The 72,089-nt window shown below is 36.8% G+C and overlaps 5 protein-coding genes across 5 annotated transcripts; 2 read left to right on the forward strand and 3 right to left on the reverse strand.

Annotated features, from left to right (window-relative positions):
* Positions 1-3,592: 3,592 nt before the first annotated feature.
* Positions 3,593-4,507, reverse strand: LOC130589851 (uncharacterized). Its single transcript, XM_057391459.1, has 2 exons — positions 4,135-4,507; positions 3,593-4,054 (listed from the first exon to the last, which is right to left on the reverse strand). The coding sequence occupies exons 1-2, from the start codon at positions 4,318-4,320 to the stop codon at positions 3,593-3,595; spliced, it is 648 nt and encodes a 215-aa protein (XP_057247442.1). The 5' UTR covers positions 4,321-4,507.
* A 39-nt stretch (positions 4,508-4,546) lies between these two features.
* LOC109133657 (uncharacterized) lies at positions 4,547-7,286 on the reverse strand. The gene is made up of 3 exons (XM_048635232.1): positions 5,591-7,286; positions 5,270-5,495; positions 4,547-5,171 (listed from the first exon to the last, which is right to left on the reverse strand). The coding sequence occupies exons 1-3, from the start codon at positions 5,876-5,878 to the stop codon at positions 4,981-4,983; spliced, it is 705 nt and encodes a 234-aa protein (XP_048491189.1). The 5' UTR covers positions 5,879-7,286; the 3' UTR covers positions 4,547-4,980.
* Positions 7,287-14,440: 7,154 nt separating this feature from the next.
* On the forward strand, positions 14,441-15,753 carry LOC104882965 (uncharacterized). The gene is made up of 3 exons (XM_010667401.1): positions 14,441-14,733; positions 14,937-15,177; positions 15,259-15,753. Exons 1-3 carry the CDS (start codon positions 14,441-14,443, stop codon positions 15,751-15,753), a joined length of 1,029 nt encoding a protein of 342 aa, XP_010665703.1.
* Positions 15,754-26,815: 11,062 nt separating this feature from the next.
* Positions 26,816-28,273, forward strand: LOC104882948 (transcription repressor OFP5). Its single transcript, XM_010667382.4, has one exon. It carries the CDS (start codon positions 26,974-26,976, stop codon positions 28,138-28,140), a length of 1,167 nt encoding a protein of 388 aa, XP_010665684.3. The 5' UTR covers positions 26,816-26,973; the 3' UTR covers positions 28,141-28,273.
* Positions 28,274-28,579: 306 nt separating this feature from the next.
* LOC104882947 (pentatricopeptide repeat-containing protein At4g18840) lies at positions 28,580-31,249 on the reverse strand. Its single transcript, XM_048634681.2, has 2 exons — positions 31,109-31,249; positions 28,580-30,800 (listed from the first exon to the last, which is right to left on the reverse strand). Exon 2 carries the CDS (start codon positions 30,444-30,446, stop codon positions 29,001-29,003), a length of 1,446 nt encoding a protein of 481 aa, XP_048490638.1. The 5' UTR covers positions 30,447-30,800; positions 31,109-31,249; the 3' UTR covers positions 28,580-29,000.
* Between the last annotated feature and the right edge of the window lie 40,840 nt (positions 31,250-72,089).

Raw genomic sequence — 72,089 nt, forward strand, 5'->3', positions numbered from 1 at the left:
AAGAAATTTTATTTCAGGCCTGCACCGGTACGAGCCTGCGTGGGCCGACCCGCGGGTCGAACGCTCCTTTCCTTTGTTTTTTAGCCTAAAACTGTCAAAAATACAAAAAAATCATAAAATACGGGCCAGGCCCGCGGGCCCGTGGACAAAATTTTGAAATTTCAAGCCCGACCCGACCCGCTATTTCCCCATGGCCAGGTCTAGGTACGAGTAATAAAGTAATCAAATTATCAACAACAAAGAACATGATAGCAATGAAAGCCCAAACCAAGCTAAAAAGATGACATGTGAGGCTCTCAAAACACCAATCTCCTTTATGAGACAACCAAGTCATAATGCAATTTCTGTCTAAAGAGATATGCCTTATATGCACGTGATGCATGCGAAAGCTAAACTGTCTCATATCTAATAACCACAGATAACATATAAAAAAATCGTCAAAAAGTTCCTCTAAGAAAAAAAAAATCGACATAATTTTTAAGGTTTTGGAATGATTATTGTGACTTTCTAATTGTTCTTTTAGTACCCTATTACTGATTGTCCAAAGCCCGATGCTAAATAAATCTCATATTTCCAATATCAAGAGATAACTCAATTTCCTATTAATAACCATTTTTTTAACTTACACTTTCTTCAACCTTACCCCATATCTAATATCTTTCAATGTAAAATAAGATATACCCCATCTCTGATCTCTCTCTAGCCTACATGTTTTTTATCTTAAAAGTTATACTCTCTAGCCCCTCAATTCGAAACACTCCATCACCATCACTGGAATTAAATCATCAACGCTAGCGTTGCCACCGTCGACCGCTAATTTGATTATTGTGAAGAAAATGTCAACAAAATCAAAGAAATTGAAGGCAATTACTTGGACTCGCACATATAAAAAAAATTATGTTCTGTCTCGTTGTCTCCTTTTCTGATTCTTTATGTAGCGTTACTCCCTTCATGGTGTAGTTATGTTGAACTTTTGTTATGCCTTGAAATTTTGTATGGCTTGGAAATAAAGAATTTCGACTGGTTATGTTATTTGTTGCATATTGAAAACTTGCCCATGATGATGGATGTGTTGACACCAAAGGACCATCATGCTTTGTAACACTTATACATTATCAATGTGATTTTGAAAAGAAATTGACAATAGCAAATTTATGTGTAATGTTTGAGTTTTTGAGTGCAAATTTGAGTCTCAATTAACATGAATAATTTTAGTGAGTTAACATGAATCATTTTTTGGATTATTCCTTATTTTTCAAACATTCCAATATTAGTAACAATAACCTTTTTTAATTTTTGTTGCAATTGGTCGCTACTCTTGATTGTCAATGGTACTCCACTTCTCTTCTTTCCAAATCTAGAGAAAAAAAACAATGTTAAATTCAAAAAATGGATTTTAAATAAATTTAATTTTTGTATGCTTTGTAATTACCTGGATTTAGGTTCTTGTGTGATTGTTTGTTTTTTCCTGATTTGCAGGTAATTAAAGGGCTTATTTGCTATTATAGAAGGGGAGGAATAGGAAGAACATGAATTAGAGAAACTGTGAAAACTGTCGTGGTTTTAAGTTGACTTTTTGCGAACTGGTGCAGTTTGTCGTTCACTTTGTTGGTGATCACTGATCAGTTAACTATTGCAGTTTGTTATGGATCCCTTTTCCTTTTTTTTAAGTTAATCTCTATATTGCTCACTATTTTCCTTTTCTTAAACATTGGTAGTTTTTTTTTTAGGTTGAGGGTATAATTGGGTTTTTAATTTTTGGTGTCCTACCCCTCTTGATATATATAATAGAGATAATTAATGATATTAATCAGATTGAATTATGAATATGAGCATACACTTCAATTTAATATATACTTTAGTTTACTGTAATTTGTTTAATATTTATTTGCTTCATTAGTTGAGTACTTAGCAAAATATTACCTGTGAGAGTACAATTAATAGTTGCTAGCTGTCAACGTACCTTGGTTTTTGGTTTTTTTAATTAAAATTATGGTCATGTGCTTCGGTTGTTGCCTATCCACCAGAGCACATTCTCATTTTAACCCCCCAAAAAGGGTACTTTTGTGATGATATTTTATGTGCTTCGGCTTCATGTGATGCGGGCTAAAATCGCAGCAGAAAGACCCTTAACAACCGGAGCACATGACTTTTTTTTTACTAGTGTACTCTTGCTTATTAGTTTGTTTAAACTTAATTTAACCTGTATTTATTGTTGTTGGCTGCTGTCTTTACATACTTATGTGCTGCAAACTGAATTTTGTTTCCACTTGGTGCTTTTATGAATTTAAGTGCTTATATATAAGCAGTAGTTACCACCTCTTTTAAGAACTAACTAATATGATTATATGCGATAGGCTCTAATCTAACCTTGTTCTTGAAAAAAAAAATTCTTTCTCTACTAATTGAAAACGTTTTTGAAGTTATGGATGTGATGACATTAACTTTAGCAACCGTTAAATGTACCTTAACTATGCTTTGCTCATATGTAATCTAGCACACTTTTAATACATTGGCTTAGATGCGGGGTATGGAGGAAAGACTTTTATAATTTAATCTACTTAACTAGTACCTCTTACTTTCCTTGGTGACTTTTTCACTGCTCTTGGTTACTGGAGAATTACTTGATTTTGTTAAAGAAACGAGAGAACAATGGTGTGAAAAAACAAAAGTGGATTAGTAATCCCAAAAGGTGAGATGCTCAACAATTATTGTAAAACAAAGTGATATTAATCAGTTCTTGAAATAAAAGAACTTGAAAAGGCAAAGTATCGAGTACTCCTTTGAGACAAATGGGTGGCAAGTGCAATGTCATTTGAAAAGGAATGATCCTTGTACGGGTACTAAGTGCTAATGTACAGGAAGGTAAGGGAGAATCAACTGGAACAATAATCAAGTCCGACTAAAGTACCTCGTATTCGAATGTCAATACACTTGCACTTGAGCACCTAGATTACATGTGAGATCAAACTAATTATAAAATGTTGCTTGAGTATAATAGCTCTATTGCGTTCATAGTTTGCTAACCTAACGAAAACATTTTCATGACTAACTTATGATTTCTCAAATAAAAATATTTTAGTCTATTGTCATACTTATTACTTTAGTTTCATTTGAGGTTGGGTGGTTAACTAATGTCTTTTTTTACGATACACTTGGTTTAATAATCTCATTTACTCGAGGTCGACCAAAGACTAAGTGTGGGGGAATTTGATTAGCTCATTTTATTACATACTTTTACCTGTATAATTTAGTTATTTAAATATATTTTACATTTGTGTATGGGTTTTTAGTATAACTTTTATCATTGTGTACTCATTCTCTTTACCTCTTATTTTTATTAGCTATTAAGCTTAATTAGTGCTTTATTTTATGATAGGTGTTCGGTTTGGAAAAGTAAGTACGTGCCCAAATAGTAAGCAATCAAAATAATAAACATTAAGAAGAAGATATTGAAGTCCACATACTAGCACTCCTATGTGAACTCACAATTGAGAATAAAAAGAAAATGTTGCTCCTAATTTATATCAAAAGAGAATCAACTGGAGGAAAGCCCACTTGATGTTTGGACACTAATGATATCCACGCTACATCAAGAAAGCAAAATGGAGTCTTTTCTTCTTTGTTCAACCACCTCTATTTCACGTTCTTGGGTTGTACTCATGGCATTGGCTATAGTTGCTAAGTGACTACTCATATCCTTCATAAACCCCGTGAATCCAGTAGCCATCTGATCTACAGAAGTTAAATCTATAAATTGAGAAGATCTTCTTTTCTCATTGCCTTTTGGAATCTTTTCTTTTTTCATTTTCTTAGCAGGAGGAGGTTGTGATGAAGTATCATTTACAGCTGAATAGGGGGATTGAGATATATCAATGCTATCATCATCACTGTTATCATCATTAAGGTTAACAGTCTCCTTTTCAAGGTTGGTGATAGAATCTTCTGGCAACTCAGATGCAAGGCCGTTTGCTCTGTCAATACCGTAGATATCATCTAACTTGTCAAGATAAGGGAAAGGAGTTTTCCATAATCCTCCAGCTTTAGGATGAGTCTAAAAAATTAATTATGTACATTAGTAAAAACTAAACTATAAACTTTTAAATATAATATTTAGTTTAATCAATTGTTTACCTTGCAGAAGTCATCATAAGCTTGTCTCTCACATTTTATCATTTTAGTTTGATCATCCCATTGAAAACCTGATGTTTTGTTCAACATTTCAAAGACAACTGCATACTTGTCTTTGAACCACTTGGATTTTGATTCAATATGGGGAACAGCTTTCAGACCACAACCAGGAAATTTGGTATTTAACATTAGCTCCAACTGATTAAGGTAACCATTCTTAAAACCTCCTTCTCCTTTCCATTGTTGGTCACCACTCAATTCCAACAAACAATCAATCAAAGCTTCTTCTTCCTCTTTTATCCAGAATCGCTTATTCTTTCCCCTTCCACCAATCAAACCTTGATTAGTTGCATCCAACCTAAACAATATTAAAAGAAAATATACATAACTAAACAAAATGATAATTAAATAAGTATATGATGAAAAAGAATTTATTATAAAATTAATAACATAATGGAACAATATCATTTCTTGAAGTCCTATAATTCAACATTATTAAATATCAAGAACATCAAACAAAAACCAATCATTCTAAGAATTACAAAGAAAAATAAAACAACAAACACCATGTCTGTCTATCTAGGCTAATCTAGCTCTCCATGAGTTAAACAAAGTTTGTGCTAAGTTGTTCCTAAATGTAGTCCAAGTATTTGATGATTGAACTTGAGTGATATAATCAACTTCATCATCACTTTCATCACTATCGAAACTGTCACTTTCGGAACTGTCCTCGACAACCTCAAGATCTGTGGGCATGCATTTTCGAATCAAATTATGTAATAAAGCACATGCACTAACTATACGACCTTGGGTGCAAATAGGAAAAAAGGAAGGACTTCTTAGAATTCCCTATCTTCCTTTTAACAAGCCAAAACTTCTCTCAATTACATTTCTTGCTTTTGAATGTTTCATATTGAAGTACTCCTCTGCACGTATTGGTTGTCGATACCCCCATTCTTTCAAGTGATAGCGATGTCCTCGATAAGGTGCAAGAAATCCCTCACAATTAGTGTAGCCAGCATCTACTAAATAGTAACAACCTTGAAATACAAAAAAAAAAAGGATTTTATTACTAACGTTAATATAGTTAGTTGAGGAGATAATTATTAAATAATAATATTATTCTTATAATTTTTACCTTGAGGCACTTTTAAACCATTAGGTCTCAATATTGCATCTCGTAGAACACGACCATCATGTGCAGAACCTTCCCAACCAGGCAAGACAAACACAAATTCCATATTTGGTGTGCATACACCTAAGACATTCATTGCAAGGTTACCTTTTCTTGTTCGATATCGTCCCCTCTCCTCATTTGCTACATGGACTCTAACAAATGTACCATCGAGGGCTCCTAAACAATTCTACAATAGACAATTTTTAGAGGATCATATACTTATATGCCCAACAATGTTATTTATTAAAAAATTAAAAAGTATTTTTTTATTATAAAATGTACCTTGAAATCTTTCCATCTGTTGTTTTCGCAATCCTCTGGCATTGGGGTAGGTTTTTTGTATAATTGATGATGTAACTTTAGAACGGCAAGGAGACAAAGATTGAATTGTCTACTAACACTTTCTCCACTTCTAAGGAAATACCTTGCTAGTGACCTATTTTTTTTATGATGGGCCAACGTATACAAGAACATTGCAACTATCTCTTCTAAGCTCATATTTCGAGTAGCTCGTAATCCACCAATATCCCTAACCATCTCACAAAGTACACTAAATGTGCGACTATTCATTCGCAATTCACTCCTACAAGCAACATCACTATCCCTGATCAATGCATTCAAATTATCTAATCTACGACGTTTTTTTTATCAATATTTAGGTGCATTCTACGTAGATTTACAGCTATACTACGTAGCACTAGATACATGATAATTGCAATGTTAATAATAACCAATAATGTTACAAGTAGCTCCCTTTGTCTCCTCCTCCTCAAGAAGGATCCACATTCCTCCATTATTTCTGTACTTCATCACATAAATACATAATTATAAGTAGTTGTAAGTATTAACTTTAATGAATTAACGAGGATAAGAATAAATCTAAAATTCTACAAGACTAATAGTCATATATTACTAAATCATCTACTTAGAATTGCCACATAATATATATGCACTTATTATTCTGTCAAAAAAAACATAACATTATTATCACCAACAAATAATATAGAGCACTTATTATTCTGTCAAAAAAAAACATAACACTATATATTATCACCAACAAATAATATATAACTACTATTCTGTAAAAAAAAAATAACACCAAAATTTAAGAACCTAACACACAAGAATTGCAGTATACTATGGAGTGATCCACACAAACCTTCTTCAGATAGAAGCTCATGATTCTAGCAGGAGAATTGATGAGCATACAAAAAATACAGAACAAGATGCTGAAGGGTTAAAGGAAAATTTTTCGACAAAAACATGCACACAACACACTATGACAAAATTAATGAGCGAATTACTTGGCCCTTCAGCTAGCAAATCACGTAGTATAGCTATTCTACAAAAGACAAACAAAGGAAGTAATTTACCCACAAGCAAACTAAGAACTAAAAGACAAAAGAAAAAAATTGCGGTAGAAGAAAGTTTAGAAAAATAATGGAGTATCTGGCTTCGGTAGGCAGCAGTATCACAGGGAAGAAGGGAGTGTTTTTTATTTTTGTGCAACAAGATTTATTATCTTAAATAATTTGATACCTAGGGTTGGTATGAGCCAAACCCACCTCCCCCCATGGGTTTCTAAACCCCATACCTCATGGGTTTAAGGTATTGGTTTTAAAATCAAAATTTTACTAACCAAACACTAGGTATGGGTTTAGCGCATTCTAACCCCATACCTCATACCTATATTTTGTGAACCAAACACGCCCTCATTACCTGGGCTTAAGTTCACGTAAAGCGAAAGAAGAAAAAGGGTGTGATTGTTTTGAGCTGGGAAATACGCAGAGAAGAAAGAATAGGAAATGTTCCTATTTGCACCTCCACACCAAATGCAGTAATGAAGTTTTTATGAATTGGGAATATCAGATTTTTATTTTCTTTCCTCTCTTGAAGTAATTTCCCTAATTATGTAAATTGGGGGTTTGTGGAATTAGGAATAAAGAGGGAAGAAGCAACGCAGAAAAAGGGGGCGAAAAGCGAGAGATTTCGCACAACAGACACGACACACTCCCTAAATAGTTTTAGGTTTAGTTTTTAATTCAGTCTTAGTTTTTCTATCTGTCGGTGACAGCGGCGGAATTACACTTTGTCTGGTTTGGTTCTGTTCTTTGTTGCTCATTTCAATTACAAAAACTCTGGTATTTTTGTTCCTTTGTTTTAATTGATTTTGTTCTAGTTTTGCTGATTTTCATATTCAATTATTTCATCGATTTATCTAATCTAGTAGTGGTTACATTTTCTTATTATTGTTGGTTTTATTTCACAATTTTTCACTCTAAACTGATCTTTGCATTCTCGCATACAAGTTTACTATTACTCTTAATTTATTACTTTTTAATCTTAGTGAGTTGATCAAGTATACGCATGTGGTAATGGGTTTTGCTAGTTTCCAATTCATTGATGATTCTTGCCTAGTTGTATATGATGCTCATAAAGATTTTGTCTTTTATGTTTATGTGTCTTTAGTTAACCATTCTTTTAGAATTGGAATGGCAGAAGAGTTAGAGCTTAGAATTAGCTCTGTTTTCATTAAAAAACTGTTATTAGTTTAGTAGTTTGCTCTTGTCAATTTATGTTATTTTGTTTTCCATTCTGGTTTATTGTTTAATTGCCAGTAGTAAATTTTAAATATAATTTGTTAAGTTCATATAATTAAGTGAGTAATACAATTTTATATCGACATCGTTGTGGATTTGACCCATATTTGCTAGTTGTGCTATATCGTACACCGTACACTTGCGGTACTAGTTTTTATTCGTACATCGGTTGGACTTTTAATATCGATTGAACTTGTCGGAACCATCGATACCATCAAAATTCAAAAGGAGTGTTTATATTTGTCTACAAAAGTGTATTTGAAAGTTGTTAAGTTTACTGTAAAATTGTTATCAAAGGTTCGACAATACATTTGGCTGATATTCAAAATTTCAATTTCAAATTATTCATTATAGAATGTCTTCATTTGCATGTTGATTATAATGGTCATGCTGAAAGTTATTTTGCATAAAACAACATACCATCTGGTCAACAAAGAGAGATTCTCAAGTAATAAAAAAAAAATAGGATTTTAATGAGTTTGTTTGTGCAAGGCAAATTCCTATTTTGATAACTAAAAGTTTATGATAAAGCTTTAAGTAATTTTCATTCTCATAAGGTTCATGAATTATCTACATGTGTTAGCTTAGCTTTGTATATATATTGACTGTAGATACAATTGCTTTGTAGGCTTACCTGTTTCAAAGCTATAGGAAGTGAAAGTATGACCTTGACTAGAGTTTTTCTGCTATAGATTTGTGCATTACTAAGAAATTTACTGTTCTGAGAAAGCTTGATGGAAGTATATGTAACAAATTATACTCCTAGTACACAACATACACTAATTAACTTCATGTTTATATATTTGCTCATCTATCTTTACCATTTCCAATCATTTAGAAGTATATATATGTAGAGTTATCTTAGATTTTGCCATCAACTTGGTTTGTTTTTCTTAACGATGTATGCTAGATTGCTGCTAAACTTTAAATTTTAACATTGTTGTTCATATATCTAGTATCAGTACTTTGAATTGAGGAGTTGAGGGTTTTGCATGCATCTCCAATTTCCAAGATTGTTTCATAAGACGAGTTTTTTTTGGAAGAGCTACTACAGTTCAATTTAAAACAATTTTATTCAGTTTTATACAGTTAGTTAAAAACAGTTTGATTTCGTTATGGTAAAAACGATTTTACTCAGTTTGATTCAGTTCAGTTAAAAACAATTTGAAACAGTTTTCAGTTAAATTCTTATCATTTTCATTTCAGTCCAGTTCAGTTTAACCGGTTTTTCATGTAGTTAATTTAGTTTGTTTTCAGTTGAGTTTCAGTTCAGTTAATTGCAGTTTGCTTTAATCTAATTGACTTGTCGGTTTTTAGTTTTTCAGTCTTGGGTCAATTCAGTACAGTTTATTTAGTTTAGTTGGTTATCAATTTGCAGTTTAACCATCGATTTTCAACCAAAATGATAGCACTACTCACGTTCTAGAGATTGATTTGTTATTACTAGAAAAATTTATGCTAAAATATACTATTTTAACCATTTATATTGGTACTAGAATGTACTCCCTTTGTATTCTTAAATTTGTCTGTTTTGGTTTTCCATGTTTGCCAATATACACTTTTGACCTTAAATGACTTCCATTACATATTTGTAAAAATTATAACGACTGAATATTAATAAAATATTTTTTCACGCGAATCAAACAAGACACCACATGACCACATTTTTTCCAATATATTGAAAATGATTTAAAAGATTTATTCTCAAGTCCTAATGTTTGAACTCAACCCGACCTACAAGTCCTCGATCAGTATCAATCGATTGAGCTACAAGTTTGTTATAATGTGCTTGAGTCTAGCTCGGCAATTTGGAGCTTGACAAGTTTCAAGTGAGTTGAACATTTTTCAATTAAGTCAAGTTGTCCAATTAGCATCCTCAGCTAATATCAATATGAGAAATAAAGTACTACCCACCTAGCTTGGAGTTTCATCACTTTGAAGACAGGTTGTCAGTTAGCTGGAGTTAGTAGCTATGGATTCTCCACGTAACTTAGAACAAAGGAATAAGACGTTAGTTGAAAAAAGACACAAAAGAAAAGACAAATATTGTAGAACAAAAGCCAAAAAGCAAAAGCATAACTAAGGAAACCGCGAATTTGCAGAAAGTCCTAATAATTGTCTTTTCCTCTTTCTCAAAGTAGTTGTTTTGTTAGATCGGTACACATAAGTATCCTTTTGGACTGGAACCTTACATAGTTCATTTCGACCTAACTACACAAACAAGAGCCTTTGAAAATAGGGGATGGTAAGAAAATCCTACTCCCAAAATATCTTTAGTGGAGTTTGATTCCCACAATCTTGAAATCATGAAATGTAAACTTTACCACTAGACTAATTAGTACTTGGTTTCTCAAATTATTACGTATATTAATGTGATGAACTAAGAAAAAGTTTTTAAACTTCTTATTCTTACAAGGAACTACTATAAAAGAGGTACGACAAATTATTCAGGAGTCTGGATCCTTTAGAGTTTTACTATAAGATAAAGTTGTATGTGAACCATATATTTTGAAATCAAGGGGTCATATTGGTAGGAAGGAAAATTAAGGGGTGGATTTTTCATCCATATGAGTCACGAAGGCTGTACAAAGAAGGGAAGGGGGGAATCAAACATGTGACCTATCATTCACAACACCTCAATCTTAACCACTAGGCCAAGACATCCTTAGTAAATATAGGGAATTTTGGGAAGATAATATATGAACCATTGATTTTTTATTCAATGGTTAATATTGCTCAAAACTCTACTTTTTAGAGTTATTATAGAACTCTAGAGGATCCAAACACAATTCTTCAGATGCAAGAACTCTTTGCTCAATTTGTTTTGCAACACAACTAGATCATCAGTAAGCTAAGGTGTTAAAAAATTTGGATGCAATTTAACTATGGTTTTTGATGACAGCATAAAAAATATCATTTCGCTATTTAGTAATTAGTTTATCTCGATTCGAGCCGCATAAGATATCAACAACAGAAAAAACAACCAATGAATTGCAAAAAAAAAAAAAAAAAAAAAAAAAAAAAAAAGTGGAATAGGTTAAGAATTTTAAAATTTCAAAATAAAATATAATTCAACAAGATTCTATTTGGGAATAAAAAAATGATAAATACTTGTAAAATATTTTAGGGTTGTAATTGCTTGATTTTATTCATGATTAGCATCAAGAATATATATTACAAAAGTCTCTCTAGATTAGGAAACATATCCCTAAATATATTCAATATCCTAACACCCCCCCCCCCCTCTCATGTTGGAGCATGCGAATCTAGAATGCCTAACTTGGAAAGAAGAATATCAAATTATTGTTTTACCAAGGGCCTTTGTAAATATATCAGCCAACTGAGTAGTGGTAGGAACATAGGAAGGAGAGATAAGTCCTTCTGTAGTTGCATCACAAACAAAGTGGCAATCGACTTGAATATGCTTCGTTCGCTCATGAAAGACAAGATTCTTAGCAATATGCATAACATATTGACTATCACAAAACAAAAGGATTGCTTCAGGATGATCAACTCCTAAACTAAGCAAGAGACCCTTAAGCCATTTCTATTCGCAGGTAACAACAACCATGAACCAATATCCGGCTTCAGCCGAGGAACGAGAAACAATGGGTTACTTTTTGGTCTTCCAAGAAATAAGAGAATTACCTAGGAAGACTAGTCAACCAGTAAGAGAATGGCGAGTAACTGGACAAGCTGCCCAATCGGAGTCACACCGACCTTGAAGAGTGAGCTCACTATCGGAACGTAAAAGAATGCCATAATGCTCAACACGAGGAGCCTGCATAAACCGGGACAATATATGAACAGAATAAGCTAAGTCAAGACGAGTGACGACCAAGCAAATAAGACGGCCAATGAGATGACTGTAAACTTCCAGCTCATCAAGTAAAGCGCCGGTCGCAAGACCTAGTTTGTGATTTTGCTCGACTGGAAAACCACATGGTTTGGCACCCAATAATCTTGTTTCAGTCACTATATTTAGAGTATACTTGCGTTGGCATAGAAACAAACAAGAAGAACCTCAATGCCAAGAAAGTATTTCAAAAAAACCCAGATCCTTCTAACGAAAACAATCATTCAAATATGCTTTGAAAGTAGCTAAGGCAGCGGAATCATTACCAACAATAATGAGTTTGTCAACATACACAAGCACATTTATCTAAATAGAGCCACGAGTGAAGGTGAAAAGAGAGTAATCAGAATAAGATTGAAGAAAGTCATAATTCTTCAAAGTTGTAACCAGTTTGGCAAACCAGCATCGAGGAGCTTGCTTTAGGCCATAGAGAAACTTACGCAACCTGCACACCATATTAGTATGGGGAGCCACAAACCCCAGAGACAGCTTCATATAAACCTCCTCCTCAAGATCCCTATGAAATAAAGCATTGTAAACATCCATTTGATGGAGTTCCCAATTTTTGGAAGCAGCTATATCTAGAAAAGCACCAACTATCACCATCTTTGCAACCGGGACAAAAGTTTCATTATAATCAATACCTTCCTATTAATGATCCCAAAGAACAACTAAACGAGTCTTTGACGCTCAAGAGTACCATCCAAAGAGAATTTGTTCTTATATACCCACTAAGCACCCAAATCCCGTTTTCTAGGAGGTAAGAATTCCATAGTCCAAGTATGGTTTTCCTCCAAGGCTTTGATCTCAGCTTGGATAGATTTTCACCATCTTGGATCTTGAACAACTTATTTATAAGAACTATGTTCTTTACTAGAAGTAACAAGTGCAAGAAATTTCGGCATTTCACAGAAAACCTATCACAATTTACATAGTGAGCTATAGGGTAAGAAGTACATGAGGGTTAGAAGGAAGTGGAGGAAACGGGGGATGTACCTTTTGTAAGAACAGTGTGAGTACAAAGTCCCACAAAAGAACAGAGGGATTTTAAGTGCACAAGCCACGCCTAAGAACAATGGGATCGTCATTGCTGGAGTAGAATTGCTGGCAGGAGGCCTAACGAGAGAAGACGCACAAGTGCCGCTAGAGATAGGCCTAATAGGGGATAGGGGTTCACTAGCTAGAGAAGAAGCGTTGGCAATGAGCCCAGTTTGAGATGGCACCTGGGTGCTATTAGAGGGAACCGGGTCAGGACCCAAGTCAACGGGCCCAGTAGGTTGGGCTATTTGTACCAATTTAGTAATAAAAGAAGGCACACAAATGGTTTCAGAGTCCATAAAATCATCAAAGTTATTCTACGCAGCAGCAGGTAAAGGCTGAAAGGGGTACTGTGCAGCAAGCAGAGAAGGTCAATAGTGCACAACAAGTGAGAGTGGGAGAGATTGATTGGTTAGTGGTTCCCACTAAGAAAGGCAAAGAACATCAACCAGTTGTTAGTGTCCCTTGAACTGTGGTGCATATTGTGGATGAAGGAGGATACAGCTCCTTCCATATCACTCCAACATGATTATTAGTGCCTGGAATGTGAGAGGGTTGAATAGCCCCTCAACCATAGTTGAAGTTAAGAAGTTTTAAAGTCATAATAAAGTGAACTTCTGTGGTATCTTAGAAACAAAAGTGAAGCTTGATAATAAAGTTAGAATTAGAAAGAAATTTAGAGGGAGATGGATGTGGGATGAAAATTATGACTACTCTAATAGGGGTAGAATCTGGGTGTGTTGGGATTCTGATGTTGTGGCTTGGCAAACTATCAAGAAGGCTGACCAGTTCATTCATGGTGAGCTAACTAACAAGGCTAATGGTAGTGTTCCACTCATTACTTTTGTCTATGGGCTACATACTGTGGAAACTAGAAAGTCTTTATGGGTGCATTTGCTTAGATTTAATCAAGCAATCACAAGTGAATGGTGTGTTATAGGTGATTTTAATGCAATGCTCAATGAGGAGGATAGGTTTCAAGGTAGACTAGTTTCTACTTATGAGACTCAGGACTTCATATATTGTTTAGATGTTAGTGATCTATCTGAGCTAAGGAGTAATGGGCATTTTTATTCTTGGACTAATAAGAGTTAGGGTGATGCAAGGGTGATGAGTAGAATTGACAGATGCTTAGTTAATTCTCATTGGTTGGGTACATCTGCAGGGGGTGCTGTAGACTATCTTAACCCTGGTATCTCAGATCATAGTTCTCTTCTCTTGAAATGTTCTCCCTCTATTACTCATATAGGAAGGCCATTTAAATTTTTTAACTATATGGCAGATCATGATGATTTTGAACAAATTGTTGCTGAATCTTGGATTGATGGTACTAGGAAAAGGGCTCTGCAGCAGATTTGGGACAACCTAAAAACCATCAAAAGGAGCCTTAAAGGAATTCATAAGTAATGTTTTGCTAACCTAGAGGCTAGAAATTGCTCAAATCAGGGAGCAATTGGATGTCATTCAAAACAGCATTGCTACTAATAGAAGTGAAGATCTTAGCTTTTTGTGCAAGAAGCTGAATGTGTAAGCCAATTGAAGAAGTTCTTGACCATTGAAGAAAGTGCCTACAGGCAAAAATCTAGAATTCAATGGCTCAATCTGGGTAACAGCAATAGCCATTTATTCTTTCAAGCTATGAAAGAAAGATATGCTCGAAATAATATTGATGTTCTTTATAATGAGCAAGGCGTTAAGCTCACTACTGCCACTGACATTCAAGCAAAGGTTATTCAATTCTACACTGGTTTACTGGGGACTGCTACTCAGGTTCTTCCAGGGGTGGATATTGCTCTTGTGAGAGCAGGGGCTCAAGTGCAGCAAACTGATGTTCACAACCTGATCCAACCAGTCACGCATGAGGAGATTGAGTTGGCTCTTCACAGCATTGATGATCTTAAAGCTCCAGGGATTGATGGTTTTAACAGCTTGTAAGAGAAGTTGGCATATCATCAAGTGGAAGGTTTATGAGGCTATGCAATACCTGATTTCAATTTCCACCCTAGATGTGAAAAAGTGGGTGTTACTCATCTTATGTTTGCAGATGATCTCTTGATGTTTACTAGAGCTGATGCAAATTCTATTCATCTCATGTGTGGAGCTTTTAATTTCAAAAGTTCTCTCAAGCCTCAAGGTTGGAAGCAAATTTAGACAAGAGCAATGTCTACTTTGTTGGGGTGCATCGTGATGATATAAGCAACCTTCAACAAAACTTGCACATGCCTACTGGTTCACTTCCCTTCAAGTACTTGGGAGTACCTTTGGCATCTAGAAAATTATTCTACAATGAGTGCAAGCCCTTGCTAGCTAAAATCACTGCTAGAGTTAAAAGCTGGACTGCTAAAAAGCTTTCCTATGCAGGAAGAGCTCAACTAGTAAGCACTGTCCTTCAGAGCATCCAACTTTACTAGTGTCAGATATTCATTCTTCCTAAGAAACTCTTAAGGGAGATACAGGCTATTTGTAGATATTACTTATGGGTTGGGCTTGATACCATGTCTAGGAAAAATCCTATTGCATGGGATACACTTTGCAGGAGGAAAGCTAGTGGAGGTCTTAATTTTAAGGATCTCCTTATGTGGAACAAGGCTGCAATAGCTAAGCATTTCTGGGTTTTAGCTAACAAGAAAGATAGATTGTGGATCAGGTGGATTCATGCTTATTATATTAAGCACAATGATGTGTGGCAATGGACTATACCTCAAAGGCTATCATGGGAAATGAAGAAGATATTAACAGCCAGAGAGAGTGTTATTGATGCTAACAACCTTCAACAACATATTCACAATGGTAAAAACTCAATTAAACATCTCTACTGGCACTTGAAAGGTGATGATCCGGTTGTTCCTTGGAGAAGAATTGTTTGTAAAAGTAAAGCTAGTCCCAAAGCTTTGTTCATTACTTGGCTTATGCTAAATGGAAGACTCACTAGAAAAGATAGGTTGGCTTAGTGGGGAATTGGTGAAAACCATGAGTGTGTGATGTGTAATGGCAATATGGAAACACATGAGCACCTCTTTTTTGCTTGCAACTATAGTACAGAGGTTTGGAACCTTTGTCTGAAGCAAATTGGTGTTAACAGACCTAGACAACAGACTGCAAAAGTGGAGAGGGCTGCACATATCAGCAGGAAAACAGGAGCTACTGGCCAGCTTTATAGCATGCTATTTGTGGAATGTGTTTACCACATTTGGATACAAAGAAACAGGAAGATTTTTGAAGACAAAATTATCCCAACATCTCAACTGTTTAAAAACATAATATTTAGTGTAGCCTGTCGTTGTAATCACTCTCTTCATGAGAGATTGATGTTAAGATAGCATAAGTAAATTGAGTGTATTATTCTATGTCTCTGAGCTTGTTTAGAGTAGTTAAGGTTTCTTGTCTTAGTAGTTTTCTCCTCAAACCCTTCCTAGAAGGTGGGGGGGAGCTAACCTTACTAGGCTTGATCCCTTGTTGTGGTAGGTTGTATTCGCATTACCTTTTTTTTTTGTTATCAATAAGAATTTTGAATTGCCGAAAAAAAAATCATCAAAGTCCAAATTAATCTCACCATTAACTTCCACTATGTGATTAGGCACTATGTTTGTTGTTTTAGGGTCACAAAAAGGACAAATGTCCTCAAGAAATTTGACATCTCAGGAGACTAAAAACTCTTTGGTGTCAAGGTCAAAAATCCTCCACGCCTTTTTACCAAATGGGTAACCCACAAACACACATTTCCTGCTCCATTTGACACATTTATCACCTTTGGCACATTGGTTATGAGCAAAACACAAAGAACCACAGACACAAATAGCATCATAAGAGGGTGAGCGACCATAAAATAACTCAAAGGGGGTTTTGTTTTATAGGATAGGTGTGGAAGTATGATTTATCAAATGAGTTGCAGTAAGGACACCCTCTCCCCAAAAATAAAGAGGAAGGTTTGCTTGAAAACGCAAGGCTCTAACAACATTCAATATGTGTTGGTGTTTGTGCTCAACTTTGAGGGGTGCCTAGACAAGAGGTTTGAAAAAATATACTACTAGTAGCAAGGAAATATTCTCTTAAACAGTTAAACTCAGTCCTATTATCAATTTGCACAATTTTAATAGTTTGAGAAATAAGATTGGCGATCAATCATTGGAATAAAAGGACATAAACATACGAAACACCTCGATTTTATCAAGCAACAAATATATCCAAGCTGAGAAAGAATAATCATCCACCAAAGTCAAAAAAATATCTTGTACCACAAGAAGATGGTTATTTATAAGGACCCCACATATTACAATGGACTTTCTCAAAAATTCTAGTTAACGAGTGTCACTTATAGGAAACTTATCTCTGGATTGTTTAGCTCGAAAACAAACTTCACAAGCTTTATTTAAACTACCTTTACGAAACGAACAAGGAGGTAGTAATTTGACAATTTTCTCGAAAGGGTGTCCCATGCGGCAGTGCCAAAGATCCGAAGTAGAACCCGAACTGTCTGAAGAGAAATGATGCACTGAATCCCCCTTTGTGAAATAATACAGGCTATCCCGCCTAATCCCCGTTCTAATCTGAGCCCTCAACGGATCATGTATAACACACATATAACGGGTAAATTGGACAATAGTATTTAAATCATCATTCATTTGTGAAACAGAAATTAAATTGCAAGTTAAATGTGGCACAAAACGAACATGATGAAGAGTGATCATGGTGGATAACGGAATTGAACCAGCTTTGTTTGCAATAACAGTAGTACCATTTGGGAGTCCAACAGGGCAATCTGCAATATCAATCAAGTCAAATAATAAGCATTACCAGAAACGAGGTTTGTATCCCCGGTAACAATTATCCAAAGCTTATTATCAAACTCACCAGTGAGACGGTCATCGGAAATTTTGATATTACCAGTGAAACCTGTGAGAGCTTCCCGTTGTTCTACTGAAAAAAGAGAGGAAGTGGAGGAGCTACTACCGGTTGTAGAGGAACCAGAAGCAACAACCACGTTTGGCCACACAGAACCTCGACCACGACCAGCTTTGATGCGTTCTTTGAGCCACTCGGAACGGCCGACAATCTCCCAAAAGGTAGAGATTCCGTGCCCAGTTTTATGACATTGGAAGCAAGTAAGATGTGACTTGTCAAGTTGGTTGCGGCCCCTCCCGAAGCCAGTACAAACAGCAAAACTCAGGCTGCATCAGATGGAGGATCAGCAGGGGTGGTTGTAGCCAGACGAACGCGCTCATCTTGAATAACCACCTGATATGCGCGATCCAAAGAAGGAAGAGGACCCCGTGAGAGAATGTTAGCGCGAGTTTGTGAGTAGAAATCAGAGTAAAGGCCCATCAAAAATTGATGAAGCATCCATGAAGCCCGACGAGTTTCATGAAGAGAACCGACAAGAAGAGTAGCAAAGACACGTGATTAAAAGTTTTTGGTTATGCAACTCCTCCCATAAAGCATTTAATTTGGCATAGTATGTGGCGAAGAACATACATGGTGCGAGTCTGTTTGCATTTAGCAATGGAAGAGTAAAGTTGTTAAATCTAGGGACCATTGACAAGAGCGTAGCGAGATTTTAGAGTATCCCACAAACGTTTAGCGTCTCAGTACTTGGATCGAGTGCTTTTAACTTCCGGGCAGATTGTATTTATTAGCCATGAAACGAGCATAGCATTGATTGTGGTCCAGTCTGAAGAAGTGCAAGGAGGACTCGACCTGTAATTGTGCCATCCAAGAAAGAAAATTTTTGGCGGGCATCCAACGCATTTTGGATGTCATTTGCCCAAACATCATAGTTATCAGTATGAACTATGAAGGCGAGTGGGTGTTATGAAAACCGCTGGGCGGTCTTGAGGATTGTAACACCCAGATAATTCTCTCTTTTCTAAAATAACTTTTCAATATAAAACTTAGAGAATCATCAAAACATTATCGCTTGCGTGGTACCGTATCGGCTTATTCAGAATTTTGCAGCAGAAAATATAATAACTAACTTTAGAATTGAAATTTGATTAACAACAAAGTCAGCTTCAAAAGTCAACCAACAACGTCAACGCTAATTTAAAACCAAATTTACAATAAAGTATATAAACTAATGTACGATAAATAAGTAATAAACTACACAAGCTCTCCATTCCCGAACCAGTGATGCATCTTCTTCAAACTTGTAGATGGACAATGCACTATTGATCTAGAAAGTCTGCTCACCAAAATGGATCACCACATGATCAATAAGGCATAGCCATGATCAACATACACGCACAAACAAACGCACGTAATCAGCAAAGCCGAGTACTACATACTACATAAATTAACAGTCCTAACATGATACTAATAAATAGTAAACATGGATATATAATAACAAATAACTTGCATATAGCTTTTACTTAACTATACTTTAACAATATTATTATTACTTTAAATGGAATAGTCACTGGACCGAGTTGTCTAGCCAAACCAGCCTTCCCTTTGGCAGTCGAAATACGGGCGCGACTCCATATTCCCATGACATACAATATCAAGGAACCTTTTAAATAAAAATAGGAACGATGATCAATCTGATCCCAGAAAAAGCCATGGCACGCTCACCATGTACCCCAACTCCTATTTGTTCAATACTTTAGACGTGCACCAGTCTAAAGCTTATTACTATCCTAGTTTCGCTTTACGTGATTTACCATGTATTACTTGTTATGACACATAAGCAACACAAATAATAATACATGATCAAGCAATCAAAACCTTTATTTTTATATTAGGATTAGATAAGTGATCGCAAACTTACAACCTAAGATTATTTCCTTCTTTAATCCAACCTTCCTTATTTTTTGAACCTAGCCAACAACCAACTTACCTTTCAAAGGTATAAAAATATCAACTTCTCAAATAAGGCCCTCGGTCCTCAATAGTAGTGAAATAGTAATAAAAGGGAACAACATGATTCAATCATGATCCATACCAATATACATATTAATTCCCCCATGTGAATTAATAAAATAAAGTTCCCAACCAACATGCTTGCATCAATCTTCCATACAAACATGATATTAATCTCATAGTATAAATCTCATAAGTAACATGTTCGCACAACTGCATAAAACATGCAAAATCCAACATAATAACAATCATATATGAACTCAGCATAGTTCCTATACATGATACTACATAACTTTTCTTCTTAAAATTATGATACTTCATCAATCAACACACCTTGTGTAAACAAACTAATATGCCACTTTAAATCCATAATCAATACTCAAATAATTTCCAGCAACTTTAAAATACTTCAAACCTCCTTAAATATATGTAAAAGTCGTTTCCATCATTAAAACTTCAATTACTAATACTTCCTAGCATAGTACTACTATACTAGTTATTAAAATCTTTAAAATTCCATCAATAATATCCTTTTTAAAATTCCAGCAACATATAATCTGTTAAAATTCCCTTTAAACATGCTTAAGCATACTTAAACTTATAAGAATAATCAATTTCATAGTTTATAATATACTACTATGAATTTCCAATCTTTAACACCCTAAAAATCCATGCTTTGATGATTAAATATCCAACCTAAACATAATAAATGTATCTGAATTTTTATTTCTTCGATACATAAATTATATAATCTTAGATTCATAATCAAATAATCAAACTAACGCTTTTAAACATAATTAAACTAAAAACATATCTTAAAAACACAATCTTTAAAGAAAACTTGAGCAGGAAGCAAGGTAATCAAACCAAAATAAAGGACGAGAACAAATGTGCGCTAATCAAAGGTGGCGTGGCAGTAGTGCTTGCGGCAACACGGTGGTTGCGCGGTGGTTTGATGAGGGGAGGTTACTTGTTGAAGAAGAAATCGTTGCTTGGGAAGGAAGAAAGAAAAATCATGGGAAAGAAAGAGGGAGGAAGGACCGTCGGTTATGGAGAGTGAGGAAAGAGAAAATTATGTGTGGAAATTATGGGTTTAATGAATTTAAATTTGTTTTTTCTTGTGGGTTTAGGAAAAGGCAATTGGACTTAAATGGAGTTTAATGATGAGTAAAATTGATGTTTGATCTCCTAACACAACTTAATAGTGTTTGGGTTCCTCCAACCCATTTAGTCTCATTTGTCAAATCCAAAAAGTATTTCAAATGTTTTTTCAAATCATGCTCAAACCAAATATTTTAACTTCTTTAAATCCTTAAGATAATTTTTTTGACTTTTAAATAGTCAACCTTTTAAAGAAATAAATTATTTGAATTCCAAATTTATATATATATATATATATATATATATATATATATATTATATATATATATATAATAATATATATATATATATATATATATATATAATACACACACACACACACACACACACACACACACAAATATATTTATAAAATTCATAAATTTATGGGGGATTAGAAGGACCAACATAAAAAGGAGAAGTGGGTTCAATTTTGGTAGACGCCGGTGGTGGCTGGTCAGAATCGTCGGTCATGGATGACGACTTGCGTATGCAACCTTAAACTGATACCACGTAAAATATTTTAGCTTTGTAATTGCTTGACTTTATTAAAGATCAGTATCAAGAATATATATTACAAGAGTCTCTCTAGATTAGGAGACATATCCCTAAATATATTCAATATCCTAACAATACCAAATATAGAAAAAGTCATGTAAGATATTTAGTGTGATTAGATTTTAAAATAGAATTTTTTTGTATAATAATATCTTATATAGGGATTTATCTATACTCTTAACATATGCCTTGTGAGTTGTGATATAAGTTAGAAACCAAATAAAAGAAAGAAACGGAGCTAATGAATTAGTTTTAAAAATCATCCAATACATATATATACGGTTAGAAAAAAAAAGTTAGAGGTATGTGAAACAATTGTTCCCTAAACAATTTGTATACCAAGTTAAGTTTGATTTAGCAGAATGGAGAACTATGCAATTTATATTATACATATCACTTTTTTTTTCTAATAGGTAAGAAGAAATTCTCTGGATGCCCTCACATAGGACCTTCACCCAAAAGCCCGTTACAAGTTATAGACCCCCCCGACCCCCTCCTCCTTAAATCTCGAGCCAATATTGAGGATAGAAATTGAATCCTATAATTTGCTACGAAAGATGAAAAAGCTCACCATTTGAGCCAACCCCAATTCATATAGGGGGAAAGGTAAGTGGAATATACCACTTAGGGCATGTTCTCTTCGGCATAAAACAACGAACTGAACTGAATTGAATTGAACTGAACTGAGTTGAACTGAATTGAACAGAACTGAAATGAATAGTGATATCTGAGAGTAAAAGTATTGTCCAAAGCTGAACTGAACTGAACTGAATTGAACTGAACTGAAAATAAGTTGCGGAGAACAGACCCTTAGTACTTAGTCTACTAGCAAGGTTTGTATCTCATAACCTTAAGTTTGTGTGATCAAACCCTAGTATTTGCACTTTGGGTGTCGGATCCCCCCCCCCCCCCCAACTTTTAAAGAGTTTTGCTTGTATAGTTGAGTCGATCGGATTAGCCTGTGCAAGTTTCCGATCCAATAAAGCATTTCTCCTCACCAATTAACATAAAAGAATATATTATAAATAATGTATTGTAGACTAAATTCAACTGAATCCGTTTTTATAATCTACACGGTTTGCTTTTCACTATAAAAAAGAAAAAGTGAAAAAATAGGAGAGAGAGAGGACATAAATTATGAAAAGAGAGGAGTACGAAGTACAAAAAATAAATAAAAAAATAGAGGAGAGAGAATAATGGGATAGGTGGGGGATTTTAAGTTGATTGATCTATTTGGTAAGAGACCACAAGGGGACAAGTGCGAAACAATGATTGGGCATTTATAAGTAACAATGTAACCATTAAGAAGGAATGATGATTTTGGATGCAGGGTCGGCTTTAAAGGCGTTCTCTTCGTTATCTATCAACCATCATTTTCGCGAAGCCAATCAAGCAGTGGATTTCATGGCTCACAAGGGTTACTCGGTTCGATCTCCCCACCGTTCGTTTGAACTCAATGATTCTGGGTTTATTTCTATCATCCGTAAGGATGTGTTAAGTTAGTCTTATTCCAGGGACTAGCCTAGTTTTTCTCTCCTTATCAAAAAAAAAAAAAAAAAAAGAAAAAAAAAGAAGGAATGATACGAAAAGAAAAGTGTGTAATTAAAAAAATAATGGATAGTAGTATTTATCAACGTACACCTTCAAATGAGCAAAAAAAAAGAAAGAGCATAAAATAACCTTGTCGGAGAGAATCCTCTTACCCTTTCGCCAATCTTAGACTGTCTACCTTGATAACTCAAGTAGGGTTAACCCACAAAAGTTTTCTACCCAGGAGGAGCCTTCATTTTACTTACAAAAAGAAAAGTAACTTTCTAATATATATATATATATATATATATATATATATATATATATATATATATATATATATATATATATATATATATATATATATATATATGAAGTGAGTTCATATGAGAATGCATACTTACATGAGAAATGAGAATGCATTTTACGCGCTATAACTTTTATGAATAAGTAATGTAACTCTAATGAAAAAGTGACGTAGCTCCAAAAAAAATTGGGCTTAAAATTTTTTACGAGGGTATAACTCTAATGAACAAGTATTGTAACTCTAATTCAATCGTGTGGTTGAGATTCATTCTCATTTCTCATGTAAGGAGCATTCTCATGTGATCTTGCCCATATGTACTTGACACATTTCTCTGAAAACACTTGCCGATATATATTTTTAACCACTAATTCTAATTCGCTATAATAAGTAAGACTTATACTTCCTCCGTAAAAAAAAAATGTTACACTTTATAAATATGGTTGTAACAAATAGATCTTACACTTCATTTTTAGGCAATAATCTCTCTTTATCTCTCTCCTATCACGTGAGTCTTCTTTTATCTTTCTCTCTATCTCTCTCCTATTCAAAAATTTGCCTAGAAAAATATTTTTTGAGAAATATAACATCTATATAGTTATAGAGGAAGTAAATAGTAGTTGATATTTTAAAATTATATGGCCAAACGAATTTAAGAAAATACAACATGATTATATTTTTTAACGTATAAATCACAAAACATGGCCAAATGAAAGTGGGTGAATAGTGCAAAAGTCAAACCATGTAAAAAATTATAACTAGTTAGTATTCATAAAAACTTATAATATACTTATTATGAAAATGTGTAAATATTGCAAAAGTCAAACCATCGTCCTCTTCACCCGCTCGCGTAATTTGCAAGTGAATTGGGTGGATCGGATGACAAATGAATGAACTTCTATTTCACCGATACCTTTACAACTTTAAAAGTTAATTATTTTCAATGCTAAACACAATAACTTGTAAAAGGAACAAGAGAAACCAACATAATTTATATATATATATATAATAATCCCTTGTATTTTTCATTCTCTATATCAAATTTAGTAATTAAAAATGTATTAAGTAATTATAATAAATTAGAGATATTTTACTTACTATAATAAAATCCCGAGTTATCCATTGGAAAAAAATGGGGTAGACGAATGGATGATGGATAAGATATAGCACCACCAAATCCAAGAGAAGGCAATGGGTCCTGGACCCGACCCAGACCCGCTAGAACCTCACCCATTTATAAGGGTCTGGGTCCACAACTTTTAGATTCAATGTGTCCGGATCGGGTCTGGGTCTAGAAGAGCATGGGTCGAGTCTGTGTTTGGGTGCACATATACTAGACCCAGACCCGCCCTGCAGACCCATTTACATATTAGAAATTTTTTTTTTTTACCTGTTTTATGAGTTGTGATTTTATGAACTCTTTAGTGTTGTAACTCCATCTAAGATTTGAAACTTTGTAAGTTGTAATATTTTAATATTTTATGAGTTAATTCATAAAAATTTGTTTAGAGAATGCTTTAAGCATGAATACAATACCTATTTATATTAGGACGAAAATTTTTGGTTATCTATATTAAAAAATGTATGAACATTTAAAACTAGGAATGACCCATTTAGGACCCATGGACCCGCTAGACCCAACGGATCTGGGTCTGGGTTTGAAAAATCTAAACCCAACGGATCCGGGGCGGGTCTGGATCTGTGAAAAATAAACGGATTTGGGTCCAGATGGAGCCGCCCTATTGCCATCCCTGAATCCAATCGATCTTTCACCCGCTTCACCTATTACAAGTTTTCGTCCATTAATTTTGGGTTTTCATCGGTTTAAAATCAAAGTGGATAATCGACTATTCATTCCAAGTTGTCATTCCAACTCTCATGTGAGATGCATTCACATAATGTAAGGAAGGATCAATTGTATACATAAAATCTCTTAAAATGTGACTACACTAAAACAAGTTCGGGTCTTATCATGCATATTCCTCCTTTCTACTTCATCCGTTTCAAAATAGTTTTACCATTTGGCATTTGATCACTATTCATCAACCAACTTTGACAAGCTTTCTCTTACCATTATATACGAAAAAACATAATCAAGTGAGATCTTGTTAAATTCAAATCAGTACGAGGATTCCAAATATCAACTTTTCATAATTTTATTTATACGCAATTAGAGATATTAACGTTCAAAAAAACATCTTGGCAAACGTGAAAAAAGCAAACAGTACAACTACTAGCTTTCATATGCACGCGATGCGTGCGTTAATTTCAAAATTTGTTATTCTATTAAATACTCCATTCGTACTTTATTTATGATTAAACTTAAATATGAAAAATTCAACAGTTAGATGAATTTAGATATATTAATTTGCTAATGTAAAAAAATAAAAAGGTTGTGAGTGATTGTTAACATTAATTTTTTGTGAATGAATATTGAACAGAAAGAACAAAAATAATGAGTTGGTTTAACTGGATTAAAGAGTAATGTTCAGACTTTCCATGTGCACGTTATGTATATGCCATCTTTTTTTATAAGGTATAAATATTTTGTCCATTTAATTTTTGATTGAAGTATTTGATGCATATACCATTTTAAACTTGTTTTAAATGGCAAGTTGGAATGAGATTTTTAAATAATTTGCTTTTGTAATTTTTTTATTCCATTAATTAGATCATTAAGGGTATTTTAGTGACTTCAAAAGAGGACACCATATCTCCTCCCTTGGCTTATATAATACAGACTTGAAAATACATATTTAAAATATTTTAACAAAATTTTACATGATTATACATCCATTCTTATCTCAAGCATAAATTTACCAAATAAAGTAAAATGATAAAACATATGAATTCCAAAAAAGTAACTAGAAGGAGGTACTATATTAGCTCAAGAAAGTTGGGCCCGTATCTTATAAAGAACCCAAAATTTAGAAAAACAAAGGAGCAATATAAAGGAGTGAACTAGCCAAAAAATGGATTAGACAACATAAATAAAAGAAAGTAAAAAAAAACCATAAATATGAGCATCATACAAAATAAAGCCTCAAACTCGATTTTAGGAAAGAGATAAAGTTTAAAATTGGTGAGCTTGTGCAAATTTAGGTGCTCCCTAGAGCATTTAAAACCATGTTTTCAAGCACATTTTTTTTTACAATTATTACGTATTTTACTCGAATGATCAAAATTAAAATGTGCTAAAATTGTGAGAGAAAACACCTAATTTTAGGTGCTTTTGGGAGTCTATAGAGGCTTCGGTGAACTTTAAAATTAAATAGATTCGTAAAGTTATTTCATAAGATTACACAATCGCTATTACAAAATAAAGTACATTAAAATAAACTTCAGGAATCAGGACAAAAGTGAAGAAAATGTACAAAAAAAGAACCCAGGTTAGCGCTTTAAAAATCCTAACCAAAAAACTTCCATACCAGCATTTTTTTCCTTCTAATTGATCAAATATCATTATCCTAGGAATATAAAAAATAAAATAAATTTTTAAATAGAATTGAGAGCAAAATCTTGCATCTTCCACTTTACATGGAGAACATGTGGGCCCATCTCTTATACAAAAGTGGAAAAAGTGGGGGAAGTGCTCACAAGAAATAAGGCGGGTCTTTCTTTTGAACAAAAAAAACAGCAGTAAACTAAAAGCAGCATGAGCAACACTAACACCAAACCGTTCTCAACTGCTCTTCCCCCTTTCCATTACTCCAATTTTCCCTTCACAGCTTAACATTCACACAAAAATAAGAGAAAGAAAAATAATACAAAGTTAATTGTGCAAATGATGAGCTGGGGAAGAAAGAAACCTTCTTCAAGTTCATCATCATCATCATCATCATCTCATCCTCATTTGATTTCCCATGTCTTCCCACTCTCATGGCTTTCGAAATTCAAGCGAACAAGCGATAAACCCAGTACTCGGATACAGAACAGCAAACAAAAAGAGAAACAGCAGGAAAAACTACAAAGGGTGAGCTCACTAAAACATTCACCAAAAACTCCTCCTACCTTCTACTGGGATAATAGATTCTACACTCAAGATGATGATGGCTTTTGGAGATTTTCATTGAACGAGGAATATATGCAAGGAGATAACGAGCTCATTGTTCCAGAAAACTATTGTGGGAACTGCAAATCAAATGTGAAACAAGCTGCAACTAAGAAGAGGAACCAAAAGTCCAGAGTTTTGAAGGCTGAGATTGTACCAGAAAAGGAAGAAGCAAGTAAAGAACATGTGAAAAAAGCGAGTCTTCGAAGGACATACCGGAGAATTATGGAAGCAACAGAAGAATTACACAGAGAATTGGATGAAGTGAATGGGTATCGAAAATCTGTGGAAAAAGAAATGTCGGAATTTGAGCTTTTACATGTGATGCAGATGATGGGAAGGGCTGATGCAAGGCTGCCTTACTTGGATTCTGGTAAAAACCCATCTCCTACTTCGAGAGACTTCGGTAGCTTTCATCAAGAAACAAAAGATGGGAATGATACAATTTCAGAATGGCAAAATTTGAAGGATGACAAAATCAAAGAGGTACTTTTGAAAAGTGATCAGAAGCAGAGGAAGTCTTTTCATGTTGGCAGGGGAACTAGTAAGGTTAAAGTTAGCTCTCCCAAAACACCTTCTAACAAGATTGAGATTTGCAAGGTAAAAGCACTGGAAGACATGAAAAAAGCAAAGATGAAAAAGAAGCTTAAGGAATTGCAGCTGGATGACAAAGCAGCAGATATGGGAAGTTTCGCTGTAGTCAAATCTACGCGCAATCCACAGCAGGATTTTAGAGATTCAATGTTTGAGATGATCATGGAGAAAAGAATCAGAAAACCAGAGGAGCTCGAAGAGTTGTTGGCTTGTTATCTGACTTTGAATGCCGATGAGTACCATGGGCTTATTATTAAGGCCTTTCGACAAGTATGGCGTGAGTTGGAAGAAGCTTGCTATAACTAGATATTATTACATTAACAATACTTAGATGTTTAACTCTATTTTGTCTGTAGAAGAAAAGCAGTTGTTCTAAGTTCTAACAATATGTAAATAGTCTACAATATCTATGTTTTATACATTTGCTTTATTGTAGTCAGGATGCTTCTTTGATTAACTAGATGATGCAAATTAAGATCTCATGATCTGCGTGTTTTATTTTTCAAGATTTTCCCTTAGTACTTTGAAGTTGAATGTTTTGATTAGCTATAGTCAGCCCCGGCCTTATCATCACTCGAACATAGTATGCCCGTTTGAAAGAAGACAGCCTTCTCAGAAGAAATAATGATCGTTTCAGGGTTAATCTAGAACTCAAAGATTTATCTATGATGTGGTAATGACTCTTGCATTTCAGAAGGATTACTCGTGAGTCTCTATTGGTAATGAGTTAATGACAGCACAACAGTTAAACACAGACACCTCACCTTTCAAATTACTCATCATGACTTGCATATTTTAACCCCTAAGACTGCAATATGTGCAGTTACCAAAAAAAAAAAAGGAGAAATCTCGAAAGATATTAATATCTTTGTAATGCTAAACTAGACACTACTCAGGTTGAAAGTAGCAGAATTCTATGAGAGTAAGATAGAAGACATTACTTTGACACATTACACGGATGTACCTGCAACAACTGCCAAAGTTGCAAGGCCTGAAATCAGACTAGGAATGAAAACCTTCACCAGCTAAAAACTCGGAACAACTCCATCGATTTCAATCATGCTACAATCAGCCTTCTTTCTTACTCCTTTTGACATCATAGGTTTTCTCAAGTCTGCAACACTTTCCCACTTTCGTCTGGATGCATACACATTCGACAGTTGAACTTAGACAGCATTGTCCTGAGGATTGAGCTCTAACAGCTTCTTTGCAAAATCTTGTGCTAGCTCGAGACTGCCATAATTTATGCAGGAAAACAAAAGAGACTGCCATAAAACAGGGGACTCTTTTGCGGAAGCTTCTCCTTTCAGGAGTGCCTTCGCCTCTTCTAGTAATCCCACTCGACCAAGTAGATCAATAATGCAACCACAGTGCTCAACCGTGGGCTGGATATCATATTTACGCATCATGATGTTAAATATTTTTAGACCATCAATTAATAAACCCGCATGACTGCAAGCAGATAGAATATTCATAAAAGTAATCTCATTTGGCGTAGCATAATCATCATTCAGCATTTTATGAAAGATCCCAACTGCCTCTTGACCAAGACCATTGATGCTTAACCCTCCAATCATTGAATTCCATGTAGTAATGTCTTTCTGCGCTGTAGTGCCAAAAACTTCCAAAGCCTTTCTAGTCTCCCCACACTTTGAATACATGTCCACGAGTGCAGTTGCTAGAAAACCTTCGATCCCAATTCCATTCTTATCAATGTATAAATGAATCCATTCCCCTCGACTCAAAGCTCCAAGATTAGAACAAGCAGATAGAACATAGACCAGTGTATATTTATCAGGCTTAATAATATTCTCCCCTACCATATTCTGAAAAAGAAGCAAAACTTCATTGAAACCACCCACATCAGCATACCCTGAAATAATAGCATTCCAAGACACAACATCTTTTACAGGAATATCATCGAACATCAATCTCGCTTCTTCAACTAACCCCAACCTTGCATACCCTGACACCATAAAATTCCAAGACTCCACATTCCTTTCCTCCATTTCGCAGAACAGAACTTGTGCAGCATCCATCAAACCCCTCTCCGTGTATGCAGCCAACATCGCGTTCCACGAAATAACATCTCTCTGGGGCATCTTATCCAGCAGATTACGTGCAGATTCGAAATAACCACAATTTGCATACATGCTAATCAAAGTGTTCTGCACATACTTATCATCCACCATCTCCCTACGCTTCGTTACCTGTGCATGGACTTGTTGGCCCTCATTCAGACCACCAAAGGCTGAACATGCCTTGATAACAAAAGGATAAGTGTACTTATCAGGAACAACTGAAGTCTCCAACATTTGTGTGAAAACAAGAAGGGCATTTTGTGGGTTCGAGCTATTTGCATACGCCCTCATCATTGAGTTCCATGTAAATGAGTTGGGATTCTGGAGGTGAGAAAAAATGGAGTGAGCATAGGATATTGTTTGAAGGTTCGGGTTTGTGCAGGCGAAGGCAATGAGGCGGCTAGCTGTGTAACTGTCATTTATGAGGCCATTCTTGATGAGCTGGCCATGAGCTTGTTGAAGCTCTGAGATTGAACTTGTCTGCTCTATGAAGGATGAAATTGCTGGGACATGGCATGATGATAGTGCCATTACTAGTGTTTGTATCTATGCTTTGCTCCTTCCTTCTTCTCTTTCAAGTATTTGTAAATACCTCTAAGGGACACGAATTATAGTAGTAGTTGTGCATGGAATTAGGGCGGATGCTGATACCCCTTTTCAATTTATATTGTCAAACCGTCGAATCCGTTTTCAATCTAGTGTTAGAAACTAGACAAATTCTCAATTTGGCGCTAGCCAAAAACTTATAGCTTGGAATTACAAAGCTAATATTCCAACCCTCCCCATATTGTAAGTTAAGAAAAAAAAAATTTTTTGATTCCTCTTTCCTCCATCTCACAACAGCATCAACTCCTTAGTTAATCAATAATTTGAGTTTTCCATTTTCTACAAATGACAAAGAAATATTATCAAAACACAATTCATGACTAGAACAAACCCAAATTTAAACACTTACTTCAATTTATACCATCTAAACAACAAAGATAACACTGGGCAATTTCTGTTTTAGCAAAATAGAAATAAAAGAGTAATTTACGTATCCTAAACTTAATTCAAGAAACTTGAATACAATGACTTCTGATGTCTCAATTTTTTTTCCAATAATGAGCTTGCTACCAATGTTTTCAAGAACTAATTCAAAAACTAGTGCATAATTTAACTTTTTAGGAAAGCATGAGATACGGAGCATTTACCTGGTAATGCTTATTGGTGTGGTTGTGGTCATGTGGTGCCGCTTGCTGTACTGTCGTTTGCCGCCTTGAGGGAGAGCAAGTTTTCACTTTTTTTTTTTTTTTGGCTTTAACCTTCTTATGTTACCCATGGGAGTCATTTAACAAACCATGATATCTTGGCCTAGTGGTCAAGATTGAGGTATTGCGAATGAGATTCGAATTTTCTTCCTCTTTTTTGTACTTTGTACTCGAAAAGAACGGGCCCAACTTACTCATCGGTGATGTCTATTTTGTAAAAAAAAAAGGTCGTTTCGGTGGTGAAATCGGCGGTTTAAGATCATCTCGGGAAGCGTACCAAAAATATCATTGTATAGGTACTCATTTTGATTAGGTTCTCGAAGTTCTTGTCCTAAAGGGTCATCGGTGGCATCCATAAAAAAAAAGTCGTTTTGGCGGTGAGATATAGAGTTTATTAAGGTTAATTAAGGCATTAGGGTTAGGGATTAGGATGGACGAGGGTTAATAATGGCAAAGTTGTAAATAATGTAAACAACGACTTAACATCCTTTACGAAAAAAGGGTAGTTGGTGCACATTTTTAAAAACTCAGTGGTATATGGTAAATATATGAAATATTAGTGATATATGGTGAATTTTCTAATTTGTCAGGGGTATATGGTGAAAAAATAGCAAATATAATATGACCCTTATCGATTCATAGTGTTTTGGCCCATTAAGCCTTAGTGCGCCACCACATGTTCCAAAGCCCTCTGCCAACGTGGCAAGCCCTCAGTGGGATCCACCCGTCTTGGATCCTGTGCCAGCCTGGCAGGGACATTCTCACACATTTTAACACTTATAAATATGGAGCAGATCCCCATTTATTGAGGTAATAACTTCTAGACAAACTACTTCACAGATCCCAATTAACACACATGAACTGACTAGATCGTCGGAGGCGCGATCCCGGATTCACCCCCGGGGTAGTCTAACTCTCGTCTTGTGCAGGTCTCTCGGCAATCTTCGAGCATCTTGCCGTCATTAACCTTAATCTCGATCCATCCCACATAATACAAGTTTTTACCGGAAATAGGTTGGCGTCGTCTGTGGGGACATCGAACTAAAAGTCATGGCCATCACTCGAAGAAATCGAAGACGGCAAAAGACCTCCGTCCCATCTCATCGTTCGAGGACACCGTCCCATGAGGTGGCTGGCGAAACGGCGGGTAACCCTCGGCAAGTTGTCGCCCTGTCATCTCGCCACCAACATGTCCTTGAAGAGGTCCACCCTCGAGAGGCTATCAGTGTCGTCAACCCTGGGGGACCTCAATTAAGAATGGTTCAAACTTAAGCGGACCCCCTCGATATGAGCAGACCAGCCCTAATCCGGTCACACAACAAGATCTCCAGAAATTGGCAGATCGTCTAAGTGACAACCTCGAGTGCAGCCTCCGGGCCCTGATATTGAACTTCCAAACGGGAGGAAAAGGGACCTCGAACAAGCCTCCTCTTCCCCCCATACCTCAACTGGTCCTCGAGCAAGAAATCTCGACCAACCTCAGGTCATAGCCCTCGACCCGACGAATTCGCCACGAGCTCCTCAAAGGTCAGCTCGAATTACCCTTAGCAAGGGGGACGCGAGACATGTGATCAACGAGCGCCATCTGAGGAATGGCAATCGTGACACTCGCGAAGTCTTGAACGAAAAGCGAGCACAGTCCAAATCAGGAGAAGCCCCTCCCATCCATAACTGGAAACAGAGGGAACCTCGAGAGCAGAGGGAACCTCGACAGTAGAGGGAGCCTCGACAGCAGAGGGGCCATCGAGAAAAAGAACAGGCATCAAGCAGTTCTGAGTCCTGCCACGAGTCTGAGGCCCAAATGGGAAACCTGGGCTTCGTGACTCCTTTTAGCGAGAATATCATGAGGGCTCCCATCCCGCAAAAGGTCAAAGTTCCTCCAATCGACCATTACGACGGGACTACGGACCCTTTTGATCATCTAGCAGCATTCAGAGCACAAATGAGTGTGCAGACGAGCAGCGAGGTCGCATGGTGTAAGTTATTTCCTACTACCTTGAATAGGTTAGCCTTAACCTGGTTCACAGAGCTTCCCCCCGGAAGTATCTCGAGCTTCGCAGCTCTCGAGACGGTTTTCAAGCAGAACTTCATAGCCGGTCGAAGGCACCGAAAGACGAGTATTCATCTCATGTCTATCAGGCAGCGAAGGGAAAAAGACTTGGCAGATTATATCAAGAGGTTCAATGAGCGAGGAGTCACAAAAGGTCTTCGATCTCCAAGACAGTGCTGCATTCACTGCGCTCATGTCCGGGTTGTACCCTTCGAGCAGATTCAAATTGAAGCTTGCAGAAAGTGAAGCCTCGTCATTCTCATAGGCTATGAACCTCGCCCAAGAATTTATCCAAGCCTCTTATATCTGCAAGACACACGAGGAACCCAGTTCCAACAAGAGAAAACACGAATATACTCCTCGAATGGACAATTCAAGGGATGTGCCTCGAAAAGAAAGAGACAAGAAGCCCCGCTTGGAGGACAATGGGCACGATCCTCGGTACAACTTGAACCGAAGAGAGATCTACCTGGACATCAAGGAGAAGTACACCTTACCAAAGCCTAACCTCATCCGAACGTCCGTCAACAAGAGGGACAAGAGGCTCTAGTGCGAATACCATCATGACTGCGGTCACACAACCCGTGACTGCCGAGAATTGAAAAGAACGCTAGACAAACTAGCCGATGAAGAAAAATTGAATCGGTATCTGAAAGATCCGAAGGAAAAGAAAATCGAGCCTCGAAAGGAAAATCAAACCCGGAGCAACGAGACAGTCGGGTATGTGAACGGCATTGCGGGAGGATTCGCCTCGGGCGGCTTAACCAGCCACTCTCGAAAGAAACACCTCTACCCTGAAAAACGGGACCGATATGGCTTCTTCAGCAATATGTCCAACAATGACCTTCAAGGACAGCCATCGGCCCATTCAGACCCTGCACGATGACCCCCTAGTCGTTGAGATGAAAATAGCCAATTTGTAGGTGGATCGAGTCCTAATCGACATAGGAAGCTCCACGGATATCATTACTATGGACTGTCTGAGGAAACTAAAATACCAAGAAGCAGATCTCACGCCCATCGACCAGCCTTTGGTAGGGTTTGGCGGACAATCCTTCCACCCCCTCGGCTCGGTCAAGATCCCCACTTGGATGGGGGAAAAAGGAAATGGACGGAATGTGGTCGTCGACTATCTTGTCGTGGACACCAGCCTCCCCTATAATGTGATTATAGGGCGCCCCACGCTCAACAAAGTCAAGGCTTCCATCTCGACATACCAACTTCTCCTAAAATTCAAGGGCGACGACGGAAAGGTCGCCCGATTATTCGGGCACCAAAAGTCTGCCCGGAAATGCTACATCAACAGTCTTTAGAACAAACATGAAGAAGTCACTCGAAAGAGAAAGTGCCCTGAGCATGAGGATCCCCTTCCGGTCATGGAGCTCTACCTGGCCGAAAAACCCAAACGATATGAGAGCCCTCAACCAGCAGACTGGGACGAGGAGGTGTGTATTGACGGAAAAAGGGGCGGCACGGTCCGAATCGGCAAGCAAGTCCCTGATGGCATAAGGGCCCAAATCATCGAGGTCATCCAAGAGTTCCAGGATGTGTTTGCCTACACCGTCGACGAGATGCTAGGCATCGATCCCCAGCTTCTAGTCCATCGGCTGAATATCCGGGAAGGATAAAGGCCGGTCAAGAAAAAACTTAGGTATCAAGGGGCCGAAAGAAGTGCTGATGCCTCCGAGGAGGTAAAGAAACTGTTAGCCGCGGGTTTCATCCGGGAATGCCAATACACCGAGTGGCTGGCCAATGTAGTCCTGGTAGGAAAGCAGATTGGCGTCTGAAGGATGTGTGTCGACTTCACGGACCTGAACAAGGCTTGTCCAAAAGACGATTTCCCTCTCCCAAAGATTGACAAGCTGATCGACTCAACGACAGGCCATGCATTGTTCTGCTTTATGGATGCGAATGCGGGGTATCACCAGATCCCTATGGCCGCATAAGACCAGGTGCACACCGCTTTCACCACGAGCTCAGGGGTTTATTGCTACAAAGTAATGCCCTTCGGTCTCAAGAACGCCAGAGCTACCTACCAGCGTTTCGTGAATAAAATGTTCGAAAAACAAATCAGACGAAATGTGGAGGTCTATGTTGACGACATGATCGTCAAAAGCAAAAAGGAGGGGGACCATGTATCCGACTTAAGAGAAACACTTTCCACCCTGCGCACCTACAACATGAAGCTGAATCTCAAGAAATGTGTCTTCGGTGTAAAGGGAGGAAAATGCCTCGGGTTCCTTGTCGACGAAAAGGGGATAGAGGCCAATCCTGGCAAGATATAAGCAATCATTGAAATAAAGAGTCCTCGGACCGTCAAGGAAGTCCAGCGCCTAACCGGCTGCATGGCGGCCTTGGGGCGGTTCCTTTCTCGATCTGCCGACAAGAGTCTTTATTTCTTTCGAGCCCTAAAGCCCAACAGCTCAAGTCCCACCTAGCCAAGCTTCCTAAATTAGTCTCATCTTTACCCGGGACGACACTCTTCGTCTACTTGGTTGTGTCAGAGCATGCCCTTAGCGCAGTCCTTGTGGCCGAGCACGAGAAAAACCAACATCCAGTGTACTTCATAAGTCACGTCTTTCGATGAGCAGAATCCAAGTATCCTCCCATCGAGAAAATGATCTTTGCCTTGGTTCTCGCCACTCGGAAGCTCAAACCCTATTTTCAAGCTCACCCCATTAAAGTTCTCACAAGTTAGCCAATCCGGAAAGTAATCAAAGGAAAGAACCAGTCCAGCAGAGTGACTGACTGGTCTAACCAAATTCAGATTTCGGCATCGAGTTTGAGCCCCGACGTGCCATCAAAGCAGAAGCTTTGGCCGACTTTGTAGCAGAATGTACCTCCCGGCCCGAGCCTACCGAGGAAGGTTCCTGGGATCTATCATCTAAAGCAGGATGCGGCGCCGGACTTTTAATCCTGAACCCGGAAAAGGATATAACAAAATACGCTATTAAGTTCGACTTCACCGCCTCGAATAATGAGGCCGAATGAAGCACTCCTCCTCGGTATCCAACTATGCAAAACGGTTGGCGCTCGAAAAATTAAAGCCCACTCTGATCCCCAGCTCATCGTTGGACAGGTGACAGGGGAGTTCGAGGCCAAAGAAGACATCATGAAGATGTATATGAGGAAGGTAAAGGAGGAAATTTCGGGCCTATGACTCTTCACAATAACTCACATCCCTGGATCTGAGAATCAACAAGCAGATGCAATGTCGAGATTAGCAAGCTCAACAGAGGATCTCTCACCTCGACTCATCATGTGGAAGTTTTAAAGGCGCCCAACATCAACAGGGGGTAACCACTCTTGACAGAAGTCCGACTTAGATGGACAAAATCATATCTTTCTATTGAGATGGTATCCTCCCCGAAAACGAGCTCGAAGCAGAAATAGTCCGAAGGAGGGCTCGATGGTTCACATACCACGAGGAACAACTTTACAAAAACTCATTTACTCACCCATTTCTTCGATGCCTCACCCCCCAATAAGGGGACTATGTCCTCCGAGAAATACATCAAGCGGCATGTGAAAGTCATCAAGGGGCTCGAACTATCACAGCTAAAGCTCTTCGAGCAGGGTACTACTGGCCCACCATGAGGGAGGACGCTTCGACAATGGTCCAAAAGTGCAAAGACTGCCAGATCCACGCCCCTCTGTCATTCGTATGTGGGGAATGGACCTTATCGGGCCCTTCCCTCCAGCCTCAGGACATCGAAGGTTTTTGCTAGTGGCGGTCTACTATTTTACAAAATGGGTCGAGGCAGCACCTATGGCCTTCTATGGCCTTGACCACTGACAAACAAGTACAACAGTTCATTTGGCAACACTTAATCACCCGATTCGAGGTCCCTCGAGTCCTTATATCAGACAATGGTCGGTAATTCAACAGTGGCCCTACTCGCGACTACTGTTCCATGTTTGGGATCGAAATCAGATTTTCCGCCGTTAGTCGACCACAGACTAATGGGCAGGCGGAAGCAGCCAACAAAGTGGTCTTAAAAGGCTAAAGACAATGCTTGAAGGAGCTAAGGGCTCGTGGATCGATGACCTTCCTGGAATTCTCTGGTCAACAAGAACAACTGTTCGCGAAGCAACAGGCCACTCATCATTCAACTTAGTATATGGTATCGAGGTTGTCCTACCTGTCGAGTTGGGCATCCCATCGCCCCAGATCAACAGTATATGACCACGACCTCAATGAAGAGTAAAAGAAAATCAACCTCAACCTCCTCCCAGACACTCGAGGCACGACACTTTTAAAAGCCATCTCCTACAAACTTCAATCGGCGAGTCAAGCACCGACCCTTCCAAGTCGATGATTGGGTGCTAAGGAAGTTCGAAGCAACCGGGCGATAACCTAAGTTGGGTAAGCTTCAGCCCAATTGGGAAGGCCCATATCGAGTCACCTCGATGGTCCGCCCAGGCACTTACCGCCTAGAAGACCAGGAAGGGCGTCCCCTTCCTCGACCATGAAATGCGGATAATCTCCGGAAATTCTATGTCTGAAAGTTTGTCCCTCGAGCTTGGGGGCACACTACACAAAGATACTCCTTTTGTAAATTTTGTAAGGCACTAGACCTTGAAGCATGTCGATTTTTGTAACTGTAACGTTGCAAGAATCACTTGCCTTTATTTTGGGCATTGATTGTCATAATAGTGGTTAAGATTGCCTTTATAAAAAAATTCCTATTGTTAAAAGGCCTCAAGTTTGATCAATGAGCATGTGTTTTGATTCAAAAAATATAAAATATAAAAGATCGAAGGCACAAATTTGGAAACAACAAATAATCGAGTTTTATTCAATTAATCATGGTACAAGCAATCGAAGCTACTGCATTACAAGTTCAAGAAAGAGCTTAGATCAAACAAGAAAACTTAAGGGTTTAACATTAACCCTAGTAGGAGACATAAGAAACGAAAAGAGAAGGAAGAGAAAAAGGAGGGGCAGGAAGAAAAGAAGGAAGAGCCGGGGTTCATCCCTCGAGTTGAGCAGGGGGCCGGGAGGAACCTGACCCTCGACTTGAGAAGCCTCAGCAACTCCTTCTTCCTAAGAAAGGGCCTTAACGCCTTCCTCGACGTCGGCCCAAGAAAGGCTGGGGCGAACCCTCTCGAGGACCAGCCGTACCTTGCGGAGCGCCTCGACCTGACCTATCTCGGAAGCCTGCAGACAGGCATCCTCGAGGAAGGTTCTCCCTTCATAAGAGACCTTCCAGTCGTTAACTATCGCCTCTTGGCACTCCCGGGCCTTGGCAATAGCCGCCTCAACATTCTTTCGAGCCTTCTCAGCTCGCTGGTCGGCCTTCTTGTAGTCCTTGAGGGCCTCCTTCTGCCTCTTGCTGACGGACTCTTTCTAGGCTGTGGCGACCTCGACAACATGTTCGAGCTCCACCACCTCCTCCTCCAAGGCCTTGTTAACCTTAGCCATGGACTCCTCGGCCTTCGAGAGCCGCATCTCGGCTAGGTGCAGTCGACTAATAAGAGTGTTCCTTTCATCCCAGGACATCTCCCCTGATGCAGTTCTGGCGACTATCCGTGGCTTAGACCTTCGAGCTAAGGCTGACACCCGGATCGACAACTGGCATAAAAAAGGAAAATTAGCATCATTAAAACAAACAAAACGCTTATAGAAAAGAAAAGAGAGTAGTCATACAGGGTCGCCTTAACGGCCTCGACCTTCTGCCCATCAGGGGTCAGGCATGCCTTCTCATCCACCTCAGTCATGAGGTTCTCCGAGGCATTGTCATACCTCGCTGCCATTTCGGCCTCGGTGTGCCTAGCGCGACCTCCCGCGGCTCGACTCGGGAATCAACCCTTGGCCAAGCAGTAGTCAGCCATTGCAAAGGGGGTGTCTCTATTATTCCCGAAGGCACACTATACCTCGTCTAAAGAAAAACTCGGAGCTAAGTAATACCAACATTTCGGTTTGTCATTAACCCGGCTTACCCACTCGGTATTTGGAGCACTCTGCTCGGAGTTCTCCTGCATTATGAAAGAAGTTATCCTCGGGATCTACCCTGACTTGGGGGGGGGGGGGTAATGAGCCAGGTAATCTGAAACTTCTTTGTCTCTTATTATTATTTTGTGTACTAAGACTGAGAGCTTGGCTGAATGAATTTCCTCTTAATGTTGTCTCCAGCTTAACGACCTCTCTAATGTCTGTAGTATTGAAGTGCTTTGAGTTATTTATAGCTAATATAGTTTTACTAAAATCTTATGACCATACGCTGACTCGTATAAATTAACTATTTCTGAAAGTACAATGTGCAATTTTACCCTACGTGGTAACCTGTGGTTGCTTATGTGATGTATGTCAAGTCCTATATCTTGCTCTTCAGGTGATAATGCTAATACTGCCAATAAGTTTCAGAAAATCCTAGTCATGGTATGCATATGGACTTTATGGTAGTTGCCATCTTTATGTTGTCACACTCACACCTAGCTAGAGATAGGTGTATTTTTCTTAATTTTATTGTTCAAATCTCTTTTTTTACATTTCTATGTTCGGGTATCTAGGTGGAACTCCAAATATATACCCTAGCACCTTCTTCATGTTCAGCAATTGTTGGAAATCCCATGATTTTAACATAAATTGGTAATTCTTGGACTATATTTATAATGGACTTAATTTAATCTCTATTGATTTATTATATGTATGTTCTGATTCAAACAATAGTTGTACCTTGTTTGGTTTGAAAAAAGAAGCTAAGGCTATGTGAATTTTCAGTTGTTGATTTATATCATCATTATATGACTATAGTTATTATTCTAAATTATATTCTCTAATAAATTTACATAATGGTGCTGTTGTTTTGTAATATTTTTGATGGTGTTGCAGTTAAGAAAGATATAAATGAATTTCTTTAAATGATTTATTTGCTGCTAAATTAACCATGTTCGTCTGTCAAGTGTGTGGAGTGTGATAGTAATATATAGCTTTTCATGTAACTATTTGATTGATATTCAACATGTTTAAAATTAATATGCTTATACACATGACTTATTGTAGACTATCTCAGTAATTGTCTGAATTCAAGCATGCAATCACATGACTATTGTAGACACAGAATCATATCTCCCTATTTAATGAACCGATGATAAAACATATCACGGTCTTAATTGGTCCGACTCAAGGACAGAGCAGTCTAAAAAGTCATTTTAAAAACTATTTCGAAAAGTGTAAAAGTCCTATTTTAAAGCCCGATTAATTATTCATGATAGTAAATTGTATTTTGAGCCCAATTCTTTGAAAAGACCAAATAATTGTTGAATAATAGGAGTAATTTATTAAATAAAATAAATATTTTCAAAGATATTTTTTGTAGTTGAAATCATATTTTATCCCGTAAAATCAAATTTTCGGATTTAAAAGATAAAAGAAAATCTTTTAAAACGCGTTTTAGAAAAGCTGGCAAAGACTTGCTGATTAAGGTTGGGCTGGTGCGCCTAGCGCAGGGCCCTGTGCCTGGCGCACATTAGTACGTCAGGGGCACCATTGTCTACCTATGTCAATTAAGTGCACCAATCTGCACCTGACATGTGGATTTCTAACTCACACAGAGTCCTGCATCAAGCGCACTGCTATGCCTGAGACGCGACTTTTCTTTCTTATCTTTTTCAAAGCGCGTACAACATGTATGCTTTCTACTGGGCATGACGCGTCATCTGCATGACCCTGCGCCAGGCGCAACTGGCGCGTGAAGCGTAGTGTCGTCTTCCCTATAAATAGGCCTGATTTCCATACAGATTTCATAACATATTTTACACACAAGTCTCGACTTGTATATTACGAATACCTTACGAATCTCTCTATGAAACACATAACCTCCCTACAAAAACTCATACCATTCAAATACAAACACATTTAAATCTACATACTTTCAGACATTCAGATTTTCAAGATTCACGATTGCTCGTCCCGGAGGTTGACAATCTTAGAGACCCAAGCCACGGTATAATTCTGAGGGTCGTTGAATAAATTAATTATTTCATATTAAAGTTATTAACTGTTTTGTTTTCTGATGTAGATCTTTAATATGAAATCGTTCTACTATATATTCTAAACCTTTTTTTATTTCTTTTTATTTATTTTCATAAATTATTATATGTTTGCCTTATTATTCTATACACATTATGTGATTGTCTTGCCTTATGACTTTTATCACCCACATGTTATTTTTGTTAATCAATACCTAAAGAACTGTTCTAATATTAGTCAGATTACTTTGGACAACCTGCTAGGCTCCCTGTAAATTGATTGTGCAATAACTTGTCACTAAAAAAAATAGTCTTTTTATGTGTTTCTAGAACCAACCTAGACTAAATATTTTTTAGGGTGCTTAAAATATTATGTTATTATTCTTTTATATAAAACTTGACATGAATCGTATTAAGTAGAGGCCAACAATGGGCAACATGGTTCCGGACTGTGTTGTACCCTCACTTCCGAACTCAATCTTTGGTTCATTTTGACTTTCTATGAAATCTAGACAGGAAAATCCATATTGGATAAGTCCATAATTTGTCCCTATGGTTTCCCAGATCCTATTAGGTTTATGAATCTTCCTTTAAAGACTTGTTGGTGACTTTAAAATATTTTCAATACAAAAACCTTTTTTGTTTGCTACACGAGCAACTAATTGTATTGATAAAACACAATTTACAACCTAAACTAATCGAATGAGAAGCAAACCAATTAGGTTGGACTTCCTCAACCATTAAATTAGGAACAAGCTTAATCAAGCACCATATACATTTGTAGCTTGACAGGCTAAAGTCGTATCACCTAATTAAAAATAACCTAAGGTCCACTAACTAGTAGTCAGGGAAGCCAGGATCGAATCCATAGGGAGAAAGTTATACTATCGTATCCGAATTCAAATATTAGATTAACTAAATCAGATGAAAATGGTTGTGTTACTAAACTAAGCAAATAACAGAATTAAATACAAAGGTATGAATCAATCAATAAAGAAATAGGATTATGGATCACTATGCATACAATTCGAGAAATCAGGGACAAAGAACAACTACCTAATAAGTCAATTTAGCTAGGGCACATGTAATTTCTCTCGAACATTACTTCCAGCACAGATCACCTAGCCGCTCTCACATGGTCAAGGATCAATCTGCCTAATGATTTATAGCCTATACTGTATTTCTCCTAATTTATAAATCTGGCATGAAAGATTAAGCCATAGGAAACAATTGAAATACAAAGCAATTGGACTAATCTATCAATCCCTCATTGCAAACTTAGATCCTCAACAATCCTAGAAATACAACTACTCACTCATACTTATGAAAACAATGGCAAAATCAATATAAAAATTCATACTTGGAAATAATTGCTAACTAAGACATTAATCTAATCAATAATAGAGAAAGCAATGAAATAAGATTACCAAACTGACGTGTTATATTGAACTTGCGAATAATTCAAAGGTTTGATCTTAAATCCAAAGCGAAAATTAATAAACTAGGGTTCTTAAATTACTCTCTAGTGAAAATTATGAAAAACAAAGGTTAAAACAAAGATGAATAAAAGATATTCTGATTTGGCTATTTATACTGCCCCTAAAACAATTAGGAAAAGTATTATAAAAATAGTCCGTAATTCATTAAGTGCGCATGTCGGGTTAACTTCCCGATCGGGCCAAGCATGCCCGGTGAAATCGGACCCAATAAACGAGAAACAACCTAAAATGACCAGTGCCCGATGTCATCGGGCCGCCTAACTATCCTCAGCAGCACACACAACAGCACTCTCATGGGAACCCGATGCAATCGGGCCGAACCGACCGATCATGGTTCAACAGCGAATAACAATAGGGCGAAACCGCCAGATCGGTCCCGCAACCAAACTAATTATTGTCTCTCGTGCGCGCCCGGTTGGGCTAGGCCACTCGATGGGACTGGGCCTGGCCACTTTTCTTCGTTCTTGGCTCCAAGTGCCAAGTCTTCAACTCTTCTTTTGCTCAAGGGTCCTGAAAAGTATCCTCAGGACCTTGGGACTCAGCATCAAACCTTTCCAATCAAGTGTATAGATCATATAATAGTAGAAAATAGGGAATAATTTACTAAAACCTGCAATTCGACACAAAACAGAAAACCACGACTAGATGGAGAAAGTTAGTACAAAATGGCTCCTAAGAGCACCATTATTAACATCCTTTTTAGCTTATAAGTAGGGAAAAACTCTATATAAAACCATAATATCATAGCATTACTTACAAACTATAAAACCAATTAAAATCTTTCCTAGATATTTTTGGCAAATGACAGCAGTTACTCTCATCTTTACAAGACTCCTCGCCTGTTTACATATTGTACTAATACTAGGGGCACATTGTTGCCAATACACCTGATTTCTACAGCACCAAATCATGTATACTAGAGCAGCAACTCCTGCTAATAAGACTTGTTTCGGAAACTTGGATGTTCTGCTAGTCTGAATCCATCAAATAAATTGAGTCAAATTTCCAATGACTGCACTACGCTTAAGTCAAGCCTTAATGTTAACAAGACAAGCAGCACTTAGATGGCATGGGAAGAATAGATGTTTATGAGTCTCCCTGTTGCTAGCACACAACAAACATAAATAATTGGTACTAATAGCAATTTCAGCAAGTTTAACTGTAGTTTGAAGCTTCCCTTGAACATCGAGCCACAAAATGAGTCTATGTTTGGGTAAATTCATTTTATTCTAAACCACATTATCCCAATACACCCTTAGCTTGTATGTCTCTTGTCAATCTCTCATATTTGTCCATACTAATACAAATTTTTTTACAATGGGGTAGTCAAATATAATACGCATTCATCATGCATAGGTGAAATAAAAACATGCCTAAAACTATTGTTATTGATTCCATCTCTATTTTGACTTTGAGAAAAAGACTATGTCCTTACCAAGCTCATGTGCAAATTTTCTCGTTGTAAAGTTTCTTAGGTTTGAAGGTCACGTCTGTAATCTCTTATTCTCTTTTGTGGTTTAATTTTATTAAATATTGACAATTTTAGTAGGTTTGTCGTCATTATAAAAATTCTGTTAACTTACACAATAACTTTATACTTTGGCACATTTTCATTTAGATGTTTAAACTTATGTATTGCAAGTAAAATATTTTTTTTTTTTAAAAAAAACAAGGAAGGCAACAAGGCCAAACTGACTTATTCTTCAATAAATGGTACTTTATGAAGGCAAACAGATAGGGCGACTTCGTAGGAGTTGCCTTCTTTGTTCTATCATTTAAGCCTTGAGAAGCAGAGGTTGCCATCTTTGTTCCTATCGTCTAAGAGGGAAACAAATTTGCCATGGTTGTCCACTTGTCCTCAAAGCAAATAGGGCAATGAAATTTTCCCTATTTTTTATAGCTAAGGCTATGTTCAGTTCACCTTATTTTTGCTTATTTTAGATCTAATCAGATCAGAAAAAATAAGTTCAGATCAGATCAGATTTAAAAATCATTATTACTATTCAATATCTTTCATTACATATTAGTAAAAATTATAATAATTGAATATTAATAAAGTACTCATTGAGACGAATCAAACAAGTCCCTACATGACTATATTTTTTCTTATATATTGAGAAAAAACTAAAAGATAAGATCTTGTAATCAGATCAGATCAGTTCAGATCAGATCAGATCAGAAAAAATAAGTTCAGATCAGATCAGATCAGAAAAAATAAGTTCAGATCAGATCTGATAAGTTCAGATCAGAAAATTTCAGGTGAACTAAATATAGCCTAAGAGGATAATAGTAGTTGCCCTCTTTGGTAAAATCAAAGAGGCAAAATAATGTTGCCTTTTTTGAACTTAACAAAGAGGGCAATTTTAACATGTTAGCCTTAGAAACCTAATAAAACGGTCCTAGCATGACAAAGATAAGGGCGAGTAATATTTTTTTTGTTTGTTTTTGGAAGATAAGTAAGATTCATTAGCTCAACATCACAAAACACAACCTAAAGCTAGCCAATCAAGCCAGCAGTCAAACTACAGTTGGACATGCACAACATTACCGATCATGGATCCATCTCCTATCCCTCTCTTTAACCTTATCACTAAGGATCTGAGTAATACGTAGCTTTACATTCATTTTGATTTCCTGCACCGCCTTGCTAACAGTCATTATAACCTGATCCCAATAAGCAGAGTTCATGTTCCTCCAAATTGTATACACAGTAGCAGCTATTGCTGACAATAAGACCATTTTTCTAGTCCTATTTCCTATGTATCTATTCATTGACCATCTGCAGAGCTGGTCCAGATTCCTTTTTCTCCATGCAACTCCTAACCATTGCAATACCTGATAGATACACAACTCACTGAACTTACATTCAAATAGCAAGTGAGTGACAGTTTCTTGTTGTTGTTGGCAAAGTAGGCATTGATCCTCCTCACACACATTCATCATCTTTAGTCTTTGCCTAGTCTTCAATCTATTTTGAATGGCAAGCCACATAATGACTCTATGTTTAGGAATGGAATACCTATTCCAGACATATCTAGCCCAGTTAACTGGTCTGCTTCCACTCAGTAAGTTCTGATAATATTGCTTGATGCTGAACTGACCATTCCTGAGCCATTGCCCTCCATTATTCTTCTCATTCATCATATTTTTTGCTTGATAAACATATTTCCATGACCAACTTGCATGGGTAGGGGCTGTATAATTCTCCCAGTTTGAATCTTTGATATAAATACCATGCACCCATTTAACCCATAGATTATCTTGCTTTTGGGCTACACCCCAGGCAAGCTTACAAAGAGCAATCATATTCCATATTCCAGTGTCTCTAAACCCCAAACCACCCTCTTTTGTATTTCTACATAATTTCTCCCAAGCAACTGCCCCAGGTCTTGTGTCATTATGAGTGCCAGACCACAAGAAACATCTACATATTGAGTTCACCTCTTTCAGGATACTCTTAGGAATGATGAACAGCTGCCCCCAATATGTGTGTATGCTCATGAGTACACTATTTACTAGTTGGCATCTAGCAGCAAAAGACAAGTGTCTAGTTCCCCACACTCTTATCCTGATAACCATCTTCTCAACTAGGCTTTGACAGTCTTTAGCCTTCAACTTGGAAGTAGATATAGGCACTCCAAGGTATGTAAAAGGAAGCTTCCCAACTTTAAACCCACTAAGCTCAGTAACTCTTTGAATATCATTCTGAGTCATGCCAGTGAAATACATCTCTGACTTCTGCTTGTTAACCTCCAAACCTGATGTGTGAGAGAACAGTTGAAATCCCTGTAATAACATATAGATTGACTTTACATCACCATGACAAAACATCAATAAGTCATCTACAAAACATAGATGCTTAAGGTGCATACTTTTGCATTGTGAATGAAATTTAAATCCATCTAACACCTCCACATATGATAGGATCCTGTCAAGGTAGTCCATACATAGAGCAAAAAGTAAAGGAGACATTGGGTCTCCTTGCCTGATATCCCTCTTTGCTTCAAAGAACCCAGTAGGCACCCCATTAACCATAATGGAAAACCTAGGTGTTCTGACACACACCATAACCAGTTCAATAAACTTCCTAGGGAATCCCACTCCCTCTAGCATTTGCTGAATAAAATCCCAACTGACTGAATCATAAGCTTTTTTTAAGTCCAACTTCATCATACACCCATCTTTCATGTTTTTCCTATTGTAGTGCTTCACCAAGTCTTGACAAATCAACACATTATGAAGAATGCTTCTACCAGTAATGAAAGACCCCTGATTACTAGAGACTATTTCTGGAAGCACACTATTCATTCTCTCACTGATCAGTTTAGTAATACACTTGTAGAGCATAGTACAGCAGGCAATAGGGCGAAACTCACTTACATTCTCAGGGACTTTAACCTTTGGGATCAAGGTTAAAGTTGTCACATTGATAACTTTCAGCAGCTTTCCAGTTTTAAAAAAATCAAGCACAGCTTCACTGATGTCCTCGCCAATCACTTCCCAACAATGTTTGAAGAAGCAACTGTTGAAACCATCTATTCCTGGTGCCTTATCATTAGGTATGCTATACATCACTCTCTTTACATCCTCCTTAGTGAACTCAGCCAGCAGCAAGTTAGAGTGAACTTCAGTAATCAGCTTACCCTTTTTAACAATATCATCCATTACCCTCTTCTGTTGTTCAACCCCATTAAACAAATTTTTGTAAAAATTTACAAAAGCTTCCTCCACCTGATCTTTTTTTGTCAACCAATTGCCATCCATGTCATGTATGGCATGGATTCTATTGTGTCTTCTTCGAGCTTTGAGAGCTTGATAGAAAACTTTTGAGTTCTCATCACCACATTTTATCCATTTGAGCTTAGCTTGTTGCTGAAGCATTGAGTGGAGCATTTTTTGGCATGTTTGTATGTACCTGAGCCTCTTTTTCTGCATTGCAATTGCTAGCATCCCTGGGGTTCTCATGCATTGCATTTTGAACAGCCACCAGGTTTGCTCTTGCACTATTAACAGTTATTTCAGCATTCGTCCAGCCCTTATTCCTCATCCTTCTAAGAGCAATCTTTATGTTCCTCAATTTCTGCACTACTCTGTACATAGCACACCCAGAAACCTGCACTTCCCATTCCTTTCTAACAAGCACAAGCAACTCATCATAATGACACCAGTAATTATAGAACCTGAATGGTTTTTTAAGGCTTACATCAGGGATACACACACCAACATAGGTGTATGATCAAAGTCACCCTCAGGGAGAATATGGGCCTCAACACTATCATATTTATCCATCCACAAATGGTTAGCTAGAACCCTATCAATTCTAGATAACACTCTGTGATCACCCTCCTGTTTATTACACCAAGTGTAATATCTTCCAGTTGCTTTTACATCACTAAGTTGGCATTCAGTAATGCATTCTAACATTGGAGTGAGCTCAGACCTTCTCACAGTGCCACCAATTCTATCATCAGAGAGACTAATAGCATTAAAATCTCTCAGGACTAACCAAGCAGTCACCCTCCCTTGGTGTATTTGCTTTAGCCCTGACCACAAATGAGTCCTACTTTGTTGGTCATTAAACCCATACACAAAAGTACAATCAAATCCAGCAGCCCCTGTCTTAGGTTGAACCCAGTAGTGGATAAACTGGCTATTCACAACCTTAATATCAACATTAAAGGCATTAGGACACCATCCTATTATGATTCTCCCATTCTCATGACAACTCAGATTGTGAGTGAAGCACCACCCACTACAAACATTCATATACATACTACCTAGATTCTTCACTTTTATTCTAGTTTCTAGAAGGCTAAAAAGCTTAATGTTGTGAGAATCTATGAACCTTCTCACTTCATTCTGTTTAATCCTGCTATTTATCCCTCTAACGTTCCACGTTAGATACTGTCCATCATTATTAGGGGTTATCACCCCCTTGCCTTTATCAACCAATTGCATCCCTGTATCATCAGCATCATTCTCTCCTTTATCCACACACATCTGCACTTCATCATCACCATTTCTTTCCCTCATAGGTTCTCTGCCTCCTCATTTAATACATGGAATGAGTTATGGGTTTGTATAACAGGAGTACTTGCTGCACATTTTGTTTTCTACCTCCTACTAGCTGAAAACCTTCATTATCCTTCACACTCTCCCCTTTCTTCACCCATATCTTCTTTCCACCTTTATTCCTACAATTCTCAACCTCATGCCCAAATCCCTTACAGAGAGAGCACTTGATAGGTCTCCATTCATATTCCACTTTTTGTTCCACCCTACTCCCATGCTCATTACAGAATACAATGTTTTCAGGCAAAAGATCATTTATCCCAACTTTCCACCAATACTCTAGCAAAGTTCAGTTTCTCCTTCTCTTTTGTTGCCTGATCCATTTTGACCACCTTCCCAACCATGCCAGCAATCTTATGCAAACTTCTTTCCTCCCAATATTTAAACGATAATTGAGGGAATTTAATCCATATAGGAACAGTCGAAACATCATCCTTGTCTAAAGACATATCAGGGTCCCAAAGTTTATAATCAAAGGTTTTTGATCGAAAAATATGAACCCTCCCGTCGTTACTTTAAGGCTGGATTCCACTGAATCAAACCTCACAATGAAGACCTTTACCAACCATGGCTATTTTATTAATTCCCAGCTTCCCCACACTCTCCTAAATAACCATCCATGACTGATAAAGGTGGGTTAGCCCCCAACACAAAGCATACAACAACAGACGACTAAAACTCTACTTCCTCTTGAATATCATCAAAATCAATTTTAACAAGGTTTTCAGTGTTACTCACCTGATTTTCCTGGAGTTCTACATTCTCTGCCCATGAGAGCCTTCTCATTGACCCCAGTTCTTTTTCACTACTTTGTATCACATTTAGCCATTCTAATAACACCAATTCTCCCACCATATTCTGCCCAGATTTCATCATTGTACCAACCGGAATATTCTCTCCCTCCATATTAACTTCATTTTCTGTTCTATTCGATTTTTCCGATATCGGGCTAGGCACATTCAATGCAGAAACCCCCGTTACTTCATCAACACTCTTTGTTTTCCTCACCGGAGATGATGACGGACCTGGACCCTTATTCTTCCCTTTCCCTTTTTGTGCACTCTTCCTAGCTCGCGCTCTTGCCATGGCGTCAGTGTTAAGCTACACTGAAAGAGATAGCCAATGGAACAGTGTTTTCTAGTGAGAAGGGGGAGTTTCTCTCTCTAGCATTTTTAATTCTCAATTATTTTTTTTGCTTGTCTTGGCGAGTAATATTTTCCCTCTTAAGTTAGGAGGGCAAATTTTTTTATCTACAAGGGCAATTTTACTTGCCCTCTTTCATCCTAAATGTTGTAGTGAAGATTGATGGAGTGTATTAGTGTAATATTGTATATACACAAGATAGAAATGAGTTATATTAGTGTTAGGCTTGTAAAATACTCTCCTATATATATAATTCCAGGGTTAACCAATCTAGGTTAATAAAATTATGCTCAATACTTGTTCAATTTTACCTATTTGGTTGACAGCTCATTGAGCAGAGCCTAAAGCAAAAATATTATGTTTTGGATTGACCCAAGGAGACAATGCCCTTTTTATTCCTTCCTCCATTTCAATTTGGTTGTGACACTTTTTAAATCACGTACTCCTAGGCAATTTTTGGAGAGGAGAGAGATATAAAAAGAAAACAAAAAGAGTCCCATATGATAGTATAGAGATACAGAGAAGTTATTACCCAAAATAAAAGTAAAACATCTAAGTTGAAACTTACTAAAATAGAAAGTATCACAACTCAATTGAAACGGATGAAGTATTTTTTCCAAAGGTTTTTTCATTAATTGTTCAATTTTTATGGAAAATTATAAAGCATAATCCCAATTCAAAATTAAAATGATACAAATTTCAATAACAAACATTGGATATGATTATATGACATATAATCAGGGACAGATTTAGAATTTTAAATTGGGGGTTCTAACTAAACCAATTAAATAGAAAATGATCATAAGACACAAATTAGAAGTTGACTTTTGACGACAACAAACCCAAGCATTATATTATATGAATAATTTATTAGAGATACCTTCATCATATCGATATTTCGATACTATCTCTATTTTTAGTAAATTCAAAATATTGACTTTTACACTCATTAACACGCAACTTTGCCTTTAATATCTTCAATATTACTTGTTACTAAAGTTTATAAATTGTTGATATAAATTTAGTAAATATAGATAGAGACAAATCCAATTTTATACATAATAAAATTTCTATTTAAGTATTTGTATATAAATCTTGGTCATAATTAGGCTCTGTTTACTTAGACTGAACTGAACTGGATTTGTCTGAGTTGAATTGAAATGAACTTAATTTATCTGAACAGAACTAAAGTGAATGAAAACTGTCAGAGAAAACTAACTGAACTGAATTTTTCTGAACTGAAAAGAGCTTAACTTAACTTGTTTGAACTAAACTAAACTGAATTTTCACTAATTCAGTCCAAAAGAATAGAGTCTTAATATATCAAATAGCATATGGAGTCAAATTGTTGCATTTATTTAAAAACGGAAAGAGAGTTAATCGTTATTTTATACAAGGAAAAGGTTAAGATTAGAGCTCTCATTAAGATAGAGGGATGAATAATGAAATGAAGATCCAAACTAGAAGAGAAAAAAATGTAAAAATAGGAAAGAGAAAAGAGTAGAAAGTAAACAAAAAAATAAAAAAAAAAACAAAAAAACACCTTCAAGCAGAAAATAAAAGAAAACCAAAAAAAATAAAAACGACGCCATCAAGCAGAAAATAAAAGAAAATCAAAAAAAAAAAATGGTATACAGGATCCAAGAAATTAGATATTTGACCACTAGAGCAAGTTTGAATAGCATGAAATATAGCACATCTATTGATTTTAAGTGAAATGTGCTTGGTGTTCATAAATTAAAAGGAAATAATTTTTTTTTGTGGGGCATGGGCACCCAAGACCCTCAATAGGTCCGCCCTATAATGCATGTTCCAACATATCATCGATATTTTAGCATGTATTAGTGAAAAAAAATAATAAAGGCCATGTTTGATAATTAATGGATAGGTGATGGTAGCTAGCTTATCATATTATTTCATAGTTGCTAATTGATTGTATCAGATACTTTGACTAGCTATTTGTATAAACGTGTTTGGTGAGTAGTTGATAGTTGGTTACTTATGTAAAATGACAAATAAAGGCACGGACATAATTCATTATTGTACTTTTTATTGTATATAAATGTAACTTCAAGAACTTAAGGACATAAATGTAATTTTACCCCACTCATTCCTACACCTCTAATGTCAAAAAAAGCTCCTCCCTCAAGGCTCAATCACCTACTTTAAACATCTCTTTTACCAAAACCTCCAATTATTGAATTGACTAGTCAAACCTCCAATATAAGTTCAAACCCCTAATTCTTCTCCAAACACTTGTTTACCAAATAGGGCCATACAAAACTTATTTACATGTTAACACTGTGTTGGATATGAAAGAGGATCGTGCAAATGTGGGGGGCATTGAGGAGGGGGAGATGCTTTTTGCCAAGTTATTTTTTTAGGACATTATATACTTCCTTAATTTTTTTAAGGTGTACCATTTATTTTCTCATATACTTTAATACGCTTCTTTGGTTATTAATATATTTAATTGCGTATATGTAACATTATAAAAGTTGATATTTTTTTATTAAGGTAAGATGAAGGGGGCTCACTTGATGGGGATAAGGGTATGATATTGGTGGTCTTAAGGACAGTCTTGAGCAAAGACTATGCAATAATGTTGAAAGAAAAAGATGGGAGTCTTGGAGTGAGTTTGATAAACAAAGACTCCATCCAAGACTATGGCATGTAAGGAGTTAAATTTCTAGCCACTTAAAAGTTGACATTTGTCTTTTATTTTTTACTTTTTTTTGTAAAATCAATTTAAAACATAGTCTATGAAAAGTCTGAGGGATAGTATATAGAATTAGAATGAATCTGAAGGGAGTCTGTAAAATTAAAAAGTAGTGTAAAGCTGATGTGGCACAGTTTGAAATTTGGAGTTGAGTTTAAGGAATAAACTCTCTCTATAAGAGAAATTCCTCAAATGAGCCCATAAAATTTGATCTCTACACCTCAGTGTAACAAGGTGAGAAATGATGTCACTACTCCACCATCTCAACCTCACAAAAAAATTCATACTTATGATCCTCATACTGTAAGGAATTTATCAAGATCATATTTGAGTAATTTTTTTAATATTGTGGTAAGAGAAATCTTATCAAAGTTGGTTGATAAGTATCCAAGTATCAAACTACATATCTAAAAAAAAATTTAAAAAAAAACTCATAGAAATAGACAGAAGTTACAATCATAAGGCAGATATTTTTCGACTTACTTGACCAGATTTTAGTGTCTTTATGGAGTCTTTCAAAGAAAAATAAAGTGTCTTTTATGAAGAAGTTTATTAATACCATTCCCCACAAAAGCTCTATAAAGTCAAGCGAAATATTGACAGCCTTGGACTAAATGAATGACAATGTCAACTTAGCGTTGAAATCAAAGAGGGCATGCTGGGCTTCTTCAATTCAAGGGCCCGCAATTGACCAGTCTCAAAGCCCGGCAATTTTGTCTAGTGTCCAGCCCCACAAAAAATCCCTAAGTGGCAAATTAATTATTCATTGTTTTTTACTTTTCATTGCACACATAAGAGCATTTTCAATGGCAAGTTAATTAACAATTAGTTTGTTATGTCACATAGAATTTTCACCCATTTTCATTTCTAGCTGATTAGTACTCCAATGGTTAGCTACAACTTTACATTTAAAGAGGTCCCAATTATTCTTAATGAGACCCACTTTCTTAATATTTCTGAGTTTGCGTTGGCATATTTTCTCCCAAGTAAATTGCTAAATTTGTCTCCAATGATTAAACTAGTAGTTAGGGACTTTTAAAAATTACAAGCAAGTCCACATCTACAACCATTGAAGATGCTAATACTGCCCTCGCTCTCCAATATCCAACATTTAAAAAAAAAAAGAAGCATTAGTAGGAAGCAACAAATAAAAGGGTTTTGGTATATGCACCATTTAGGGTTTACATATAATCCTTAAAAATAGTTCTTGGAATAGTATTATTGAGGAATTTATGACACAATCACGCATCAATTGATATAGTTATGCTTATTCATTACTTAAATATTTTCATTTTTAACTTCTTATGAAGGTTACATATATCATTTCCCATATATAAAACCTACAGAAAATAATGAATACTTATTATGTTAAAATACAAATAATTGATGTATATATAATGATGTCGTTTTACCTGCTTTATTACTTAAGTTAAATGGGTTATTTAAAGTAGCATAAATAAAAAGCGACTTCTTTAAAATGAAACAGTAAGACCGTCTCATTTCACAATTTTTTCGATACAAAAGGATAACTATTTGAATAAAGAAAAAAAAAAGCGCCCCTCTTCCCCTCTAATGTTGCATATATATTAGATAGGGGTGAATACTTAAGAGACCCTTGGGCTCTCGAAAATTGTCGCATTGTAGTTGTTTATCCTAATTGTATTATCCTTATTTCTGTGATAGGCAGGGTTCATCAATTAAAATAATCTCGTCATCCCTATTTGAGCAAAATTATGACATATAGAGATGTTAATTGGGTCAACAGTGCAGTATGGACTGACCCGAATTATGTCAACTCAACTTGTCCTTTTTCACCTAACTCGTTTTAATTGAAATTACTTGGTTTTGTGTCAAATATTTGTCTTGGCATGGTTGTGGAAATAAGTCAATTAATAAAGATAAGTTTAATTAGCAATAGTCGATTTCAATTACTAAATAACCAATTTCAATCGATAAAAATAATACTCATTTGTGAAAAAAAATGACAATCTAGCAAAAATAAAGTGAAATGAACATGGGGTCATAGAGAGTTGACTTGTAAATGTTTGGATAAATTATATTATTGTACCCCAATACGTGCTTCCTCTAAATGGAGTACTATGTCCTTCTTTATAATCTTTTCCTTATTATTGTTTGTTTCTTTTTATTTTATACAATGTTATTTTTTCAGTCTTAGGTAGCATGTTACATCTATCATATGGCACACTTTTTAACTTCTTAATCCACCTTAAAGTTTTTTTTCCCACTATAAGTTCATCTCTCTCTCACTTTTGTCATCTCTCTCTTATTTTTGGACTCCTTTCTTGATTTTCCGCTAATTCAAAAATGAGAAAGTATTTAATTAGTAGCTTTAAAACTTTCCCTAATTAAATTTATTAAGCTTCATTTCAATGGGTCAAACATGATTGTAGGACAACCCTAGATTTGTAATCATAAATAATGAGGATAAATGTCTTTGGTTTTTGTTTTTTTAGGGGGGGTAAATGGCTTTGGTTAGAACTAGAGCTATTGTAGCAAGATAACAAAGTCTTAATTTCCTCCTAATTGAGTTATAGAGAAATCTAGAGAGGAGGGAGAGCCCTTCTCTCTAGACCTCTCTAAGAACCCTCTCGTTGCCTCCCTTACACCCTCTTTCAACGCCTCTTTGCCTCTGCACTCACCTTTCCATCTCCTCCTCATCCATCTCCACCCGCCAAGAGACCCATCATCTCACCGCCTTGTCGCTTTTCTTATCGTTGTCGAGGTGGTGGCCTAGTTCGATGGCTCGTCGCACCGCAAATCCTGACTTTTTGCCACCCCATCTTGAGTTATTTTTTTGTCAAGATCTGGAAATGTTGAAAATTATCATATCTGAAATTTTTTGACCCACTCTCTTCATTGATGGGGTGAACTTGCCGCCACGATGATGCGTGTATGTTGCCCTAGTCGATGGTTCTTCATCGACTCTGACCATAATGTTGTCATTGATTAAGCTCATCCACCACCAACGGCTCGTTCCGACTAGTTTTAGGCGTTTTGTTTGCCGGATTTGTTCTCTTCGACACAATGGTGGACCTTCCCTGCTCCGAATGATGTGTCCAGTTACTGATTGGACCTCTATCGAGTGGTGACCCGGTAGTTGCTCGACCTAGCCCGCTTATATGAAGCTTTAAGAATTAAAGCCAAGTTTTATTGGCTCTCGACGTCGATCTTTGTATTGCTTCCTTGAGAAGCTAGATCTATGTTTTTTTTTTGTTTTTCTTTTATTGTATTTTAGTTCCTAGTGGTCTCTCCATGAGACAGAGATTCCACTCGTTTAATTAGGTGCTTGGTGATTTCTCCCTAGGATAGGGATTCACTTGTCGTTTCATGTACCTTTTTTTAAATAAAAAAAAACAAGGTCTTACAATTTTTTTATATATAGAATAGAATAGGCCTTACAATTTTATTTTTTTTACATAGTAGAATAGGTCTTACAAAATTGAGTAGCTTCTTATAATATGTTTGGTAAATTAAATTATTAACATTAGCTTTAAATACATAATATGAACAAAATTCTTGACAAAATAATCTTTGATTTGCGAACAAAGGTAAGTTTAGACTCGTGGAAAAGATCACACCTTTCAATCTCACGGTTTGGGAATTAATTTTCACTAGAGCTACTTTAAGGGAGGTGTTAGAATTCAATCTTCTTTAACTTGTATTTTACTTATTTAGTATTTTTTATTAGTATGTTTACTTCATGTTATTAGCGCGTTATTTAGATTTTATATTTCATTATTATGTTTATGATAATAATGTTGTATATAGTGCGTAGAATAGGTATCTCATAATTAACTCTATTTTAAGGGTATCATTTTTTTTTTTTTGAGAAGCAAGAAAGAAATATATAGCACTCAAATAAGCCATATTACATCAAGCAAGCTAAGAGTAAACTTATCTGCACCCCATCAGAGGTAGAAACCTCAAACACCAAACTATAACAAATCAAACCACCTATGCTCCCTAGGGGTCATTTTCCTATACACTTGAATGATTCTATGTTTTACATTGAATTGAATCTGCTGGACAGCAGATCTGATAGAAGGAACCTTATAGTTCCACAGTGCATCATTTCTATCTCTCCATATCTGGTACACAAGGCCAGTCATTGCTGTCATGAAAACTTTCCTATAAAAACTTCCAGACCTGTGGCTCCTAAGCAACCAAGTCATATGTTGGTATAGATTGATATCAGATCTTCTGACACCAAGCCATAGATGGATCTGTTGCAAACATCTCCTACTGAAAACGGATTCAAAGAATAAATGAGCATGAGTCTTCCTGGCACCACCACATAGACAACAATTTGTGCATTCAGTGATTCCCATCTTGGCTAATCTCTCCCTAATCATTAGTCTTTGCTTCAAAGCAAGCCAAAGAATGAACCAATGCTTAGGAATAGAGAACTTATTCCAGATGCCTTTACTGTATCTCCAAGGCCGTCCATTGGGGAGAAGGGCCTTGTAGGTTTTAGCAATACTGAACTGAGTAGCATCTATTACAGCAATCATAGACCACAACTGGTCTTTGACATGGCAGATACACTTCCACACCCAACTAGCATTAGAGGGAGGTTGATAGCCTTCCCAATTTGCCTCTTTAAGATACATAGAGTGAACCCACCTCACCCATAAGTTGTCCTTTTTATGTGAAATGGCCCACACATGCTTTGCCATAGCAGCTTGATTCCACAGGAGAATATTCCTAACCCCCAGACCTCCATGAGATTTGGAAGTACACACCATGTCCCAAGCAACATAACCAGGGTTGTTGCTGTCATAAGACCCATGCCAAAGGTAATTCCTGCAAATGGAGTTAATGTTATGAAGCACAGCCTTGGGGAGGATGAACAATTGTGTCCAGTATACACAAATGGACATCAACACAGAGTTAACCAATTGCAACCTCCCACTATAGGAGAGGTTCCTGCTACTCCACACCTTCACCCTCATACACATCTTGCCAATAAGGGCCTCACAATCATTCACCTTCAGTCTCTTAGTGCTCATAAGAACACCAAGGTATCTAAATGGAAGAGAGCCAATCCTAAAGCCTGTTACTTGCTGATTCTACTTATCTCATCCTCTGTCATGCCAGTCAGATACATTTTAGACTTTTCAGGACTCATATGGAGGCCATATGTCTAAGAAAACATCTTCAAGGCACTCATGAGCATACAAATAGAATTGTAATCCCCTTTTGAGAATAGAAGCAGATCATCTGCAAAAATGAGATGATTCAGTTTCATATGTTTGCATCTTGAGTGAAACTTGAAGCCAGGAAGAGTGCCCACTTTAGAGAGGATTCTAGAGCAGTAGTCCATGCATAGGGTGAATAACAAGGGGGAGAGAGGATGCCCTTGTCTTAGGCCTCTTTTAGGATAGATCATCTCACTAGGACTGCCATTAATCATCAGTGTGTAAGAGGGAGTAGTCAAAAACATCATGATAAGTTGCACAAAGGAAGTAGGGAATTGCAGCCCAACCAGCATTTCTTCTACAAAGGACCATTCCACAGTGTCATAGGCTTTTTTAATGTCTAGTTACATCAGGCAACAAGCTTGTTTCTGAGAAGGCCTATACATTTTAACCAAGTCTTGACATAAAAGCACCTTATGCATAATGTTCCTCCCAGTGACAAAAGCTCCTTGTGTAGGGTTGATTATATCAGGTAATACAGTGTTGAGCTTTGCACAAATGAGCTTAGACAAGCATTTGTAGATGGTAGAGCAGCATGCAATAGGTCTGAACTCACTCACTGAGTTTGGAATCTTCACCTTAGGAACTAAGGTGAGTGTAGTAATATTTAGCTCTCTAACCATCAGACCAGTTCTCAAGATACCCAGTATAGTCTAACTAATTTCATCACCAACAATCTCCCAAGCAGCCTTGAAAAAAGCACTACTATAACCATCCAGACCTAGAGCCTTGTCTCTTGGAATACTAGACATCATCTTCCTTACATCTTCTGCAGTGAAGCTGAAACTCAGTCTAACACAATGATCAGCTGTAAGAGATGAACCATACTGTAAAATGTCAGGCAACACAGTAGTCCTAGACATCATACAAGTAGCAAGCAGTTGCTGATAGAATTCCAAGAAAGCACTCTCAATAGATTCAGGAGTATCTCTCCATTGTCCATTCATAGACTGAATAGCCTTAATAGAGTTCCTCTTCTGCCTAGCTTTAATGCTATTGTAGAAAGTTTTGGAGTTTTCATCACCTTCTTTTAACCAATGTAGCTTAGCTTTCTGTTGTAGAGCAAAGTGAAGGTCCCTCCAAGCTGCCTGATACACTACCCGAGCCTCTTTCTCTAGTTGGGCCAGCCTACGAGCACTAGGATGGGAATGTAATTCTTGCTGAGTAGCTAAAAATCTAGCTTTTGCCGCTTTTTCAGCCTCCTGCAGCTCACCCTGCCCTCTTTAATCAAGAGTTTTGATATCCAACTTCAGAAGCTTCAATTTCTTCAGCACCTGAAAAGAAGGAACCCCATATACATGCCTTCTCCACCCTTCCGAGACTACTTCACTAAAAGACTCATTGAAACACCAGTGATTATAAAACCTAAAAGGTTTCTTGCCATGTATCATAGGGCAAGTTTTGATTAACATAGGGATATGATAAAATCTACCAAGGTTAGGGGACTTTACCTTGGTTTCTAAGAGGCTGAATAGCTGAATATTGTGGAGATTGATCAACTCTGTCACTTTAACTTGCTTGGCAGGGCTATTCAGGCCTCTTACATTCCATATTAAGATATTATCCATGACAAGTAGGGGACTCCCTCCCCTCACTAGCCTTTCCCTTATTAGTGTGAACATGCACACTCTCACATTCAGGCACTATACCTCCATCATCATTCTCAGACATCAATTGAGAAAACACATTTGTGATCTGTATAGCCTACTCTACTTGAGGGCTTTTTGCAGGACTATCCTTCTTTATAGGCACCAATTGAAACCCATCTATATCAATATAAGTAGTAGGCTGTCCATCAACCTTGTGAGCCTTAGTCTCCCCTGGGTTTACCTTACCCTTAGGAGCCCACTTCTTCGCCTGAGAAGCTCGACAGTTCTTTACTACATGTCCATGATTTTTACATTTAGAGCACAACAAAGGCCTCCATTCATATTCAACCCTTTGCTCCACCACAATCCCCTTTTCATTCTCAAAAAACACAGCATCAGAAAGAGCTTGCTCAATCTGAATCTCAACAAGCACCCTAACAAACAACAGTTTCTCCCTAAGTTTAGTAGCTTGATCCATCTTGAACAAAGGGCCTACTAAACCAGCAATTTTCTCCAGACTTCTCTCACCCCAATATTTCAGGTCTAATTGTGGGAGTTTGATCCAAATAAGAATTGTTTTCAGGTTATTCTTATTAATCTCAATATCAGCAGTCCACCGTTTTACAATCAATGATATACCATCAAAAAATTGAGGCTCACCATCAAGTACAGTCTGCAAACTGGCAACACAGTTAAACCTAACAATGAATAGGCCTTTACCAATCACAGCAACCTTATCAATCCCCTGGTTTTTCCAAACACGCTTAAAAAAACCTCTATGATCTTTAATGGCGGATTTGCCCCCAAAACATAACAAATCATTGCAGAGTTCCAGTAATGAATTTCATCCTCAATATCATTCAATTCAATTTTAGTATGTGATTGCGAATTACCTCAATTTTATGAAACATGAACAGTTTCAGCAGCACTTTGTTTTCCTCTATTACTCGCATTCGTCACCTCTGTATCTTTCAATAAATTCAGCCACATATTCACCGGACTCTAAATCGCATTAATCATATCATCACTCGGATGATCATCACCATTCTCCTGATCAATCAGTTCAGCATCAATAGAGTCTGTATATCCCTTCTTAGAATGTACCTCAGATTGCGTCGATTTCTTGCTACTGGATTCCTCTAACTCTTTCCTCTTAGCTAAGGAATTTTTAGCCAATTGACGGCAAGTTCGAGCCATAGCTCAGGTGCAAGCACCGCGAAACACCAACAATGGCGGGAAAATGGGTCTTAAAACTAGAGAGGGGCTAGTGATAGAGAGAGAAAGAGTCTGTTACTGTATTTTAAGGGTATTATTGGATGAATGAAAATAGACTTCTTACCAGGTTATAACTAAGAAGTTGTTTTCTTCTATCTTACATTTGATACAACAATTTACGTTAAAGCTCCCCCTTCCTCCAAATCCCCACCAAGGTTTTACTTGTCGTCCGGGACTCGCTTTTAACTGATGCACGCACACAAGTCCCAAGTGACCTTCTCTCTTATATATGTAAGGGTATACATTATTACTCGTGCTTTTACAAGCCACATAATCCCATTTTGCACAACACTTTCGTCCATGCCGCCAGATATAGGTAGAAAATGTGCATGTTCAGGTGTCAAAATACTCGGACTATGACAAAGGTCTAGAGGGGATCCCCTTACACTTTCTCCTCCCCTTTTAAATTGTTTGGGACACTAACACCAGTCGTATTAACCTACAAGATTCCAATATGATAAGACCTTTATCCTACCTATCTTAAAACATACGGTATCTTCATCATATATCCCTGTCAATTTTTTTTGCACCATATACCCTTTCAACTTTTGAAATTCACCATATATCCTCCACTTTTTTTAAAATACATCAAACTATCCTTTTGACTAACGGTGTTAGACTTCCATTAGTCATTAATCCCTAATCCACCCTCTAACCCTAATTAACTAACCTAAATCCAATCCTAACCCTAATACTAATTTTATTAATATCCTAACCATAACAACCACCCCTCCTCCACCCCATCCCTTCCCTCCACTGCCCCACCACCCCTCACCACCATCACCCCCGAAGCCCCCCTCACCACCTGCAGTCACCCCTCCCCTTCCCTCGCTGACCCTCCTCCCCCTCCCCTTCCCCTGCTGTCGCGAACCCCCCTCCCCTTCCCCCTGTCGTCGTGAACCCCCCTCCTCGTCCCTGCCATCGCAAACCCTCATCCTCTCCCCCACCTGCAGTCGCGGACCCCCTTCCCCTCCCCACCTGCAATCGCGAACCCCCCTCCCCACCTGCAGTCGCGAACCTCCCCTCTGCAATCAATCTTCAATGGGTTCACATCCTTAGTTCCTCCAAATGCTTCATTTCAATTCGCTTTGACTTCATGATGGATCCTTTGTCAATATGTCGATCCAATCGTCCTGTGGTGAGGAATCGGATTGGTAACTCCAACTGGGTTGCTTTGTTTGACCAATAAAGTTAGAAGGGGGGGTGTTACAGGACAGTGGGGGAAGGTGAGAGAGTCAGCTGGGGAAGGGGAGGGGGTTCGCGACAGGGGATGGGGAGGGGGAGGATGGTCAGCGAGGTAAGGGGGCGACTGTAGGTGGGGAGGGGGGCTTCGGGGGTGGTGGTGGTGAGGAGTCGTGGGGCAATGGAGGAAAGAGACGGGGTGGGGGAGGGGTGATGGTTAGAGTTAGGGTTAAATTTAGGATAGTTAATTAGGGTTAGAGGAAAAATTAGGGGTTAATAACTAACAGAAGTCTAACACCGTTAGTCAAAAGGGTAGTTTGATGTATTTTTTGAAAAGTGAATTTCAAAAGTTGAAAGAGTATATGGTGCAAAAAAAAAATTATCAGGGGTATATGGTGAAAAAAACCGTAAAAATATTTGATTTGCAAAAAAATTGAGCATCCATCAATATTTTTTGACAAATTTTTCAATAGGGATTCATAAACTAATAAACCTATTATATTTTCTCATTCAACTCTTAACTACAATAACAAACTAGAATCGAGCTCGAGGCTAAAGACCATTAGCCAAATAACCCCTAAATGTCAAAATATGGCTGCTTAAATGATTTCCACATAAGAGATGATCATATAACTTTATGTATACTTGTCGAATTTTAATACAAAACATTAAAAAAAAAACACAATCCTATATTATATAATACCATAGAGATATTAATTATTAGTTCATAGTAGTTGTTAATTACTTCCTCTATCTCTGAATGGATACCTCCTCCGTATCTACATAAGCGGCACACTTTTTCTTGAAAAACTCACATAAAAGGGATAAGTTTGCACTTGTTTAGATACGAAGGTTAGTATATCATAATAACTAAACACCTTTTGTCAATCCATATAACTTTATATATATTATTAAAAATTATGAAATAATAATATTTTAAATTTATATGTATTGAGATCAACCCAATAATAATAATAATCATAACAATGATATACTCTCTCTGTTTTCTTTTGTTGTTCCTATTTGTAATCGAAGAAGAAATTAATACAACTCAAAAAGTGGACAAGATTCCACTATTATAAATAAAAATAAATTAACTAAAAATAAAGATTGCAGTCCTTTTGAGTTGTTCTATGTTAGGAGATCAATGATACAAAAAGTTTGATGGATAAGAGAGTAAAATAACTACGAACTAGTGTGAACATAGTTATTGCTCTATGTTAGACAACCAATTAGGCAAAAATTTGAGTAGTCAAAAGGTAAAAAATAAATACTAAATAGTATGAACACATTAATTAATATAAAACTAATGAAAATTTAATTCATAAATTATATTATTATGAAAAGATTTGAAATAGAAACAACATATTGAAATTTCCCAATGGGAAATCCACATTCTACTTTCATTGAAATGTTGATTTGTGGAAATTGACTAACTGACCAGACATAGAGCAATAATTATCCAGAATATCCTTTATGGTATGACAACTATCATCCGTGGCTCTAGCAAAAATCATCATGTCATTTGCAAAGTTAAGAAAAGCGATCTTAACTTTGGAATGGCCTAGTTTAACTCCTATATCTCGTGAACCAAAATGGCTTGCTTGGTGAAATTTACGAGCTAAAATTTCTACACATAAGATGAAAATAAAGGGAGATAAAGGATCCCCTTGTCTGATTCCCCGGGATGGGGTAAAAGATTTTCCAGGTATCCCATTTATGAGTACTGAAAAAGAGATAGTAGTAATACATTGACTCAACCAATTAATCAATTTATCGCTAAAACCTAACATTTCAAAAACCTTAAATATATAATTCCATTGTAATCTAGCATATTCAATATCTAATTTAATAGATATCCATCCATCCTTCCGTTCCTTTTTTACTTTTAAACGAGTGAAACACTTCATGAGCTATTATAATATTGTCCTAAATTAATCTTTCAGGTACAAATGCTCCTTGGATAGGGTGGATAATTTTACCCAAAACCTCCTTTAATTTAGTCTATTCGCCATTATCTTAGAGATAATCTTGTAAATTGTAGAACAAAGATTAATACGCATAAAATGGTTAGGATTAGAGGGGTTATCAATCTTTGGAATAGGAGTTATAAAAGTATGATTAACTTCCTTTAGGAGATTTCCTGAATGGAAAAAAGCCCTTATAGCTTATAGCGATCTTTCTACTAAAGCCCAATACTTTTGAAAAAATAAAGGAGGAAAGTCATCCGGCTAAGGGGATTTATCAGGTGCTAAATCAAACGTCGCTACCTTTAATTCCTCGAATGTGACTTCTTTACAAAGGAACTCATTATCTTCGTCTGAAATTATCCTTTCTAAAAGATTAAGACCTCCCTAATTGTTACTAGAACAAGAAGTGTTCTTTAGGAAACACTGTTGGAATGCATTAGTAATACACACTCCTCAATTCTCGAAGGGTGCAATATAACATTGCTCTGTTCATCCTGAATGGAGTTAATCAGATTACAATTCTTTCTGACTGTGGCACATGCGTGATAATAACTAGTATTTGCATCACTAAGTTTTAAGTGATTAGATTTTGCTTTTATTTTCCAATGCATGTCTTGAAAAAGTAAAAGCTTGTTTTGTTTAGCTAGAAATTTGTTTTGCAATTCAATAAGATATTGGGAACCACCTTTTACAATAAAACGTTCTTGGATTGATTTTAATTTTTCCTCAACTACTCTAAGTTGTCAAAAAATATTCCCAAATCTTTTAGTAGACCAAACTTTAGCTTTTTATTTTAAGAGTTTACATTTACGAGTAAGACAAAACATATGAGAAACTTGAAAATGAGTACTCCAAGTCTTTTTTAACTAAACAATCAAAATCCTTTCTTGTAGTCCATAATTTATTAAATCGAAATGGAGGGGACTTCCTAACTTGACTAAGCTTTAAAGATAACGAGATTGAACAATGATCTGATGAAGTAAAATTATGATGCTTAACTTTCGAAGAGGGGAACAAAATCAGCCAATTCAGACTAACCCCTCAGTCTAATCTTTCAAGTATATAATTAGGTCGATGGGCCTTTTTACACTAAGTAAAAGAGTTTCCTTCAAAAGGAAATTCTATACATTCAACTGATTCAAACTGACGATTCATATTGTTAAGCCGAGAAAAACTAAATTGAGCTCCTCCTAATTTATCATTACTCGTACTTAACTCATTAAAATCTCCCATAATCAAGAAAGGCAAAGCTAGAGAACTTAAATAACTAATCAGTTCCTCGCAAAAAAAAATGTTTTTTAAAGCATAGCTAGGAGGAGCATATAAAAAATATAGCAATAAAGGAACAGTTCATAGATAATACTTCAATAGCGCAGGCCATAAACCTACTGGATTTATGAACTACCTTCAAAATAAAAGGATTAGAAGGGTTATCCTTCCATAAACACCATAGACCACCTGCCATTCCAACAGTAGGGACTTAATCAAAAGAGGTGAAACCACAATACCTTACACTCCCTTGAAAGGAGAGGATTGCACTTTGGTTTCACACTAAGCCTGGAAAAAGTCGACCCAACCCGACAACCCGACCCGAACCCAACCTAAAATTAGAGGGTTTGGGTTGAGATTTTCAACTCGATTCGTTAAATGGGTCGACCAGAACTCGAGTTGAAAGATAAATGGGTCAGGTTCAAGTCGAATTTTCTGACCTAAAAATGACCCGCTTGACCTGATTTGTAAATGGGTCAAAAGCAGGCCGTTTCAACACGTATAACCTGACCCGAATAATTGAACTAAATTTTTTTTTTTGAACTTTTGATATTTGTCCAACCCAAAGATTTTGGGCCCAAAAAGAAAATAACGCCTAACATTTCAAGCACTCAGTCACTCTCTCACAATTTCACTCTAACCCTAGAATTTCTAAAATTCTATCGCCTCACTCAGTCACTCTCTCTCTCAATCCTAAGCCTAAAATTTCTAACGCCTCTCTCACTCTCTCTCACACTGTCTCACTTTCTTCTTCTTCGTTGCCGGCGCCGGCGCTCGCTGCTCTGTCTTCTTCGCCCATCGCTCCTCACTGCTCCGTCTTCTTCGCCGCAATTGCTCGCTGCTCCCCTTTTCTTTGTTGGTCGCAATCACTCAACTTGTAAAGTTCAATTTTTTTAGTTGCTCTTTATTTCTTTAATTACTAATTTTCTTTGCTCGAATTTTTTTCTTATTTTGTTCATTCTCCTTCAGAAATCAGAATTTTCGCTGCTCTTCTTCAACATCAGGTATTCTTCTTTTGTCAATTTTATTTTCTTATTTTGTCCTTTATTTTCTTCGTTTTTTTCTGCTATTTTTCTTCTGTTTTTCTGCTATTTTCTGCTGTTATGCTATTTTATTTCGTTTTCTTTCTGCTATTTTATTTCATTTTTTCTGCTATTTTTATTTCGTGCTTTTCTGTTTTTTCTATTTTTCTTTGTTATTTTCGTATTTTGACATTTATTTTCTTATTTTGTGCTTTATTTTCTTATTTTCTCATTTATTTTCTTTCGTTTTTTATGCTCTTCTGCAATTTCGTTCTTTTCCTACTAATTTTCTGCTTCTTCTATTTTCCTATGTTATTTTCGTATTTTGACATTTATTTTCTTATTTTGTCATTTATTTTCTTTGCTCTTTTCGTTTTTTTGTCCCCTTTTTCTGATTTCCTTATGTGTTTAATGTTCTGTTTTTTTTTTCCTATGTATTTATGTGTTTACTTTGTGATTTAACTTGTCTATCTTTTCAATAGGCCTAAGTAGCATATTGATTGATAGATCTTTCTTTTTTTTTCTTCATACATATACAAGGGTCGAATCTTTTCCCTCTTGTTTTGCTTGTTTCTTTCTAAAAAAATTTTCCCTTTCTAGTTAAGAGAGAGATTCGTTGTTTCTCAGTTGAAAAAAGTAATATATGAAAATGTGAAGGTATCATCTTAGTTGACACAAGCTTCCGAGCATTAGTAAAAAGACAAATTCAAACATGAAAATTCCTATTTCTTAAATGTTCTGGTTTTTTTTTCTTATGTTTTCCTATCTTTTCTTGCTCTTTATTCATTTGTTTACTTTGGTTTCTAGTTTAATATGGTTGCTGAAGACTTCAAGGAGCGAATTGAGCTCTCATTAGAGGCAGAGGAGGAGATTGACTCCACTCCTACAAATGCTAATAAGGAGAAATTTGATACTAATAAGCCTAGAGTGCTACTGACTGGTAAGAAACGCCCACGTAGGCTTACCTCAAATATTTGGACGCACTTTAATTTTCTTGAGGAACCTGATGAGAATGGTAATTTAGTATGCAAATGTAAGAAATGTGGGGAGTCTTACAATGCTGATAGTAAGATGGGGACTGGGAATTTGATTCGTCATGTAAAAAATTGTAAAATGAGGTCTTTTAGGAATGTTGGGTAAATACTTCTTGAAAAATCATCTTCTAGTCTAGAGCATAGGATTGCTAAGTTTGATCCTGATTTCTTTCGTGAATTATTGAGTCTCGCTATTGTGCAGCATGATCTTCAATTTCAGTTTGTAGAATATGCTGGTATTAGGAGATGTTTGAGTTATATGCACCCTGATTATAAATCTGTTTCTCGAAATACAATTAAGGGTGATATTATGAATATGTATCACTAGTACAGAATAGACGATTTGCGTCGGATGCAAGGCGCCTATTTGCGTCGGACATGGGTCCGATGCCACAGGCCTTGACGCAGATCAGAATACGAGATCTGTGTCGAACAACGATGCGACGCATTTAATTATCTATCTGTGTCGGACCCCGCCTACCATGCGACGCAGATGACTCCTCACCCATGTCACAGAGGCAAGAATCATCTGTGTCGCATGAAGAGTAAAGTGCGACGCAGATGGCCAGGGCAGCAGCCTAGCTCACTCATGTGTGTCGCATGTAGTGCTATGTGCGACGCACATGAGGATTATCAACCCATGAAATTCATCATTCATCAGCAGCCTAATTCACGCATAAATTATCCACAACAGCATAATGCACGCATAATTGATCCACAATGAAATAATGAAATTGGAATCTGCAATTCAGAAACTAAACTGGAAAAAATTGAATTTTTACATTGGATATAAATTGTATTTTTACAAAACCTAATTACAAAATAATACAAAAATTACAGAAATTATAAAATTTACAAAATGACAAAAAATTCAATTAAATCGTTATAGAAATAAAAAAAAAATGCTTGATCTTCATTTTCAATTAGCTACAATCTTATCCTTTTTTCAACAATTGTTACAGAAAATGCAAACTAAAAAAAAGTTGAACCTCACCTCATCCTTGAATTTCTAGAAGAGCAATAAAATTAATTACAAAATCATGCCTCTTCATCTTCATCTTATTCAAACTTTAAATCAGTGGATTGAAAGCCGAATCTCGAAAATGCTCGACATTGAATCTAGAACAATCAAGGAAGAAGTATGTAAATTGCCGACATTTTCCGACGAAGAAGACTTCGAGAAGAACCAAACACAAATCTGCAAATGAAAATAAGAAATTTTCAGATCTGATAATTAAAACATAAAATTAGATCTAAAAATTTAAAAACGAAGTAGACTACGATAAACGCCAAAAAAAACAGAAAATTAGATCTAAAAATTAAAAAAACGAAATTGTAGATCTGAATAAAGAAAATTGTAGACTACAAAATTATAAAATTAGATTGAAAAATTGATAAAAAAAAAGAACCTGCCAAAGTGAGAGAGAAAGAGTGTTCGTTGCGATGAAGAATTTGGATCTGCGACGAAGTCGCCGGAGACGCACGAAGAAGCCGATAAGCGTTGTTCGTTGCGATTGTTCGTTGTTCGCCTCTACGAAATTTTCTTCGTTGCATGCGGTTGTTCGTTGTTCGCCTGAGGCGCACGGAGCGGCGGTTAAGAGTGGGAGATGGAGAGAGGGTGAGTGAGAGAGAGGGTGAGAGAGAGGGTGAGGGACGATGAGGGTTTGGAGGAGACGCTGGTTTGAGAGGGACGAAAGTGAGAGAGAAAGAGACGGACGAAAATGAGGGTTTTAGGGTTTGAAAAATTTTAAAAGGAGAGGCGCTAGTTATAAGGGTAAAAGAATAAATTAGGCTTTTAGGCTAATCTGCGTCGGATGGGCCAAGGGGTCCGACGCAAATTAGCCTTTTGCAATGCACATTAATTAAGTGCGACGCAGATAGGGACAATTGATGTGCGTCGGATGGGCCTCAGTGTCCGACACACATGAGCTATATGCGTCACACATCAGTAGGGTACGACGCATATAGCTCGTATCTGATGCTTATGCAATGATGTTTTGTGTCGCACTCTTCATTGCATGCGACGTAAATTATGGTTTTGCATCGTTTTGCCTTTCATGCGACGCAAATGGGGCGACGCAAATCGTCATTTTTCTACTAGTGTGTATAAACGGGAGAAGGACAAACTTAAATCTGAGTTAGGCTTAGTTTCTGGTAGAATTGCTTTGACTTCAGATTGTTGGACTTCTATTACAACAGATGGGTATATATCTTTGACTGCACATTACGTTGATAAGAATTAGTGTTTGCAAAAAAGAATTTTGAATTTATGTTTCATGTCTCCTCCTCATACGGGGGTTCATTTATGTGATCATGTTTATGGTTTGTTGAAGGAATGTGGTATCCAAAAGAAAATCTTTTCTATTACTTTGGATAATGCATCCTCTAATGATGTTTTTGCTGAAAATCTCAAGGAGGAACTTGACTTAATTTTTGGGGGGAGTTTTTTCATGTGAGATGTTGTGCTCACATCTTAAATTTAATTGTTCAAGATGGTTTAAAGGAGATTGATGCTATTGTGATTAAGGTTGGGGAGAGTGCTAAATATTGTAAAGGTTCCCAGTCTAGGAAAGAGAGATTCAAAAGTTGTGTTGCTCATTTGAACTACAATGGGTTAAAGGTTTGAAACAAGATGTTCCTACGAGATGGAATTCCACCTATTTGATGCTTGAGAGTGCCTTGTATTACAAAAAAGCATTGATTCATTTTCAAAAAAATTGATGCAAATTATGTTCATTGTCCTTCCACAGAAGAGTGGGCTAGAATAGAATTTTTTTTAAAGTTTTTGAAGGTTTTTTATGAAGTAACCCTTGCTTTTTCTGGAACTAAATATCCTACTGCCAATCTATATTTTGACAATGTGTTGAGGGTTAGATTGTTGCTGAAAAATGAAGTGGGAAGTTCTGATTTGTGTATGCAAAAGATAGCTAGTAAGATGTATGAAAATTTTGGGAAATATTGGTCTGAATTTAGCACTTTTATGGCTGTTGTTGTGGTGTTAGACCCACATTTTAAGTTGCAATGTGTTCAATGGAGTTTTAAGAGGGTTTATGGGGATAGTTTTGAGTATGAGTTCGAGTTTTCCAAGGTTAAAGATAAGTTGATAAGTTGAAAGACTTGTATGAACTTTATGCCGCCTCTTATGCATCATCGAACAAAAATGGGGCTGCTCATGGACAAAGCAGGTTTGTTGGAGTTTCTTCAAGTGATGATTTGATGACGGTAAATCTGGATTTTTTTATTGTTTATATAATTTAATATTCTGATTTTTTTGTCTAGTTTACTCAAATATGTTCCTTTTTTTATCTCTTGTTTTTTTTAGGATTTTGATTGTTTCTCTGCCGAACAATCAACCGTGACTGCCAAAAGTGACATGGAGCTGTATTTTGAGGAGCACATTATCCCTCGCACTACAAACATCGATATACTATCGTATTGGGAAGGGAATAAAGTCCGTTATCCAATATTAGCTCCACTTGCAAAGGATGTACTTGTTGTCTCCATTTCTACTGTGGCCCCCGAATCAGCTTTTAGTACTGGAGGTGGGGTACTAGATTGCTTTAGGAGCTCCTTGAAGCCTTCCAGTGTTGAGGGTATCATATGCCTAAGGGATTGGTCATTTGGTGAAGGTAATAAAAGTTTTAAACTTTATATTACTTCAATAATAGCTAGTTTTCTTCTTCTTTGCTTTGTTTTTGAATTTGATTTTTTGTTAAATGTGTAGCAAAAATGGATCCACAACTTGAGGCGTTATGCGGAACCGTCATGAAGCTCAAGGTCGAAGAGGAAGTGGATGAGGTGCCTATACAATCGCCTTCTCCAAGTGTTGACCTTGAGAGTCCTCGTCAGTCGACCTCAACTATGTTTGTTTGAGTTGTGGTCTTGTGGACTTGTGGTTGTCTAACTCTAAAACATTAAGGATACATTAATCTTGTTTGATTTTATAAAACTTTGCTGATTTGGTTTGTAATATTGCTAAGTATGAACTTGGTTAGCTAGAACTTGGTACTTAGTATTATATATGTGATATTACCAAGTATGAACTTGGTTAGCTAGAAGTTTGTTGAAATTTCATGGCCCAAGTGCCAATTATGAACTATGCAACTGTTTTGAAGAAAAAAAAATCAGGTTATATGGGTCGGGTGAACCTGAAAAAACCGGGTTAAACAGGTTGAGGTTGACCCACTTACAACCCGTTTTAAAAGAATTCATGTCAAACAGATCAGGTTAGGTTGACCCAATAATTTTCAGATCAGGTTAGGGTTGGTGATATTGACCCGAAAATATAAAACAGATCATGTTCAGGTTAGGGGTTGTTAACCCGATTTCACTTGACTCGAACACGAACCCGACCCAACCCAACCTAATTGACAGGCCTATTTCACACACAACCATAATATGCACGTTATTACATTTACAAAAATCTTTAACTTCTTCCATCGCAAGAAACCTCTTGCAGCCCCTAATGTTCCAAAAACTTACATTCATTCACAAAAAATTGGCAGGTGGAAGACAGAGCATGACTAGACCAAGCCCCTCTTCAGGCCAGATGAGGCAGAATCATCCTCCCTGCTTTCCTTTCTCCTCTTGGCTGAACTGAAAGATGAAACTTGCTTCCCAGGGGTAGCCTCTTCAACCTCCATTCCCTTAATCTGCTTGATCATTGATGCCTCAGAATTAATAGAGTGAACAGATTTTTTAGGCTGAGACAAATAGCCTTCTATTATAGCATCATCATCATTCTGCATCTCATCAATTATATAGGTACCTTCTTCAACACCCGAAAAGGTGTCATCAAGACCAAGAAGGTCATCCTCCTCAGGGAGAAAATCATCCACATCATTAGTATAATTCCCAGCAAATAAATCTATTGGATACACTACTCTCAGGGGGACAGGAGATATAAA

This window comes from Beta vulgaris, chromosome 8, assembly GCF_026745355.1.
Source record: "Beta vulgaris subsp. vulgaris cultivar EL10 chromosome 8, EL10.2, whole genome shotgun sequence".
NCBI classification, from domain to species: domain Eukaryota; kingdom Viridiplantae; phylum Streptophyta; class Magnoliopsida; order Caryophyllales; family Amaranthaceae; genus Beta; species Beta vulgaris.

Excerpts from the sequence above, each read along its gene's own strand:
- LOC130589851 (XM_057391459.1), bottom strand. The coding sequence starts at position 4,320 with ATGTTAAATACCAAATTTCCTGGTTGTGGTCTGAAAGCTGTTCCCCAT. Across the intron at positions 4,055-4,134 it reads CTTATGATGACTTCTGCAAG|ACTCATCCTAAAGCTGGAGG; the intron begins GTAAACAATTGA and ends TTAATTTTTTAG.
- LOC109133657 (XM_048635232.1), bottom strand. The coding sequence starts at position 5,878 with ATGAATAGTCGCACATTTAGTGTACTTTGTGAGATGGTTAGGGATATT. Across the intron at positions 5,496-5,590 it reads ACAGATGGAAAGATTTCAAG|AATTGTTTAGGAGCCCTCGA; the intron begins GTACATTTTATA and ends TGTCTATTGTAG. Across the intron at positions 5,172-5,269 it reads TGGTTTAAAAGTGCCTCAAG|GTTGTTACTATTTAGTAGAT; the intron begins GTAAAAATTATA and ends TTGTATTTCAAG.
- LOC104882965 (XM_010667401.1), top strand. The coding sequence starts at position 14,441 with ATGAAAGAAAGATATGCTCGAAATAATATTGATGTTCTTTATAATGAG. Across the intron at positions 14,734-14,936 it reads ATTGATGGTTTTAACAGCTT|GTTGGAAGCAAATTTAGACA; the intron begins GTAAGAGAAGTT and ends TCAAGCCTCAAG. Across the intron at positions 15,178-15,258 it reads ATGCAGGAAGAGCTCAACTA|GCTATTTGTAGATATTACTT; the intron begins GTAAGCACTGTC and ends AGGGAGATACAG.
- LOC104882948 (XM_010667382.4), top strand. The coding sequence starts at position 26,974 with ATGATGAGCTGGGGAAGAAAGAAACCTTCTTCAAGTTCATCATCATCA.
- LOC104882947 (XM_048634681.2), bottom strand. The coding sequence starts at position 30,446 with ATGGCACTATCATCATGCCATGTCCCAGCAATTTCATCCTTCATAGAG.